A 60948-nucleotide genomic window follows, 5' to 3' on the forward strand; every position below is an offset into this window, starting at 1 on the left:
TTAGTAAACTGCGTCCTGTTTCTCTTTATTTAAGCGATACGGTAGATGATACGTTTCAGCAAGCTGGTAGCAAGTTTCCTTAATTTAGTAATACTTACTACAAAGAAATTGGACTCCAAATTAATTATACGCTCTCTCTGCTGCCATATCACTAGGTCTTCTAAATTTGGACTCTTTTTTTGTAAACTCTTCAAATGACGGCCATGGTACGCTTTGCTATATTATATCTTGCTTCATTAAATGCCATTCCACCATTCCACGTATCAAAAAATCTTGGTCCACCTCCCCAACTTTCCACTTGTCGTATGCTCTCTTCGTCATATTGATCAGCTGAAACCAACAGTTTTTAGTTGTTATGTGTTTTCCATCAACACATACACTATGTGATCAAAGTGTCCGGACACCTGGCTGAAAAAGACTTACAAGTTCGTTGCGCCCTCCATCGGTAATGATGGAATTCAGTGTGGTGTTGACCCACCGTTAGCCTTGATGACAGCTTCCACTCTCGCAGGCATCAGTTCTATCAGGTGCTGGAAGTTTTCTTGGAGAATGGCAGCCCATTCTTCACGGAGTGCTGCGTTGAGGAGAGGTATCGATGTCGGTCGGTGAGGCCAGGCACGAAGTCGGCTTTCCAAAACATCCCAAAGGTGTTTTAAATGATTCAGGTCAGGACTCTGTGCAGGTCAGTCCTTTACAGGGACGTTATTGTCGTGTAACCACACCGTCACAGGTCATGCATTATGAGCAGGTGCTCGATCGTGTTGAAAGATGCAATCGCCATCCCCGAATTGCTCTTCAACAGTGGGAAGCAAGGAGGTGCTTAAAACACCAGTGTAGTCCTGTGCTGTGATAGTGTCACACAAAACAACAAGGTGTGGAAGCCCCCTCCATGAAAAGCACGACCACACCATAACACCACCGCCTCCGAATTTTACTATTGGCGCTACACACGCTGGCAGATGACGTTCACTAGGCATTCGCCCTACCCACACCCTGTCATCGCATCGCCACACTGTGTACAGCGATTCGTCACCGCCACACAACGTTTTTCCACTGTTCAATCGTCCTATGTTTACGCTCCTTACACCAAGCGAGGCGTCGTTTGGCATTTACCGGCGTGATGTGTGGCTTATGAGTAGTCGCTCAACCATGAAGTCAAAGTTATCTCACCTCCCGCCGATCTCTCATAGAACTTGCAACGCGATCTGATGCAGTTTGGAATTCCTGTGTGATGGTCTGGATAGATGTCTGTCTATTACAGATTACGACCCTGTTCAACTGTCAGCGGTGTCTATCAGTCAACAGACGAGGTCGGCCTGTATGCTTTTGTGCTGTACGTGTGCCTTCACGTTTCCACTTCACTATCACATCAGAAACAGTGGACCCAGGAGTGAGGAAATCTCGCGTACAGGCGTATGACGCAAGTGACGTCCAACCGCCTGAACCACCTGACCACGTTCTATGTGTGTGAGTTGCGCGGAGCTCCTCATTCTGCTCTCTCACGATATCTAATGACTACTGAGGTCGCTGATATGGGGTACCTGGCAGTACGTGGCAGCATAATGCACCTAATATGAAAAACGTATGTTTTTGCGGATGTCCAGATACTTTTGATTACATAGTGTAAGTAAGTACGACTAACGATTTCGTCACAGATATGACTTAGGCGGCCGGCCGGTGTGGCCGAGCGGTTCTAGGCGCTACAGTCCGGAACTGCGCGACCGCTACGGTCGCAGATTCGAATCCTGCCTCGGGCATGGATGTGTGTGATGTCCTTAGGTCAGTTAGGTTTAAGTAGTTCTAAGTTCTAGGGGACTAATGACCTCAGATGTTAAGTCCCATAGTGCTCAGAGCCATTTGAACCAACCATTTGACTTAGGCAGCGAGATCTCTACCGTTTCAAACCAGAACTATAGAAATGTTTTCTACCGTTTGATTACGCTTAAATGAACGGCACAGTGCCATGTAAACAGGCATGGTACCAAACCGTTACTTTATCTTCATATTCTTCTCTGAAACTGCTTACAAATGAGCGAGGGTATGTAATAAAAATTATCTAACAAATCTGCTTTTAATTAATTCTCTTTCACTACAGCCAGCAGTAGACCAGCAGTCGACTCATTTGATTTTGCTTACTCGCTTGCTTATTTAGTTCAGTTTTACATCACCTGATGTAACTTGTAAACGTGTTAGATATAATTCTGGCAGGGAAAGTCTTAAGACGAGCCAGACTTCATACAGCAGGATTCGCAGCTGAAAACGCCTTCCTGAACTCTATTGCTCACCATCTGATGAAACAGAGCGAATTCTTATTTTCTGTATGTGGTTTCCAAGTCACACTATCAACATCTGGAATGTGTACGCTCCCACTTCATCAACTCACATGAAAGAGAAGGATCTGCTTTACGATTTACTCAATGGCAGAATAGCCGAAGTACCTGTCTCCGAGTCACTAAATATTCTGGAGGACTTCGATGTTCGAGTGGGATCAGATAATGACATGTAGCCAACTTGCCTTGGTGATCATCGAGTGGTAAAATGAATAAAAATGGCGAGAGACAGCTGAAAGCCTGCTGTTTTTATGGATTATGCAATACAAACCCATATTTTCAACTTAAGGACCGAACAAGGTGTCCTTGAGACAGCCCTGCTGTCGTCACTGGCAGATCTCAGAAATGTCCTGCTGACGCGAAGCTATCACAGTGCTGATTGCAACACTAACTACTCTCTGGCGGCGTGCATAAAGAGGGTCACCACTAAGAAATATCACCACATCAAACCAAGAGGTCACCTTTGCATCAGCGCATATCAAGCGCATGACTCACATCGAAAACAGGAATTTGACAGTAATTCCGAAAGAGCTGTACTAGGAAAAGTAGAAGTAGAAAGGAAGTTGGTAACAAACTGGCCCAACTTGCTGGCGTTATTTACAAGTGGCAGTATTGGCTTATGGAATAAATGAAAACAGGAACAAGGACTTGTAAGATCAAAATTTGGAAGAGATTTAGCCAGTCACTGAAGCTAAACGGAAAGTCTTGCTTTCTTACAAAAGAAACCCAAATGGAAGATCTCGGAGTGACTGGCGAGAACCAAAGAACAGGGCACAGCAAACTTCCAGGAGATGTTCAGGTAACTACTTGCTGAATTCATGTGCAGGTATACATAAAGCTGCCGATTCTGAGGGCACTACGGCTATGCATGATGGAATTAAGAAACCAATAGGTCCAACTGTTAGAAAAACAGTTCCTCTGAAGTCCAAGACAGGTTTAGTCGTTACTGATGAAGGCAAGCACTACCTCGAATTGTATGCAGTTGAGAATGACCTTAGAGGGGATACACCTGACACCATGAAAAAAATGCCAGTTATGGAAGAAGTAGATGCAATGCCTGCTATGGAAGAACTGAGTGAAGCAAAAGATTATACTGCTAATGTAAAGGCTCCAGGTGAAGATGGGATCCTTGCAGAGGTTATTAAGTATAACACACCTGTCCTTCTCAAACACCTACATTCATTTTTCGCAACCAGATGAGAAGACGTTACGTCCCACTGATTAAGCGGAATTCGAAGATTGTTACTCTGTACAAACAGAAAGGGACCAGAAATAACTTGAACAATTACCGAGGCGTTTCACTCCAAAGTGTAGCCAGGATGGCATATGCAAGACTCATCCTAATGCGACTACCCAGAATGTTAATGCGGCTTCAGAGCTGACCGATTTACCGTCGATATGATCTTCTCTCTGCGACAGTTGCAAGAGAAGTGCCGTGAGTCTGATTTCGTGAACAAAATTGGCTATTCAAGTTGCTGCAGAAGACTGGATGCTCACTTAACTATTCCTTTCCATGAGAAACCGCAGGTAAAAATGTGCTTCATCGGTAAAACATCGGAAGCATTCCCTGTTGTAGCGGTGTACAGCAGGGGTGTATGTATAATAATATTTGCTTCTCTGGATGCTCTGGAAAACTACTGCAGATACGCGTCTTTGACATGTTTTATTAGATTCACCAGATCAATAACAACAAAATAAATGGAAATCGTGCTTTACATTAACCTAGTACAGTTTTGCGATGGCTTCATATCAGTGAATTTGCTAAATTTCAGGCAAAATCTTTTATTAGCCATAACTCCGTAACTAAACATTTGTGGACTTGTCTTTATTTGATTTTTTTTCTTTAGTTTTACTTGTAGAATAATATATTAAAATATTGGCGTATCTTCGTTAATCACTCTGAATTAGAAAACAAAGAGAATATCAATTTTGAATAATGTCAATATATTTGGCGAGAAGAAGTCTGAGATAAGACATTTGTAGAAATGATTATTGGGAGATAGTTAACTTTTATCATTTACTCAGAGCTGAGAGAAAGATCAACCCACGAGAAAGACTACCCCACTTCCCTGAGTCATGTATTAACATATCAACTTATTAAGCAGTTACGTTTTTGTAAGAATTCTCTTTCAACATGGTACCCTTTTTAAATCATTGTTCACTTTGTTAAGCGTATTATTGTTCAGACCAATGTTGTGTGAGAAGTTCACAAGAAGTTAAAAGTTGTACTCTGTCTTTTTGATTATACTTCAATCTAAAATCATTGTACTGGAATATCATTTCACAGGAATAGTTACTCTCCCGGCCCCATTGTCTGTTGTTGTTGTGGTCTTCAGTTCTGAGACTGGTTTGATGCAGCTCTCCATGCTACTCTATCCTGTGCAAGCTTCTTCATCTCCCAGTACCTACTGCAACCGCCGGCCGCGGTGGTCTCGCGGTTCTAGGCGCGCAGTCCGGAAACGTGCGACTGCTACGGTCGCAGGTTCGAATCCTGCCTCGGGCATGGATGTGTGTGATGCCCTTAGGTTAGTTAGGTTTAAATAGTTCTAAGTTCTAGAGGACTGATGACCACAGAAGTTGAGTCCCATAATGCTCAGAGCCATTTTGAAGCCTACTGCAACCTACATCCTTCTGAATCTGCTTAGTGTATTCATCTCTTGGTCTCCCTCTACGATTTTTACCCTCCATGGTGCCCTCCAATGCTAAATTTGTGATCCCTTGATGCCTCAAAACATGTCCTACCAACCGGTCCCTTCTCCATTGTGTATCGTTACGCATTACCGCATGTGGTATACAACAACTGGAAATTTTATCTAGAAATATAAATCTACGTAGCGTAGTCGCTGCCTGTTTGCTGTTGCGCTTTCGAGAAATCTACAACAATGTTGTCCATACGCGAGGTAAGTGGAAATTTTGATTAGGGACAGATAATTGTTTTATTTCAGTTGCGCATTTAATATGAAGGCAAGTTTTATTCAGACTAGCTCAGTTCAAATTAGATTTTGTTTAGTCGAAGGTTAGCATCCAAGTTTAAATTGGATAACACTTTGTGGGTATATAGTTTAGGTAATACGTAGAATTTTATAGAGCGGGAGGTATAGTTGGGCTATATTTTTTTCAGAAACGAATATAGTGATAAGGTTAGAACACTTTTGACGCCATGACTAACTTCTCGTTTCTTAGAAAACGTAGACAACACCTGGAGGGAACGCTGCAACCAGTGTTGATATATACAAATAAGCTGCCACACGTCATTTAATTTAATTATCAGGTTCCGCTCGTTGGAATTGAACATTTGAGATCTAACTCGCACCGCTACGTGTTGACTATCGTGCCGAAACCTGTGACGTGATGCCGCTAGAGCAATGAGTATCTGATGAGCGAAACTAGTCAATTAAATACTACGACAGCTGTGTAGGTTGATCACCATATTGATTTTCGTTTTTTTCCAGAAATGTTCGGTGTGTAGCCTGCTTATCCTCAGAAATAACAGGCGTAGGAGTGCTTCGGATAGTGTGACAAGGGACCTTGAGGTGTCTTAAATACGTAGACTGTTTTTGAAGTGACTGGAAATCTACGTTGATACAAATACGATATTAATGGCTAAGAATGAATTGTGCTGAGTGTTATGCTGTTTAGCGCGACAATTTTCAGAACGAGCAAAATCAGAGAAGTGGCTCTTGTGTACCTACGTGTTAAAACGTCCTGTTGTCCCTTGATTAAAAAACATTTCGTTAAAGCCTGCAGTATTAGGGACGATTCGAGAATTTTAAACACTCAACTGAACAACACTGGTACGTTTCCAGTGGATGTCAATGAACGCGTCTTTGAAGCGAGCATTATTCAGGCAAGTGAACACCTGTTAACGACGGCCTCACGCACCAGCGTTGCAGAGAACCTAGTCCGAGAAAAGATTCCACGAAGCACAGGTGCTTCCCACTCGGCAACGGAAGTGGCTGGTCGTTAAAGTTCACAGAATTCGTTGTGACCGAAGACAAGAGCGGAAGACTCGTGGATGAGATAAGCGCGGCGCAGCGCGGCGCGGCGGGGATGAAACACGGTAGGGCCGGGGGGGGGGGGGGGAGGGGCGGCCGCAGCGCGCGTCAGCACGTCCTAACGGAGAGGCAAGCAGACGACGACTGGAGGGCATCGCTGCGGTGCGTACTGGCAAGTGAGTACCGTTCCAGGCCGCTTTCACTCGCGCTGTTGCAGAGTCTTGCGTGCGGCGGCTTCTCACATCTGTCTTCAGCGTTCAGCTGCATCATTGTTGATTTCTTTAGCAATGCGTCTTTTCAGTACAGCTGTAAACATCCTTATCACTTCTTCAAAGCAGCGCTGTTTGCTTCTGCAAACTATTTGTGACCAACAAGGGAACCTCCCCATCGCACCCCCCTCAGATTTAGCTATATGCTGGCACAGTGGATAGGCCTTGAAAAACAGGTCGATCGAGAAAACAGGAAGAATTTGTGTGGAACTATGAAATAATAAGCGAAATATGCAAACTGAGTGGTCCATGTGCAGGATATGCAACATCAAGGATACTGTGAACTCAAGATCGCCGTGGTCCCGTGGTTAGCGTGAGGTCCTTGCTTCAAGTCTTTCTTCGAGTGAAATGTTTACTTTCTTTATTTACGCAAAGTTATGATCTGTCCGTTCGTTCATTGACGTCTCTGTTCACTCTGTTCACTGTAATAAGTTTAGTGTCCGTGTTTTGCGACCGCACCGCAAAACCGTGCGATTAGTAGACGAATGGACGTGCCTCTCCAACGGGAATCGAAAACATTTGATCGCAAGGTCACAGGTCAACCGATTCCTCCACAGGAAAACACGTCTGATATATTCTATACGACATTGGCGACGGCATGTGCGTCACATGACAGGAATATCTTGTCGACCCACCTAACTTGTACACTTGGCGAATGGGTAAAAAGATTCTTCCACCTTGCCCGATTTAGGTTTTCTTGTGGATGTGATAATCACTCCCAAAAAAGTGATGAAAACATAAGAGTTTGTCACACAAACTGAAAATAAAAAATTAAACTTTAGACTCGAGGGAGGACTTGAGCCAAGGCCCTCTCGTACCGCAGCTGCTCACGCTAACTGCGGGACCACGGCGCTCCTAAGCTCACAATCTCCTTGATGTTGCCTATCTTCCGCATCGACTATTCAGTTTGTATATTTTGCTTATTTTTTCATAGTTTCAAACAACTTCTTCCTGCTTTCTCGATTGATCTGTGTTCAGTTTTTCAAGGTCTATCCACTGTGCCAACTTATAACTAAATGTGAGGGGTTTGTGATGGGGAGGTTCCCTTGTAAGCGTGAAAAGACAATAATTTTTTTCATTCTGTCCACTGTCGTTTTTTTATCAAACATAGGTGTGGCAGTTATTTGTTTTGTCTGTTTCTTTACTTTGCGTTCATAGTGCACAAATGGCAACGCACCTGCACAGCATTAGTTTACAGATACCCAACAAAACATCCGTAGAAAGAGCTTGTTTACAAATCTCAGCGCTTTGCGATTGCCTGTTGTGTTTGAATCCCGGCCATTTACATTACATCTGTTCTTTTCTGTTTCAGAAAAATGTTGTGTAGAATAGTTTCAAGACACGCAGCCAAACCACCGAGTATTACTGTCTCGCTTATGTCTATGAACTGATCTGCTTCTTGACATTACTTGTCTGAATCTTCTGTCTGCAGTTACCAAATAAAATCTGCAATTGTCGTTGATGGTTCCTACTGGCATCACATCATACCGAAAAGAAAGTTTCGTTAATACAGCTTTTGTCGAATTTACTAGACCTATAGGTCAATCAGCCTCAGGAAAATGAATATCTGTGCATAATATTTTAAGGCATCTGGTATGTGAAATATGTAATTCAACTCACAAACGTAGAGGAACGTTTGAAGAGAACATTCATCAGTTATTGTTTCCACTCATACCATACCCATTTTTTTTATTACTATCATCTATTAGATAGGGCCGGCCTAGTGGCCGAGCGGTTAAAGGCGCTGCAGGCTGGAACCGCACGACCGCTACGGTCCCAGGTTCGAATCCTGCCACGGGCATGGATGTGTGTGATGTCCTTAGGTTAGTTAGGTTTAAGTAGTTCTAAGTTCTAGGGGACTTATGACCACAGCAGTTGAGTCCCATAGTGCTCAGAGCCATTTGAACCATCTATTAGAAAATCTGTCGACTGCTCGGGTACGTACGAGTACTTCGTTGTGATCTTGGCAGTCAGTCCCGTAGATTTACTGCGGTCTCGATTAACTACCTTAAAAATGATTTAGCCTGTCTTTCGATACAGTGTATGTCCTTCATCTGCAAATCAGAATAGTACCAGCTATACTGTCAATTTGAAACTGAACAGAGAAGAGTAAACAGAGTTGTTAAGTGACATTTGGTGGTTTTCACAGCCGACTGTAAGACCTTGGTTTACATACTATTTGCTATTCTGGTCACATATCTTTACTAAACATTCAGCTAGCATCAATATGGCAAAATTGTGCAACCAAGCTAGCCACTGTTTTAGCATAAACAGTTTGTTAACAAACAATCTCAGCACCATATAAGACAATTCGTCGTTAAACACTTATTTTGTACTCATTGCTCAAATGGCTCTGAGCACTATGGGACTCAACTGCTGTGGTCATAAGTCCCCTAGAACTTAGAACTACTTAAACCTAACTAACCTAAGGACAGCACACAACACCCAGCCATCACGAGGCAGAGAAAATCCCTGACCCCGCCGGGAATCGAACCCGGGAACACGGGCGTGGGAAGCGAGAACGCTACCGCACGACCACGAGATGCGGGCCTACTCATTGCTCAAAAAAGGGTTGTCGTGAGCAGCATCTTCTTAAATTTATTGTATTGCCACGGAAAACAGTAAACCTGATATCAGATTTATGAACGTAGGATGGTGGAAGAGGCCAAGCGAATATCAAAAATAATATTTATAAGTAACTTGTATCGTTCATAAATATTAAAATTTTGACATTGTGTTATAAATTCACACTGTTAACAAAATTCTGCATTAGATAATGGTCTTTGATCGAAGCCGGTCACACAATAAATAACAAATCTAGCAGCAGCTTCAGCTGTCAGGTGGTAACATTTCTACAATTCAAGAGACACAATCTGTAAACATATTTAAAAACAAAAGATAAATATGTTTACAGGGGAATGGGCATTTTAATATATGTCACCAGTTGAACGGCGTATAATTTTCACAACAACAAAAAAATTGTTCAAATGGCTCTGAGCACTATGGGACTTAACTTCTGAGGTCATCAGTCCCTTAGAACTTGGAACTACTTAAACCTAACCAACCTAAGGACATCACACACATCCATGCCCGAGGCAGGATTCGAACCTGTGACCGTAGCGATCGCGCGGTTCCAGACTGAAGCGCCTAGAACCGCTCGGCCACATCGGCCGGCTAAGTTTCGCAAATGTAAACACTGAAATGAGCTTTTCTGTAGAATGGTGAAACAGATACGTATTTCAAGGTAGCAGTGAAGGACACGCATATGAGAATAAATACTTGATCGAGGCCACAAAACAGGATCAACAAGCAGTCTTCGTCACTGGCGCTTTCAGTATCAAAATGTGCCACACTGTGGTATTTCGTCATCAACCTCTGCTTTTTGCAAAAGTGCTAAGAGCAAGTGGTTTACACGAAATGCCACCTTGCGCTGTGTGGTGGAAGGTACTTTGTGCAGTACTTCCCCACTTTGTACCTACCACTGCGCTATTTGGAAGAAAGCTAGCAGGGAAGTTACGAATTTTTTTTCCTATAGTAGGAACGCGTCGCTCCTCCAGCTACCGTTCTCCCGTACTCTGTGTAGAGTCATCTTAGTGTCACAGCAGGTCCAGTGGCCTTTTCTCTGTTTAGCGATTTCTGTTCTTTGTGCTATCCATGATCGCTTGTTTCTATATCTGCAAGTTTTACATTGGTGTTACGCTTGAGAAGAGGAGCCGCAGTCCGATTTTCTTCGGTGAAATGGTTTTGGAAAAAGGCATTTCGTATATTCTGTCCGTCGTTCCCCGTCTCGATGCCATAATGATCACTGGACAAATGGCTTTGATCCCTTTGTTAATTTATTAAAATTCCAAAACAGCTTAAGATTTTTTGTCAGACTGGTAGGTAGAAATTGACTTTCGAATTTCCCTAACGTTTCAGGCATGTCTGTCATTACGCACAAGTTGGCTTCGTTCGGTATTTGTTTGTCTGAGGCTTTGGCTACGTTTTAGTCTGCGTGAAGCGACTTTCTCATACAGCTGTCGATCCACGGCGAGTCCTTCGGGTGCTTCACAAAATTTTGCTATGTACATAGGTGTCTAAGAGTTATTGCACGACATTGTTGAGTTCCTCCATTTATACAGAACATTTTCGCACTCAGAGACTAATTTTTCGTGTTGACTGTCTCGGTCATTGAAAACTGCTTCTCGTTGCGCTTACAAAACAGAATTTCCTTCCTACTTTTTTTTTACATTCCTAAGGACACCCGTAAACAGTTATGCCACAACGGGCCTGCAACAATGGATTAGCTATTCTACATTCAATGAGTGGGAAAGTTTGTTTGTATGAGGGTCACTCCAAAAGAAATGCACACTATTTTTGGAAAAATACAGTTTTCATTCTGCATGTTTGAAAGTTTTACATTGTGTATATACATTCTTCCCGCTTGTTTTCAAACTTAGTTCAACCTGTTCCCGTGAATGGCGCCGTCACAGCATATCTTCAAGATGGCTGCTACACATGACGTTCGTCAGAAGCAACGTGCTGTCTTAGAATTCTTGTTGTGCTGTGAAAACGAGACGGTGGGAAACATCCACAAGATGTTGAAAATGGTGTTTGGAGATGCTGCTGTCGATAGCAGTACAGTTAGACGGTGGGTAAGCAGGTTATGTGATGAAAGCGGGCACAGCAATATTGAGGATTGTCCTCGCAGCGGCAGGCCTCGCACTGCACACACTCCAGACAATGTGCAGAGAGTTAACGAATTGGTGACTTCTGACCGACGCATTACAATGAACGAATTGTCACGCTATGTTGGGAAAGGGGAAGGAAGTGTTTGCAGAATACTGAAAGTGTTGGCGTTAAAAAAGGTTTGTGCCAGGTGGGTTCCCAGGATGTTGACAGTGGGTCACAAAGAAACAAGAAAAACGGTATGCAGCGAACTTTTGGAACAGTACGAGAATGTTGGAGATGAATTTCTTGAAAGAATTGTGACAGGTGGTGAAACTTCAAGCTCGACTGAGTCGTGTTCGACCACGTCGGCAAAAGCAGGATATTTTGCTGTTGCACGACAAATCACGGCCACATGTCAGTCAAAAAACCATGGAAGCGATCACAAAACTCGGATGGACAACACTGCTACACCCGCCTTACAGTCCTGACTTGCCTCCATGTGACTATCATCTCTTTGGGAAACTGAAAGACTCTCTTCGTGGAACAAGATTTGAGGATGATGACTCCCTTGTGCACGCTTCCAAACAGTGGCTCCAACAGGTTGACCCAGAATTTTACTGTGCGGGTATATAGGCGCTGGTTCCAAGATGGCGTAAGGCAGTTGAGAGGCAGGGAAATTATGTGGAGAAAGGAAAATATTGTTCCTAAAGGATGTATCTACACACTGTAAAACTTCCAAACATGTAGAATAAAAGATAAATTAAACAAAAGTAGTGTGCATTTCTTTTGGAGTGACCCTCGTAATCTGAAGGTCCAAATTGTTATGCTTGCGAAGCGGTTCCATTATTAACTTCTCAAAGTAATATTAGAATATGGTGTTTAGAAAAATTTCGCACGATTCTTTGTCACTACTATCCACTAAAAATCATCGGAGTCTCCCAATCTACGAACGGTTAGCTGAAATCTCACCCAGGTACTATAACATGATCAGGAAGACATACAATTCTCTGTAAGATTTCCCTCAAATTTGCCGCCACTCCTCTTGTGGCAGGAGCATGTGATTACAATGATTGACCCTCTCTAACATAGTCCAAATTATTTCATACTTAGATTCTAACCTACCCTCAGAAGAAGCTACTGCATTATTTACGGCTGTAAACACATCTCTACCACAGGCGGTCAAATTATCTCTGCGTTAGAAACTGCAATCGAAATTTAGAATCTTATTGCTGTAATATCTTGTTTCATCCAGCGTCCGCCCCTAGTACTACGTGAGCTAACAGCTCACATGACAAACAAACGAGACAAGTTCTGGTTCCTTTCCTTGGACGCTCCTGTCCCGATTTGCTATGGCGATTTCAACTATGTGTTATTAATAAGTCGATATTGATCTCCCTTTGAAATCAAAACGTAATACATTGGGCCAGTGGAAGAATTTCTATGCCCTTCTTAAGCCCATATGTTCTGTGTTACCTGGTAGCCGCTTCCTGCGTACGCTTCACACCCCACGTTTTAAGAAGCGTCCTACAATTCCCCACGCAGCAAGACTGCCCGCTGACTTAAACTCTTTACTAAATGAAACATTAAATAAAACATAATTAGCCAAGCTTTCGCCTAGTGTATTGTGGACTTGAGGGGCTGTCTGGCGATCTTACAGGAAAATCTCGAGAGACACACGTTGTTGTTTGGAAAGCCCTGCTGCGGATCCGCTGCCAACTGCTGTCAGCGACCTTCAAACGTGACCGCGTCTGGGGAATAACCGCGGAGAGGCAGTGCGGGATAAGAAACAGCTGACTGCTAACCACACTGCGCGCAACATCCATCAGTAAATCGTCTCTTGAGGAAGAGCAATGCGTTCAACATTCAGAAATAAGGAAAATCTTACCAAGCGAGATGCTCTGTAATCGATGCTCTTTTAGTGCGGACCATAGAAGACTAAAATATAACCAGTGTACTGCCCATGTTATGATAATCTAGCAGAGAACGACAGTACTTCTCCTAGTGAGCTGGCGATGAACTTCGAGCCGGGGAAAACATGGCACGAAAATCTGCAATAAAACTGGCACAGACTTCTTCACATCCTAAAAAGTAGGCAAGATAAATTATCATCCTCTGGTTTGTGTAAATCCAAACTACCTGTTGACTTCTGTCTCGGGTTCTTCGGCCGACGTTTGTTTGACGATTTTTCTGACATTTTTCCAGCACGAGTGGCTGGCATTGTCAAAACCTCAGCAACCACTGCTAGTGGAGGAGGTTGAGGGAGACGCTGGCGAACCGTCGGAAAAATCGCCAAACATCGGCCGAAGAACCCGAGACAGAAACCAACAGATAATACGATACTACTGTGCCTGTGTTATTTCGAATACGATGCAAGGTTCCTTTGGACATGCATTCATTCGGGATAACACAGGTACTGCACTGTCGCATGCATCCCCCGATACCTGGCAAGCGACTTTCAAGTAAAATGTCTCACCCGTAAGGGAATACACATAATGGATGCACGAGTACAGGTTGTTGACAAACGCTTGATGACATATGGAAATTTTCGTGTGCGGTCTATCGTGTACGGATAGCCCAATTGTTAGTTCCGCTTGGGACGCGACAGCGAACGTACGTGCCGGTATTTCCGCGTAGTCTAGCGTCGCAAGCCGTATTTATAGAAATTCTTGGATTGTAACTTGTGATGTTCTCAGTTCTTCTTCACTACCGTCGTACACACGCTTATTAATTAACTCACAGCGGTCTCGGCCGCTCATATAGTGCAGTTATGGCTCCTTGTGTACCCCATAAGAATACCCTGTGTTTTGCATTTGAGAAATCTTCCTGGAATGTGCAACCGAGAAATCCATGACTGGATAGTAGATATTATTGGCATCACGTCCGACCAGGTCCACACAGCATATTATATGGCAGAATAATGTTTCTTTGTGAAGTTTTTAGATCAGATACAACTGGAGAAAATTTTGGTGAATACTGAAAGCAGAGTTCCGACATCGTGATCACTCGGTGAGTACAGTTTCATTAACTAACGCTGACATCGAATATAAACAAGTGAGAGTGTTCAATTTGCCATCTGAGGTTGAGAATTGTTTTCTTAGAGATGTCCTTGCCAAATACGGTGACATCCGACAGATTAGAAACGAAAAATGGTCGAGCCGTCACAAACTCCAATGTAATAGTGGGGTTCTCTCAGTGGACATGGCCGTTAAAGTCAATATCAAAATGGCTATGAGCACTATGGGACTTAACATCTGTGGTCATCAATCCCCTAGAACTTAGAACTACTTAAACCTAACTAACCTAAGGACATCACACACATCTATGCCCGAGGCAGGATTTGAACCTGCGACCGTAGCGGTCACGCGGTTTCAGACTGAAGCGCCTAGAACCACACGGCCACACCGGCCGACAAAGTCAATATCCCATCCTGTATAATGGTCTGTGGTTATAAGGCTCATGTCATTTACGATGGACAAGTAGGCACTTGATTTATCGGTAACATGAGTGGCCATTTACGAGATGATTGCCCAAGGCGCGATTTCGTACTTCGAAATAATCTGCAACAACGACAGAGATTAACATTGGCTGATGTCCTAACTCAAAATCAGACGCCATCTGTGATTGACTCCCAACCAAGTGCGTCTGCGTCAGAGGACAACGATCTCGATAAAGGCACCTTCTCACCCTTACCTCAGTCAACCGTGGCCAGTCACCCCTTAGCCGCCGGTGTCGCATTATCTGTCGGTAACAAACGACGTCGTACTAGTGACGGTAGTGGCTCCGGTGACGAGGTAGTAAAAACTCAAACCGATGACGCGGAGTCACAGCCCTCCACACAGGACACGAATATGTCGGACGGCTCAGTTACGACCCGCCAAATTCACATTGAAACTCCCGACGCTGAAACTGTCAATACGAGTGCAGTCGACTGTTTACAGCAATCCGTTGCGATGCTGCTTCTTGACTCGCCACAGGTGATCAACATATAAGAGGCAGCAGTCAGTCAACTGCTAAACGTAAACACAGAGGATGATAAACGCGGTATGCGGCATAACATAAACACCAGCCAACTCGGAACTGCTTCCAAACAACGCGAAGAACCAGAAAGCTGTACACTAACAGCCAATGCGGCTCCTAACAAATACATCGAGCCTACTGAAGACGCGTCTTCGGACTTGCCGTCACCCGTTCCGAAGCAAGGACTTTCAAATACCGCTTACAGCCATGACTCGCCAACTCCGCCGTCTTCTATGACACTTTGAACGACTGTACGACGGCAGAATAAAGTTAAAAGAAATCACTCCGTGGTTGGAAGTAAGACAAAAAGTAAAGTCAGCGCAAAAACTGGTACAAAACCTGCAGATGTAGGTTCGAAGTCCTACGGTGAGATGGACTGGGCTTCCGAAGCTTCCCAACACCGACACGTCTCTGACGATCATGAGTCAAGCTTATAAGTTTTTGTCCCTGAACGTTAACAGAATTGTGACAGATTTAAAGTTAGCAATGCTATGGCTGTTTATCTATGAGTCCGAAGCTGATATAGTTCTGTTACAGGAAGTGTCTATCTTAAGCTTTCATGTATCAGGATTTGCAACAACCGTAACCACTGCAGCGGACGAGGGTACAGGTACGGCCATTCTATCACGAGACGGAATCCCAGTGAGCAATATCGAAATGTTGGACTCCGGTAGAGGCATAGGTTGCCAAATTTTTGACGTCACCGTTGTCAGTATCTATGCTCCAACTGGAACGACTCTAAAATCAGAAAGAGCTAACTTCTTTAATTAAGACATCATCTACTTATTACACCACAACCCAATCCAGGTGATAATTAGTGGTGATTTTAACTGTGTGATCCACAGGCAAGATCAATCGCCAAACTTTAGTTACTGTTGGGGGTTACATGATCTGGTGCCTCACCTGCAGCTGAAAGATGCGTGGGAACTAAAATTTCTTACCCTAGTAAAGTATACATACCTGACCTCCATCGCATGTAGCCGTCTAAACCGTTTGTACATCTCTGAGAATATTTGCCAAGATGTTCTGGACGCCGATGTCATTCCGGCTACTTTCTCCGACCACTGCGCCCTCTGTGTCACGATAAATCTGGCCAAACAGCATACTAAATGGCATAGGATTCCGTGGAGCCTAAATGTTTCTACTCTCGCCAATGCCGCGCTACGAGATGTCATCTCCACGACACGGGCGGACTGTGTCAAGCAATGCTGCAGATTCCCAAGCAAGATAGCCTGGTGGAGTGCTGTGGTCGAACGGAAAATACGATTATCCTTTAAAAAACTACAGCTGGCAAAGGGAGCAAGATGTCAAACGCACGATTGATTTTTACCAGGCAGTTCTGCGAGAGTTGTATGCGACTGCGTCACCAGCCAACACGCAGCTGTCGACCATCAAACAAATAAAGTCGAAGCTTATCAACATAAAGCGACCGCAGCATGAAGGACTGAAGATCAGATCTAAAGCAAAATCGCTTCAAGAGGACGAATTTGCATCGTTGTATCACCTCATACAACATCGTGCCAATCGCAAGTGAGCTTTTACCGGGGAGCTGGGCACAGATGATGGACTCCGTTTGACCCGACAGATTTTCTCTGCCTCGTGATGGCTGGGTGTTGTGTGGTGTCCTTAGGTTAGTTAGGTTTGAGTAGTTCTAAGTTCTAGGGGACTGATGACCATACTAGATGTTAAGTCCCATAGTGCTCAGAGCCATTTGAACCATTTTTTTACCGGTACTTCACGGATCTGTACTCGCAATGCGATACACATGGTGACGACTGCGGCGAGATCGTGCGTGCTCTGCCCCCCGTAGTCACTCCTGCGGTGAACTCGGCGGTCGTACACGATTTTGCTCATGACGTCCGAAACGAGTGCTTTTACTGACAACATGACATCGCCTGCAGCGCCTCTCCTAGGCTCGTGGCCGGACCCTAGATGACTGGAAAACCACGGCCTGGTCAGATGAGTCCCGATTTCAGTTGGTAAGAGTTGATAGTACGGTTTAAACGTGGCGACGATCCCAGGAAACTATGGTCCCAAGCCGTCAAGAAGGCACTGTGCAAGCAAGTGGTGGCTCAACAATAGTGAGGGCTGTGTTTACATGGAATGGACTGGGTCCTCTGGTACAAGTGAGCCGATCATTGACTATAAATGATCATGTTCAGTTAATTGATGAGCATTTGCAGCTATTCGTGGACTTCACGTTCTCAAACAACAATAGGATTTTGATGGATGTTAATGTACCGCGTCACCGGACTACAACTGTTGGCGATTGGTTTGAAGAACGTTCTGCACAACTGGGGCGGATGACAGGTGACGCAGATCGCTCGACATGAATGCCATCGAACATTTATGGGGCAAAATCGAGCCTGAGTTCGTGGACAAATTCCAGTGGTGGCAACACGTTCGCAGTTAGGGACGGGCTATATAGGCAGGATGGCTCAATATTTCTGCAGGGGACTCACAACAACTTGTTGAGCCCATGCCACGTTGAGCTGCTGCACTACACTGGACAAAATGATGTCCGACACGATATGAGGAGGTATCACGTGACTTTTCTCACCTCAGTACATGGTATATTAGAAACCTGAATAAAATCCAACCTGCTTTCAGAAAAGGAGTGTCGCTTTGCTTACTGAACGCCCGTCTGTTGTACGAAATCTGATTTCTATACAAGCACTTCAACATAAATACTGGATTCTATTGCAACTTATTATATTTTTTTAAATAAAAGGACAACATATTTATTTGTAGGTGACCATCTAATATAATAATTGATTCGTGCCATTGTCTGTATTGTGTTGTAGCCTATGTATATTATTTGAATGAAACATAAACATACTTGCATTTATAACAATTTCATAAATTAACGGAATTCTGAAGTACAGTAACAAATACCCAATCCAGCAATTTCACCTTTCAGTTATTTTTGTACCCAATATCTCTGACATATTTAACATCTTTAAAGACACACTGTAAAAATAATGTACAGTGGAGAGCACTTGAAACCAAAGCAGGATTGGACTATCCTTTTTAGACTGTATTTCCTTTTAACTATCCTTTATTCCCAAAAATTGCTGTTTTTTATATATAACACTGCGCTTCCTAATCCAAGGTGCAACGTAACCTGTCTTTCACTAGATCTGTTGCTGTAGAAAGGGATCTGTTCTTTTCACTAAGATCAGCTATGTAACTAAATAGTTCTCCGCCTTAAGATAACGACGTGAACCATCGAAAAGCGTACAGACAAAATAAATGTGGCTGACGCTGGAAACTGTTTTCCTTATACGTCTAGATTTTTCTTCGTACGTGAAGGCATGTATGACATGTGATGTTATGATTGTGTTCATTCTTACGTGAGGGATGATCAAAGACCATAACCGGTTGCAATACATAAGAATTACAAGCCAGCACTGTGTTAAGCATTTCTCCAAATACATGTGCTGTTAATCTGGGCCTGAAATTGAAACATTTAATATCACACAGGCTGGAAAATGTAGTATATCTACTACACCTATATACAGCATCGATAAGACATCAAAGTCGGAAACACTGTAGTTGAAATTAAAGTACGTATAACTAGCCGGCCCGGTTGGCCGTGCGGTCTAACGCACGGCTTTTCCGGCGGGAAGGAGCGCCTGGTCCGCGGCACGAATCCGCCCGGCGGATTTGTGTGGAGGTCCGGTGAACCGGCCAGTGTGTGGATGGTTTTTAGACGGTTTTCCATCTGCCTCGGCGAATGCGGACTGGTTCCCCTTATTCCGCCTGTTACATTCACGGTGACTGCTGCGCAAACAAGTTCTCCACGTACGCGTGCACCAACCATTACTCTACCACGCAAACAAAGGGGTTACACTCGTCTGGTGTGAGACGTTCCCTGGTAGGGGCCACCGGGGGCCGAACCGCACGTTGACCCTGGGTTCGTTGTGGGGCGGCGGAGGGGTAAAGTGGACTGCGGTAGTCGTCGTGGGGTTGTTGACCACTGCGGCTGCGGCGGGGACGGAGCCTCTCCGTCGTTTCCAGGTCCCCAGTTAAAATACAATACAATACGTATAACTGGTACTGAACGAGCAAACGGAGCATGCTTTCTCGCTACTTCCAAATAATGCGGAAACAGCTAAAGGGAGAACTGGGTTGATTTCTCCTCCTCTCCCACACATTCAGTATTGTTCAGTTAATAATTTGTATCCAAACTCCAACCTCAGATACTGCGAAAAGCATCTTTGACTATCAATTACTTAGTAATCAGCACTCTGTTCTCAATATTGTGTTGTGAGCAATGTTATTTTAAACAATAAACCCACAGCTTTTTACGTAGTAGTCCATCAGTGTCTCACATCGTCACTTCATTCCCTTGTTGTACTTTGAAATATCTTTCGTATTCTGAAATGGTGTTCGTAATTTCTTCGTTTCAAATGAGATCAGAGGACGTGAGTAACATCTGTGAAAGAATAATACTAAAAATGGATTTTACGCGTTATAACCTAGAGCATGTAAAATAAAATTTTGTGAATCATAGTTATAAAATGTTGTTTGCGTAATTTTTTACAATGTTCACCAAGAAACCAGTTAAGTCATCAAATAACGAATCATAAGAAGTGCTCATTGAGTTTTCGCAACAGCAACCATTGACATAAAGTGGTCTTATATTACCTACATCAGATTAATTTAAAATTCAAGCTTCAGAGAAAAGCTGGTAGTGTCAGGAAAGACCTCGGCGAGTATTCTGTTCTAAAGAGTACAATGCACCATTCAAATTTATTGTCTCCTTACAATGAAGTCAGTCGTAACAACAAACAAATGGCTTGAGTTTTAAAAATAACTTGGCAAGGCTGATGCACCGAGAAATTCACATCAACATCAAATGACATCAGCGAAGAAAGTTAACGTTAGCGTATCGAGAGAAAACGAATATGTTGTGGATAGTGTAATCATTTTGGTTGTTGCATAAGTAGATACATGTTGTTGTTGTGGTCTTCGGTCCTGAGACTGGTTTGATGCAGCTCACCATGCTACTCTATCCTGTACAAGCTTCTTCATCTCTCAGTACCTACTGCAACCTACATCCTTCTGAATCTGCTTAGTGTATTCGTCTCTTGGTCTCCCTCCACACTGCCCTCCAATACTAAACTGGTGATCCCTTGATGCCTCAGAACATGTCCTACCAACCGATCCCTTCTTCTAGTCAAGTTGTGCCACAAACTTCTCTTCTCCCCAATCCCATTCAACGCTTCCTCATTAGTTATGTGATCTACCCATCTAATCTTCAGCATTATTCTGTAGCACCACATTTCGAAAGATTCTATTCTCTCCTTGTCCAAAATATGTATCGTCCATGTTTCACTTCCATACATGGCTACACTCCATACAGATTTGATTTCTTGGATAGCTGCAGCTGTCTATTTGGTAAAATTAAAAATGTGCTAATTAAGAGTGATGTGTTGGTGAATGTGCCAACACCTTGTAGATAGAGGAGGCCGAAATGCACACTATCTAACGCAGACGGGCGTGAATTCTGGAACGGGATAAGTAGTGAATTCTAATAAGAAAAGTATGCAGCTCCTCTAATACTTAACTTTTATTTATCCTTGTTGTGAATACAGCATTCTTGATGAGACATTTCATACGATAACTATCAAACTATGTAAGGCTAATGGCGCCTTGCTAAGTCGTAGCCATTAACTTAGCTGAAGGCTATTCTGTCTCTCGGCAAATGAGAGCAAAGGCTTCGTCCGTATAGTTGCTAGCAACGTTGTCGTACAACTGGGGCGAATTCTCGTACGTCTCTCGAGACCTGCCGTGTGGTGGCGCTCGGTCTGCGATCACACAGTGGCGACACGCGGGTCCGACATGTACTAATGGACCGCGGCCGATTTAAGCTACCACCTAGAAAGTGTGGTGTCTAGCAGTGACACCACAAAGAGGATGTGTGTTGTTGCAGGAGGAGTAGTGGATCGGTGAGATGCAGCTGTTGGCGATGTGGGCAGTGCTGGCGGCAACGGCAGTGCCGGGTGGCCTGGCCGCCGTGGACCTGTTCTGCGGGTGCCGAGTGCAGCACCACCAGGACTGGACGTATGCACTCCACTGCACCAGAAACAAGGTATACCTGCTTAAAGGAAGTCCCTCTAACTAAGAGATCACTTACAGAGGACGTCAAGATTCCAAGCAGAGAAATCAAAATATAAGAGCTATTAGAAATAAAGTTAATGAATTGCTTATAGATGATGACTCTGAAATTATTGTTATGTTGGAGCGCCACTTAAATAATTTGACAATTCAGAGGCAGATTTAGCAGGATACAGATTAGCGGACTGTTTTTCAAGAAGTTACTTGCGGAATGGGGGAGTAGTCATGTACGTAAAAAAACAGTATTTCATTTGAGTCCACTGAAGTATCACGGCACTGCACTGAACTGATATTTGAATGTTGTGCAGGGGAAGTTGAATTTAGTGAAACTACACTTTTAATTTTTGTTGTTTGTAGGTCCTCTAACTCTGACTTCAGAGCATTTCTGCTCATGCTAGAGAATGTTCTTGATTCACTTTGTAGGAAGTACCAGAATTTAGTTATATGTGGTGACTTCAATATCAACTTTTTATATGTTGGTGCATGAAAAAGGATGTTGGTAGATCTCCTAAATTCATATGATGTGATGCAGACAGTGTTTTTTTGGACTAGGGAGCATGGGAACAGTAGCACAGCCGTAGACAATATTTTTATTTATTCTTCATTACTAGATGGGCATTCTGTCAGTAAAACGGTGAATGGTCTTTTAGACCATGATGTACATATTTTAACACTAAAATCCTTTTGTACTCAAACAAATGTGACATATAATTACCAATTATGTAGGAAAGTTAATCCAACGGCAATAGAGAGGTTTTTAAACATCGTCAAGGAATAATAGTGGCAGGATGTTTGTATTGCCAATAACATAGATGACAAATGTAATGCTTTCCTTAACACATTTCTCATGCTCTTTGAGTGTCTCGTCAGCAACACAAGGTTGACGATATACAGTCAGTTCTTAGTAAAAATATTTCTGTTACTGATAAATCAGATATATGTACAGTATTTAACAATCATTTTCTGAGCATTGCTGGTGAATTAAATCAAAATTATCCTCTACAGGGAATCATATAACTTTCTAGGCTAATGCCTTTCCGAGTTTGATGTCTGAAATATTCCTCTTTGATACTGACAGGGGAGAGACGGAGACAATAATTAAATCACTGAAGACTAAGGACTCTCATAGATGTGATGGAGTGCCTAGCAGAATATTAAAGTACTGTGCTGCACATGTTAGCCCTGTAATTAGCCATATTTGTAATTTTACCTTTGGAAATGATCAGTTTTCTGAACGATTGAAGTACTCAGTAGTATAGCCGCTTTATAAAAAGGGAGGAAGGGATCACGTAGACCATTTTAGACCTATTTCTATGCCATCAGTGTTTGCTAAAGTTATAGGAAAGGCTGTGTATGTAAAGATATTCGATCATTTTATATCCCACAATTAGCTGTCGTATGCACAGTTCTGCCTTAGAAGTGGTTTAACAACTGAAAATGCTATATTCTCTTTTCTCTGTGAGGTACTGGATGGGTTAAACAAGAGCTTTTGAACGCTAGGCATATTTTTTGAATTAACTAAGGAATTTGATTCGGTTGATCACAAAATATAGCTCCATAAGTTGGACCATTACAGAATATGGGAAGTAGCTCACAACTGGTTCACTTCATACTTTAGCAACAGGCAGCGAAAGGTCACTATTCACAGTGTCGGGAGTGGCTGTGATGTGGGGTCTGAGTGGGGTAAAGTCAAATGGGCGGTGCCCCAGGGGTCAGTGTTGGGTCACTTCTGTTCCTTATTCATATAAATGATATACCCTCTAGTATTACAGGTAAAATATTTCTGTTTGTTGATGACGCTAGCTTAGTAAAGGATGTTGTATAGAACATTGGCTTGGTGTTATATGGTGCAGTTCATCCAGTAGAAAATAAACTAACGCTAAATCACAGTAATACTAAGTTTTTTACAATTTCTAACACACAATTTAACAAAACCCGACCTTTTAATTTCACAGTATGGCCATGTGATTAGTGGAACTGAACAGTTCAAATTTTCTAGGTGTTCAGACAGATAGTAAACTGTCGTGGAAAGCCCACATTCAGGAGCTTGTTCAAATACTTAATGCTGCCATTTTTACTATTCGAACGGTATCTGAAGTAAGTGATCGTTCGACACGAAAATTTGTCTACTTTGCTTATTCTCATTCGCTTATGTCGTACAGTATTATATTTTGGGGTAACTTTTCCCATTCCAAGAGGATATTTTTGGCTCAGAAACGGGCACCTCGGTATGTAAGTGGTGTAAGTTCGCTAACCTCTTATCGATCCCTGTTCACTAGTCTGGGTATTTTGACATTGGCCTCTCAATATAAATGTCCTTTACTGTCATTTCTTGTTAACAATATCAGCTTATTCTCAATAATAAGCAAGATTTCACTCAGTTAATACTTGGCAGAAATCGACCTGCATTTGGATCGGACTTCCTTAACTCTTATGCAGAAAGGCGTGCAGTATACTGCTGCATCCTTTTGTATTAAGCTACCACCAGAATTCAAAAATCTTAGAAGTAATCCACGAAATCGAAACTGAAGAGCTTTCTCATGGGCCACTCCTTCTATTCTGTCGAGGAGTTCCTTCAAACATTAAGCTGATTCTTATTGCATTGTTGATTGCGTTTAATTAAACTAATGGCTTGACTTTTTTGGGTTCATAAACATTTTAATTTTATCTGTTATTGTGTGTATTGTGTATTGAACGACGGAGAGACTTCGTTCCGCCATAGCCCTCAGTTTTTCACACCCCACAACAGGTCTCAGCAGTCCACCCACCCCACCGCCACCCCACACGGAACCCAGGGCTATTGCGCAGTTCGACCCCCACTTGTCAACCACCTTGTGAAACGTACAAGTGGTCGAATACACTGTGGGTAGTACAGACGGATCAATAATAACACTCCTGTCAGCAGAAACAACATGTATATTCAGTGGAGCGAAGTGTTCAGTTCTGCCAACGGAATATGTTGTTACAACTGCATTGAGACAAGTGAACTTCACTCCTAATAAAAATTATGAGCTTTATGTTGTCACTATAAATTGTAAATTATCTGTGGTAAAAAGAAAATAAGTTTTCCCTTAAGAGCATTAGTTTTTAGCTCCAATTACTAAGCTCAGCATTCACTATAATTTACCACGTGTTACCAGACATGAAGTCATTTCCTTTGTACAAATTAATCTTCAAACTGTTGTCAGAATGTTCTTTAATATACAGGAAATATTAATGTCAAGAACTGTTTATTTTTATCCCCTTTTTCTGTATATTAATTTTTAGATATCTGGCTTTCATATCGTGGAACCTCTAAGAAAATGTACACGCGAGGAACATTTGCCGAACTTTAACTTCAGAACTTTAGAGACAATAGTTCTGTGTTATCTTTCACACGATGGGTAAAGAAGATTTGTTGGCCTACTTTCGTTTCTAGCGCACACAAATTCACTGTGCGGTGTTACGCACTGCGCACCATCTCTAAGCTCCGTCACACTGGCGCTGTTCAGCAGTCAGGCAAGGTAGGAGCTGTTCTCGCATCTCAGTTCTTATGATATTAGATGAAATAGTAAATCGCAGGTCCACCACTGACTAAATACCTGTGATGACGAAAATGCAGGTTCAGCAGGACTCAATCTAAGAAATCTCCTAGCATAGTGTTCACACCATTGAAGAAAGATACGAAAAACACTTTCTCCAGAATACAGGTCTGGGGCCAGAGACTCCCAGCGAAAAAGATGGTAATTGTGTCCGCGCTAAATACTTCAGCTTTTCGCAACAGCAACAGATTCTAATTGTTCTAACAAACGTTTTAGGGCTGTTGGATAACAGCACCGAAGCTTGAACAGAATCCGAGTCGGGCCTGGTGGTCTAGTCGAGCACGGACAACTGAAAGATCGCGGGATCAAACCCTGGTAGGACAACGGACTTTTGTGTCTGTTTTTAACCTAGCAAACACCTCTCAATGATGGCGGAGAATATCCAGAAACTAAACTTGTTTTGGAGGCCACATTCAGCTGTAGGTCTCCTTTTCCCTGTTGGATAACTGGGTACGGAGACGCTACTCGCGAAAGCGACGTCCAATTGAGAGACTTGCACGGGGAATGCAGCCACACGAAATTATCATTATTATAATAATAATAATTATTATTACTATCATGATTATGATAATCCATACTTATACATAAATACATAGATTCATGAATTTCTCTGCTCGCTTCTGTCTTAACGTAGGGGCTAATCTCTGGAACTACTGTAGGACTCTTGATATTCGCGGCGGTTTGGCTGGACCGCCCCGCCGATACGTCAGCGGCCGCGGAAGCGCGGTGCCTTTGTTGCACGGCATGGGGTTGAGTTTGCTCAGTTCGCTCACGCTTTCATACAGGGTGTTACAAAAAGGTACGGCCAAATTATCAGGAAACATTCCTCACACACAAAGAAAGAAAATATGTTATGTGGACATGGTCCGGAAACGCTTACTTTCCATGTTAGAGCTCACTTTATTACTTCTCTTCAAATCACATTAATCATGGAATGGAAACACACAGCAACAGAACGTACCAGCTTGACTTCACTTTGTTACAGGAAATGTTCAAAATGCCCTCCGTTAGCGAGGGTACATGCATCGACCCTTCGTCGCATGGAATCCCTGATGCGCTGATGCAGCCCTGGATAATGGTGTATTGTATCACAGCCGTCCACAATACGAGCACGAAGAGTCTCTACATTTGGTACCGGGGATGCGTAGACAAGAGCATTCAAATGCCCCCATAAATGAAAGTCAAGAGGGTTGAGGTCAGGAGAGCGTGGAGGCCATGGAATTGGTCCGCCTCTACCAATCCATCGGTCACCGAATCTGTTGTTGAGAAGCGTACGAACACTTCGACTGAAATGTGCAGGAGCTCCATCGTGCATGAACCACATCATGTGTCGTACTTGTTAAGGCACATGTTCTGGCAGCACAGGTAGAGTATCCCGTATGAAATCACGATAACGTGCTCCATTGAGCGTAGGTGGAAGAACACGGGGCCCAATCAAGACACGCCAGCCCAAACGTTCACAGAAAATCCGTGTTGATGACGTGTTTACACAATTGCGTGCGGATTCTCGTCAGCCCACACATGTTGATTGTGAAAATTTACAATTTGATCACATACTGACGAAACAAAAATGAGCTCTAACATGGAACTTAAGCGTTTCCGGACACATGTCCACATAGCATCTTTTCTTTATTTGTGTGTGAGGAATGTTTCCTGAAATGTTGACCATACCTTTTTGTAACACCCTGTAAACGCCGAATTCCTTCCGCAACTGGTGTTTGCTGCTTAAATCGTTTAACTTGGGGGAAAGGGACAAAATTCAGTCACCTAACATTCTTCCCCGTAGATTTGTTTTTGGAGAATGTCCGCCTTGAACAAATCACATATATATATTTTTTGTCTCTTTTTATTTCGCCGACATGTTTCGCTAAAGGATCAGCATAATCAGTGGCCTTTTATTAGCTGTCTATACAACGGGAAAATGCTCTTTACTATTTGTACATACATAAATCTGATGTTTTAATTTGCAAATTTGAAAAGCAGACAAAGTTATTTATACACTCCTGGAAATTGAAATAAGAACACCGTGAATTCATTGTCCCAGGAAGGGGAAACTTTATTGACACATTCCTGGGGTCAGATACATCACATGATCACACTGACAGAACCACAGGCACATAGACACAGGCAACAGAGCATGCACAATGTCGGCACTAGTACAGTGTATACCCACCTTTCGCAGCAATGCAGGCTGCTATTCTCCCATGGAGACGATCGTAGAGATGCTGGATGTAGTCCTGTGGAACGGCTTGCCATGCCATTTCCACCTGGCGCCTCAGTTGGACCAGCGTTCGTGCTGGACGTGCAGACCGCGTGAGACGACGCTTCATCCAGTCCCAAACATGCTCAATGGGGGACAGATCCGGAGATCTTGCTGGCCAGGGTAGTTGACTTACACCTTCTAGAGCACGTTGGGTGGCACGGGATACATGCGGACGTGCATTGTCCTGTTGGAACAGCAAGTTCCCTTGCCGGTCTAGGAATGGTAGAACGATGGGTTCGATGACGGTTTGGATGTACCGTGCACTATTCAGTGTCCCCTCGACGATCACCAGTGGTGTACGGCCAGTGTAGGAGATCGCTCCCCACACCATGATGCCGGGTGTTGGCCCTGTGTGCCTCGGTCGTATGCGGTCCTGATTGTGGCGCTCACCTGCACGGCGCCAAACACGCATACGACCATCATTGGCACCAAGGCAGAAGCGACTCTCATCGCTGAAGACGACACGTCTCCATTCGTCCCTCCATTCACGCCTGTCGCGACACCACTGGAGGCGGGCTGCACGATGTTGGGGCGTGAGCGGAAGACGGCCTAACGGTGTGCGGGACCGTAGCCCAGCTTCATGGTTGCGAATGGTCCTCGCCGATACCCCAGGAGCAACAGTGTCCCTAATTTGCTGGGAAGTGGCGGTGCGGTCCCCTACGGCACTGCGTAGGATCCTACGGTCTTGGCGTGCATCCGTGCGTCGCTGCGGTCCGGTCCCAGGTCGACGGGCACGTGCACCTTCCGCCGACCACTGGCGACAACATCGATGTACTGTGGAGACCTCACGCCCCACGTGTTGAGCAATTCGGCGGTACGTCCACCCGGCCTCCCGCATGCCCACTATACGCCCTCGCTCAAAGTCCGTCAACTGCACATACGGTTCACGTCCACGCTGTCGCGGCATGCTACCAGTGTTAAAGACTGCGATGGAGCTCCGTATGCCACGGCAAACTGGCTGACACTGACGGCGGCGGTGCACAAATGCTGCGCAGCTAGCGCCATTCGACGGCCAACACCGCGGTTCCTGGTGTGTCCGCTGTGCCGTGCGTGTGATCATTGCTTGTACAGCCCTCTCGCAGTGTCCGGAGCAAGTATGGTGGGCCTGACACACCGGTGTCAATGTGTTCTTTTTTCCATTTCCAGGAGTGTATATATGGCTTGTTACCAGATACTGGAGTTTTCTTGGATTTTTATGTCTTCTGATACCAAATAGAATTTAATGTAGCAGAGTTATTTTCTTCGACATTTTTTGCAGTTGGGAATGTTATGATTATGCCTCATGTTAACTAATTCTATGTGGAAGATTATGAGTGTGTTTGTAATAAATAATGAATAATAATGATAATGAGCGTATGGCATTGGTGGCTGGGAGACCCCTCGCGGGGCGGTTCGGGCGCCGCTCCACATGTTCTTTAACGCCGCTACGGCGACTTGCGAGTGAAGGACGATGAAATGATGATGAAAGACACACAACACCCAGTTATCTCGAGGCAGAGGAAATTCCTGACCCCGCCGGGAATCGAACCCGGGACCCTGCGGTAAGCGAGAACGCTACCGCAAGACCACGAGCCACGGACAGTGTGTTTGTAATATGTTTCACTTACTTGTTCTATTTTCCCCATTATCTTCACTATGAAGACCTGCTTTATTAAGTCAAAAGGTGAGGAGCAAAACGTCTTTGACTGAGTGCGCCACCCTACTCTTCCCGAGCCAGATGACTTCTCAGATGATTGTGCAAAGTACCTTCTTGTACTTCTTCGTCTTTTCATCTTTTCTTCTGGCCACTGTTATATTGCTGTTGTTTCTAGTGTCGATACAGCCTTCAACATTTTCTCATGTATAGATCGTATATTTACAGTTTCGTTGAGACATTTAAGTGTCATCTTTATGTACGATTATAGTGTAAGCTGAGTAAATGAATTAAAATTTGTGCCATGGCCAGGACTTGAACCCACGTTTCTTTGCTTACTAAGCAGAAATACTGACCATTTATTTTTTTATCTCATATTGTTCTATATTATTCGTTGAATTCGTTCGGGATGGACGTCAGATGACACCCGTTCAGATTCTACGTTGATCCGTTCACTCAGTTTTTTTTTTTATTGCAGAGGATAGCTAACCTTCTGCCCGAACACGCTGAGCTACCGTACCAGCAACCATGACATGACCGCAGCACTATGGCTAACATTGCTGCACAGATTACTACAGTCCAATGCCTTCCCCAACACAAATTTCTTATCTTCAGCTTGTTTTCCCCCTTCATCGCGTTATTGTTGGTCTATGCTGAATAAATGAGTTAAAAGTAAACAAGGAGACCTTGGTTCAAGCCGCGGCCATGGCACAAATTTAATTCATTTATTCAGGCTGCACCATTCCGCAGATAAAGATGACAGTTAAATGTCTTGAGGAAAATGTAATTATAAGATCTATACGGTCACCTGAGGTACAAGATTTCTCCATTATATCCAACGCTGGGGTGTTGTTCCAGTGCTGGAGAGCCCTGGCAATAGTGACAATTTAGTGGAAAATAAGCTGAAGATATGAATGGAAGTTTGTGTTCCACTGGACTTGGGTAGTCCATGCAGGAATGTTACCCATAGCGCTGCTGTGCTGTAATGGTCAGCAAGTCCCAGCCATGGCACAAAACTTAATTTATTCATTCAACTTACACTACTATCGTAGATTTTCTCTTTTGCTGTAAATTACCATTTATGGCAATGGAATTAAACTTAATGCAGTTTTCTATTTACTATTGTGCTTTACTGTACAGATTATGTAAAAATATTGGTTTACTAATAAAACAGAAACTGACATTAAATTAAGTTATTGATAACAAACAAATCAAACAGTGAATTGTCAAACGTATATCATTCAGCTGACACGAAAGAGTTGGATACGTCGTTTCACTATCTTTCCTGCAGTACGGTAACGGTAGGTTTCTGGACAGTAATTCCGTACAGACTTATACCTCCTGTGGCCCAATTAAAAGCTTTCATTTATGTGATTGTAACTCATAAACACTCATTAATCACTGCCTGTAGTGTTACGTGAACCAGTTTACAAGAAAACAAACAATATTAAATTTCAATGTATTTTTGTACTTTTTGCAGAATGATGCCTCTGGTGTTTCTTGCGGAAAAGGTGAGTCAAGTTTGAGACAATATTTAATACAATAACACGACTACAGTCACAATGAAATCGTCATATTCTCTATAATTGTAATATTTAAGTAAGTCTAAATATTTATAATATCTATATAGGTAAGAGCGTTGAGTTTTATTCAAATCTCTTCCAACATTGTTTAAGATTAATACTTCCGGTAACTGTAAGGTTACCATGTTCGTAGTCGGAAAAAGTAACAACAAGTTGTCGACTGTTATAGAGTTAAGCAAGCTTACTTATATCGGTGTAAATGTAACAAACAAGCAATTTTCCTTGTCGACTGTTTCACTGTATTGCTTTTCTAAGTTACTGTAGCAAATAATTATTATTGAAGTATTTTTTTTACTTTCATTATCCAAGGTGTTATTCTTATTTCCTTATGTAGTGTGCTTCCACATTCTTATACACTTTCTAATATCTGAAGTCCAGTGTTCTGACATCAGTCGGCTAATACAAAGATAACTGAAGCCTTCTATGACTTGCACTATCTCTCTTAAACACTGGTCCTGTACAGTGTTAAAGTATAAACAACTGTATAACCTGCAAAAAATCTCTTAATTTCATTACAAGAGTGAGACGCTTTTTCTATCAACAATATGGGAGAAGAAAATGTAATGAAAACATTCGTCCTCAAAAACAGTCCATAAACTGCAAGACCTTGTGATGTTAGTATGCAACAAATGCATTTCTTTTCAATTACATACATAATTTCATACAAGTGGACTTGAATCCGTTTGTATCTACTGTTAGCGTGTTTTGTGTCACAAGCTCCCATTTTTCTAGGAGAAGACAAAATAATGATAAAAAAGCGAAACTTGAATTTATTACTGAAGGTAATATGACCAATGCCATATATATACTGTTTTAAAGATGGCTGTCTCTCAGCAACTGTATACAAATTTCAACGGAGAAATAACTCAGACAACAGGTTGCAAATAATTTTTAATACATTGACCTAGTTGTCGACACCTCTAAGAATGTCTTCATCAGAATCAAATTTTAACCATCGTACAGTTATATTGCGAGCTGTCCATAGTCAAAACTATGAGCACACATGCTCAAGTCAAAAACTAAATAGTTTCAGAGTTTGGTACGCATACCTTGTAATAAACAATGTATTCAAATTTATTTGCAACCATTTAGCTTAGTTATTTCTCCGTTGAATGCTGTATATTAAAATATGCTGACTCTTAAGCCAAAAGTCCCTCCCCGCCATGAACCATGGACCTAGCAGCGTTGACACAACTTGCGTTCGTCTACGATTAGACAGCCATACGTAGGTGCAGCCACAAAGTGAGATGGGGTGCGGGGTGCAAGGGAGGGGGTGGGGGTGGGGGGGCGGGGGGGGGGGAGCGGCATCTGTTGATAGGCGAAACAAACCTGTGGTTCCTGAAGAGGGGCAGCAGCCTTTTCAGTAGTTGCAGGGGCAACAGACTGGATGATTGACTGTTGGGGCCTATATCAACCTAAATGGCTTTTTGCGCCAGTACTGCGAATGGTTGAAAGCAAGGGGAAACAAACGCAGCTATTTTTCCTGAGGGCATGTAGCTGTACTGTATGATTAAATGATGCTGGAATTCTCTTGGATAAAATATTCCTTAGGTAAAGTAGTCCCACATAGAAATATCCTGTTGAGGGCTGCTCAGGATTATGTCGTCATCAGGAAAAACAAAGCTGGCACTCCAAGGTCCGACCATGGAATGTTAGATCCCTTAATGTGGCAGAAAGGTTAGAAAATTTAAAAAGGGAAATGTATAGATTGAAGTTCCATATAGTGGCGATTTGTGGGCGGTGGCGGATAAACAGGACTTCTGTTCTAATAATGAATATGAAAATAGTAATGCGGGTAAGCTTCTATGGGCAGCACAGTGCATGCATTATCGTGAACAAGACAGATACAAAGCTAACACCCATCACAGTAGTACAGGTTTATATGCCAGCCTCGTAGCCGACATAGACAAGAAGCCAAAACACACCACAGAGGTCCAAGTTTATATGCCACCTAACTCCACAGATGAAGATATTTAAACAAATGACATAAAATGGATATTTCAGATAATTAAGGGAGAAGAAAATTTAACTGGAATCCCGTTGTAGGAAGAGAAGCGAAAGTAGTTCAAGAATAGAAATCGGGGGAAAGAAATGAAAACAGTGGAAGCCGAGCGATAGAAATCTGCTCAGACACTAATATAATCATTCGTAATACTTGGTTTAAGAGTCATGAAAGAAGGATGTAGATTTGGGAAAGATCAGGAGGCATCGGAAGATTTCTGATAGACTATGTAACGGTAAGGCAGAATCTCTTAATCACATTTAAAGCTGTCAGGCATTTCCAAAAGTAGGTGTGGACTCTGGTCACAATTTATTGGTTATGAACATCAGATTAAAACGGAAGAATTCGAAGAAAGGTAGGAAAGCAGGGAGATGAGTCTCAGTTAAGTTGAAAGAAGCAGAGGTTTTTGAGAATTTCAGTGGGTGCATTAGGCAATAATTGACTAGAACAGGGGAAAAGAGTACAGTAGAAGACGACTGGATGGCTTTGAGAGATGAAATAGTGAAAGCAGCAGAGGATAAACAATAGATAAAAAGAGAAGACATAATGGAAACTGTTGGATAACACAGGAGATATTGAATTTAACTAATGAAAAGAGAAAATATTAAAACGCAGTAAATTAAGCAAGCGAAATGATACACAAACATCTAAATAACTGAGATTGACAGGAACTGCAAAATGGCTAGAGGACAACTGTGACGATATAGAAGCATACGTAACTAGGGGACGTATAGACATAGCCTAAAGGAACGTTAAACAGGCCTTTGTAGAAAAGAGAAGCTACTGTACGAATATAAAGAGCATAGATAGAAAAAAACAATACTAAGCAAGGAAGGGAAACCTGAAAGATGGAGTTTATAGAGGAGCTGTACAAGATACATGGATTTGACGGCAATATTATAGAAAGGGAAGAGGAAGTAGATGAAGATGAGATGGGAAGTTACACTGCAAGCAGAATTTGAGACAGCACTGAACAACATCAGTCTGTATAATTATGTCCCCGGGAGTCAGAACTACTGGTACCCAGGGAAGAGCCGGCCATGAGATAAGTATTTCACCTGGTGTGCAAGATGTATGAGAGAGGCGAAATACCCTCGCGCTTCAACAATAATTTAATAATTAATATTCCAAAGAAAGCAGGTACTGGCAGCTGTGAATATTATTTCTCAGAGCCTATCAGTATGTCGTGGTGGTAAAATACTGTGTGTGAATTCCTAAGGGATCAAACTGTGAAGGTCATCTGTCCCTAGACTTACACACTACTTAAACTAACTAATGCTAAGGAAAACACACCCACCTATGCCCGAGGGAGGACTTGAACCTCAGGCGGGAGGGTAAAATACTGATACGAATTCTTTACACAAGAGTGAAAAAATTGGTAGAAGCCGAACTCGGGGAAGATCAGTTTGGACTCTGGACAAATGTAGGAACAGGTGAGGAATTACTGACCCTACGAATTCTCTTAGGGGATAAGTTAAGGAGAGTCAAAACTATGTTCACAGCAATGTTGTCCGGAATATACTCTTTCAGATCCTGAATGTAGCAGGGTAAAATACAGGGATCCAAAGGCTATTTACAACTTGTACTGAAACGAGACGGAAGATACCGATGTTATTCAATCTGTACAATCAGCAAGCAGTAAAGAAAACTAAAGAGTAGAAATTAAAGTTCAGCGAGAAGGGATAAAACGTTGAGGTTGGTCGACGACATTGTAATTCTATGAAGAGACAGCTAAAGACTTGAAAGAACGGCTGAATGGACGGACACTGTCTTGAAAAGAGGATATAAGATGGACTTCAACAAAAGCAAGAGGGTAATGGAATTTAGACGAATTAAGTAAGGCGATGCTGGGTCAATTAGATTAGGAAACGAAACACTTAAATTAGTAGATGAGGTTTCCTGTTTGGGTAGCAAAATAACATATGATGGTTGAAATAAACAGGATATAAAATGTAGACTGGCAATGACAGGAGAAGTGTTTCTGAAGTAGCGAAATTTGTTAACATCGAATATAGTATTAGGGAATCATCCTGAACTATTTGTCTCGAGTGTAGCGTTGTATGGAAGTGAAGCTTGGACGATAAACAGTTTAGCCAAGAAGAGAACAGAGGCTTTTGAAATATATTGCTACAGAAAAATGCTGCAGATAGATGGGTAAATCACGTAACTAATGTGGTGGTAATGAACATAAATGGGGATAAAAGAAATTTGTGGCCCATCCTGACTAAAAGAAATGATATATGCCAGTAGTATCTGTTCCCGAAAGAACAGTTACCGTGGATGAACATGCAGCTTTGCTAGAAATGAAATGACAATTAAATGGACACCCTAGCTGCAAACAGGCGTTGATGTACTTCATTGGGGACATGTTGAAAATGTGTACCCCCACCGGGACTCGAACCCGGGATCTCCTGCTTACATCGCAGACGCTCTATCCATCTGAGCCACCCCGGGCACAGAGGATAGTGCGTCTGCAGGGACTTATCCGTTGCACGCTTTCATTTCTAGCAAAGCTGCATGGTCATCCACGGTAACTGTTCTTTCGGGAACAGATACTACCGGCATATATAGTTAAAATATGGCTTCCCGGCCATTGACCTTCTTGTGCGAACGCACACGCTATGCCCGAACTCGTACGGGACTTGGTAGATTAATCTTCCACGAGTAATGAGTATGATGGGCAAACATCTATTAGGCGCACTACGAATGTAGTGGTGTGTACATGTTGGGAATGTGGATCTCACGGGGAGCGTGCAAGGGATAAGTCCCTGCAGACGCACTATCCTCTGTGCCCGCGGTGGCTCAGATGGATAGAGCGTCTGCCATGTAAGCAGGATATCCCGGGTTCGAGTCCCGGTCGGGGCACACATTTTCAACATGTCCCCAATGAAGTACATCAACGCCTGTTTGCAGCTAGGGTGTCCATTTAATTGTCATTTCATAAAAGAAATGAGTTTATAGGCCAAATTCTGAGACAGCAAAGGCTCACCAATTCAGTACTGGATGAAAGTGTGGACGGTAATAATGGTAGAGGACGACCAAGAGACGAGTATAGTAAGCATATTCAAAATGATGCATGTTACAATAGCTATTCGGGGAAGATGAAAGTAGCATGGAGAGCTTCATCAGACCAGTCTTTGGACTGAAGTTCCCAACAACAACAACAACAACATGATAAAAAAAGAAGCGACGTCGGGACAAGATGACCAAGATGACTGAAGTACATAGAGGTATATTGTGCTGTAAGTTAAGTGTTTGGCATCGTGTAGCTTTCCACTTCACAGTCATACAGCAGCCAGTTGACGTGGCGCTGCTGGGATCCGTTAACGGCTGTAGATCTGATTTGTGCGACCATACTGCATGTTGTGACTTCTTGTTCTATTTGGTAATGGATGTTGATGGTCTATGTAGCGAGTCGATGAGTCACTGGGTAGTTCCAAAAACACTACATATTAAGAGAAGTCGCACCATGAAAGGACATTCGTCGCAGATATGTGCGATTTCGTCTTGCGTAAACAGAAATCATTTTGGCGAACACACAGAATACACAAGCAACTTGTGAAATCTTGTTTTTCCGGCAGGTACAGCAAAATGGTTCAAATGGCTCTGAGCACTATGGGACTAAACATCTGAGGTCATCAGTCCCCTAGAACTTAGAACTACTTAAACCTAACTAACCTAAGGACATCACACACATCCATGCCCGAGGCAGGATTCGAACCTGCGACCGTAGCGGTCGCGCGGTTCCAGACTGTAGCGCCTTTAACCGCGTGGCCACACAAGCCGGCCAGGTACAGCAGATGAGGCGTTGTCACGGACGGATCTACTCAGTACAAACAAAGATTTCTGTTACGTAGGCCACGCATGTTTACTCAAAGTTTAAACCATCAGATGCCAAACTAGGGTGTATCACTGTGCCTCATCAGTCAATCTAGCTTTCCTCCAGTGGTTACTCAGTGCTGATGACGCGTGACACGTGTGCTGCAATAGCTAACACGTGCAACTACTTGTGTCCATTAGTGACATTTGTTCAGGTTGACGACTTTTAAGCGATTAGTCAGTTACACCATGCTGTTGGTTCTACTAGCACTGAATCTGACTCTTGCCCCAAACGCATATTTTTTGCTGTACCTCACTGTTCTGTAAATTGTTTACATGTTCCTGTATTTTGACAATGTATACTGTGACCAAGAGAGCTTTGGAACACCTTTTTCCGGCCGCGGTGGCCGTGCGGTTCCAGGCACTTCAGTCCGGAACCGCGTGACTTCTACGGTCGCAGGTTCGAATCCTGCCTCGGGCATGGATGTGTGTGATGTCCTTAGGTTAGTTCTAAGTACTAGGGCACTGATGACCTCAGATGTTGAGTCCCATAGTGCTCAGAGCCATTTTAACCATTTTTTTGAACACCTTTTGTGGTCGTCCTCTACAGAGGAAGTCCTACGTTCGAGAGTAACAGCCTCATTCTACTTCCCTCTACGTCCCTAGTTCCGTCCAACACAGTAGACCGATTAGTGATTAACTATTTCATGGTTTCCTGCAGTCACACCATACAATTTAATGTGAAAGTCTGTCAGTAAGTAATGACAGATTTTCTTTCGCACTGTGATAAACGCGAAGCTGTCACAAACGCCCAAACAATATGTGACAGAAAAGCTGGCTGTGATTATTGGTGAGGCCTTCATTCCTCACTCATTTCTTGACCATTAAGTCACGTTTTACAGACTCCTGAAATGGCTAATAATCAATGAATGCTTATACGAAAGGACTTCAAAAGTAAGTTATATATTATTATGACAGGTCTAATAAGAGTTTCTAAATTCTGCGCAACACGTGACATAGACACACGACCCTATGTTTCAAAAAAGTCGCCTAGTATCTACAAACAACGGTTTGAGCCTTCTAACAACCGTTCAATCCCTCGACGAGAAAAATTCGCACCTTGGCCACGAAGCCTTTCGAGAATGGCTTGTGAACATCCTCATCATTGACAAATCTCTTTCACACTATGTCCCTTTAGCTATCAAAACAATTGGAAATCGCACAGTGCACTGTATGGAGGATGTTTCCAAATCTCCCATCGAAAGCATTGAAGCGAAGCTTGTGATGAGCGCGACGTGTGGGGTGTTGGATTGTCGTGCTGGAGAACACTGATGTTTACTTTTCCACGCCTCTTTTTCACGAATTCCTTCTCCACAAGAATCGTACTGTCCCGTGTACTTCAGCTTTGGAATACGTTTCCAGTTGCCGTGTCTTTTCACTCGAACCCTGTCATGCACCAGCAGAACTATGTCAGCAGGAAACTGGGAACAGATTGTGCTCTTCTGACAGTGAGGGTCACTCTTTTAATGCAATCGTCTCAGCTTGGATCGGCATGTGTAAGTCACTGCCTGAATTCCATCTAAATCTACACCTATATTTTCATATTTTCAGAACCGCTACAAAGTGCATGGCAGAGGGTACGTTCAATTGTACCAGTTATTAAAGTTTTTCTCGTTCCATTCACAAATGGAGCTCGGGAAGAATGATTTTTAATGCCTCCGTACATGCTGTAATTAATCTCGTCCTCACGATCCCTACGGGGTCGATACCTAGCTGGTTTTAGTACATTCTTAGAGCCATAATTTAATGACGTTTCTTTAAACTTCTTTGGAACGTTTCCAGAGATATTTTGGGTGGACAAGATAGCTGGGAAACCATATATATATATATATATATATATATATATATATATATATATATATATATATGTATGTATGATTATATGATAGCACAACAAACACTGGTAGCAGTTATTTCTGTAAAATATCTGGAGTATGCGTACGGAACAATTTGAAGTGGAATGATCATATAAAATTAATTGTTGGTAAGGTGGGTGCCAGGTTGAGATTCATTGGGAGAGTCCTTAGAAAATGTAGTCCATCAACAAAGGAGGTGGCTTACAAAACACTCGTTCGATATATACTTGAGTATTGCTCATCAATGTGGGATCCGTACCAGATCGGGTTGGGGGAGGAGATAGAGAAAATCCAAAGAAGAGCGGCGCGTTTCGTCACAGGATTATTTGCTAAGCGTGATAGCGTTATGAAGATGTTTAGCAAACTCAAGTGGCAGACTCTGCAAGAGAGGCGCTCTGCATCGCGGTGTAGCTTGCTGTCGAGGTTTCGAGAGGGTGCGTTTCTGGATGAGGTATCGAATATATTGCATCCCCCTACTTATACCTCCAGAGGAGATCACGATTGTTAAATTAGAGAGATTCGACCGCGCACGGAGGCTTCGGAGGCTTTCCGGCAGTCGTTCTTCCCGCGAACCGTGCGCGAGTGGGACAGGAAAGAGAGGTAATGACAGTGGCACGTAAGAGCCCTCCGCCACACACAGTTGGGTGGCTTGCGGAGTATAAATGTAGATGTAGATGATACGCCTGGGCATTGAGTCAAACAGAGCTTGGATGGCGTGTACAAGTACAGCTGCCCATGCAGCTTCAACAAGATACCACAGTTCATCAAGAGTAGTGACTGGTGTATTGTGACGAGCCAGTTGCTGGGCCACTAGGCCACCATTGACGAGACGTTTTCAATTGGTGAGAGGTCTGGAGAATGTGCTTGCCAGGGCAGCAGTCGAAAATTTTCTGTATCCAGAAAGGCCCGTACAGGACCTGCAACATGCGGTCGTGCATTATCCTGCTGAAATGTAGGGTTTCGCAGGGATCGATTGAAGGGTAGACCCACGGGTCGTAACACATCTGAAATGTAACGTCCACTGCTCAAAGTACCTTCAATGCGAACAAGAGGTGACCGAGACGTGTAACCAATGGCACCCCATACCATCACGCCGGGTGATACGCCAGTATGGCGATGACGAATACACGCTTACAATGTGCGTTCACCGCGATGTCGCCAAGCACGGATGCCACCATCATGATGCTGTAAACAGAACCTGGATTCATCCGAAAAAATAACGTTTTGCCATTCGTGCACCCAGGGTTGTCGTTGAGTACACCATCGCAGGCGCTCCTGTCTGTAATGCAGAGTCAAGGGTAACAGCAGCCATGGTCTCTGAGCTGATAGTCCATGCTGCTGCAAACGTCGTCGAAAAGTTCTTGCAGATGGTTGTTGTCTTGCAAACGCCGCATCTGTCGACTCAGGGATCGAGACGTGGCTGCACGATCCGTTACAGCCATGGGGATAAGATGCCTGTCATCTGGACTGCTAGTGATACGAGGCCGTTGGGATCCAGCACGGCGTTCCGTATTACCCTCCTGAACCCACAGATTCCATATTCCGCTAACAGTCATTCGATCTCGACCAACGCGAGCAACAATGTCGCGATGCGATAAACCGCAATCGCGGTAGGCTACAATCCGACCCTTATCAAAGTCAGAAACGTGATGGTACGCATTTCTCCTCCTTACACGAGCCATCACAACGACGTTTCACCAGGCAACACCGGTCAACTGCTGTTTGTGTATGAAAAATCGTTTGGAAACCTTCCTTATGTCAGCACGTAGGTTTCGCCACCGGCGCCAACCTTGTGTGAATGCTCTGAAAAGCTAACCAATTGCATATCACAGCATCTTCTTCCTGTCGGTTAAATTGCGCGTCTGTAGCACGGCATCTTCGTTGTGTAGCAATTTTAATGACCAGGAGTGTAGTTTCATTGCCAATTCACTTGTTATGAAGCAATCAATTGTTGAACGCAGTTCAGTCTGGCGATCTTCTATTTGCTCCAACCTCAAAAAACATGAGACTGCGGTGGGAATCACACATGGCCAACAACAATATCCAAAAAATGTTTTCATTGTCAAAGTACAACGACCCACAATCAGCTGCCTTTGTTTGACATGCGTATGTTTTCCATTTGTTGCCGTCACACAGTTGGATAAATTGGCTACCTATTTCGTAAACCTTTAGTTGCGGTGCAGCGCGGAGACAAAGCAGCCTCTTTTCTTTCCAGAAGTGCAGTGTGAAGGCACGGTGCGCTGGAGAGCAGCATATCTCGGTGGCTCGCGTGAAGCGGACCTATATCCTTTTACGTTGTTTACATACCTACAATGAGAACTGAGGGCTGAAGTGAAAACGCACAGCGAATTGCAAATGTTATGACGGTTGCGAATGACTTGAGCTTTGCTAGTTTGGGAAACATGCCACATAGAGTCGGTGGTGAACGAGATTAAGGGAAGTGACATTTTGGGTTATCATAGTTTTCGTGATTTTTACGAAGAAGAAATTTTCGGGAAAAATCTGTAGTTGCCATTTTCTTTTTCCTCGGTTTTATTTGCAATTCTCTGATTGTCGAAAGCACTTCGTCTTCAACATTGTCACTGTTTTTCAAACTTCGCTCTATGGTGTTAATTTCGTCTTATATGTTTTGTTTATTTTTATCACAAAATTCTGCACTGTATACTTCGTACAGTTTTCGATAGAGAATATTTAATTCTCTCGTTTTGTTCATTTTAAATTAGGTAGATAAATCGAAAAGTCCAGTTTTGAATGGATGATATAAACAATTCCACATAGACCTAATCGGAGCGGTGGCGGTTTTTGTCAGAGCCACAAAGGCGGTATTGGCCTTTCGGCGTATGTCAAAGGCGGCCGACGAGCTACACCGTGGTATAGCGTAAGTGAGCAACAACCACATCGCGCGGCCTCCGTGTGCCAAAAAGTCATACAAACAAATTTAAACCTTAGTGAATAATAATGATAGAATTGTAATGTTTTAATGGTATTCGTTAGAGTTGTAATATGAAAGTAAGCAATAATTTATATATGTAGCCTCACTAAGCTTAAGACTCGCCCCCCACTCTCCCCCTCTTGTAACACGATATTAAACCTTGTTGACCCCTTTCCTCTCCCTTAACGTGTGACGTAATTTACGGATGGCCCCATTCTCCCGGAAGGTCAGCCTAATTTGGTTTCCCAACACTTCCTACAACCATCTCAGAAGAGTTCAGGTGTGACTCTGCCAAGAGGGGTCATTACGTATTTTCGGATATGTTCTTGTTCATCACAGCTATGACCTTTGCTCGAAAGAACACGTCACCAGGACGTTAACCTAATAAACTACTTTTCTTCCAACAAAGCAGTAGCTAAATCAAGTGCTCCCTGAATCTGCCTCTGTCTCTCTTCAAAAATAAACAACCGATCAACTGACATAGAGACGTTAGATTCACTAACAAATACTTCATATTTTAAGAGGTTTCTAGAGATTATTTGTAGAAATAAAAAAATGACAATAGTAATAAAAAAGCAATTTTCCAAATGAAAAAGTTACTACACATTGTTAAGAGGAGTCACCAAATACAGTGAATCCAAAAAGTATTCGTCTAGTTGTAATTTTTTAAAGAAACTAAGTATTTGTCACGTGAAAGGAAGCGAACATAAAATGTGAACATCCAGCCATATGCAACGAACCGTGGTAAGTCCTTGTTATTGATGGACAAGGAAATAAATACATACATAGCGATAACAAATTGGACAAAATGGAGAGTTTATTCAAGGGCTACTTTAAAAAGTATTCGTCCACTCATATTTTTCTTAATTTACAGTCTGAAACTATGATTTCTATTACAAAAATTAATCTTTAGTGGGGTTCCCCTTTGCAGCTATTACTGCTTGTAGTCGTCTGTGTATGCATCAGTGAAAGTGTGAGGGCGTCCGGTATGTGGTTAGTTTCTTAGTGATTTTGTTGCGCAAAATCGGTCTATTATCGACTAAACCATCGATCTAGGTCTACCGACTACTTTAGCAATCTCGTAAGAAGATTTGCACTCATTATCTAATCGCAGAGTAAGTTTTCTTTCGATCAGCATTGTCTCATTATCATGGTGCTAATTCCACTGTTTCGGCGTCGTTCAGAACCACAAAAGGCGATAGAGTGGGGCCGCGCACGGTTGACTCTAATGTGTGCCGTGGGTAAGCATTATGTTTTAATCACTGCGCGCAGAATTTCGGAATGTTTAGAAGGTGGACGAATAGTTTATGAACTAGCTCTTGAATTACATTTTCTATTTTGTTAACCTTGCTGTCGATTTTGATGTATTCCTTTCCTTGCTTTTCAACAAAAATGACTTTCCGAGGTACCTCTTACATGACTGCTCTTCAGATTTTGTATACATATCTTTTCTCGTTACACTGACTTTGTTTTCTTAAAGTTATGCAGGTAGACCAATACTTTTTGGACTCACTGTAACGGTATTTAATGTGACATCAGGGGTGGTAGAGCCCTGTACCAATTGGGAAAGGTAGTTTGTTGCAAAAAAATAAGATACTTCAGTTGTTGCAACTGTGATGTAATCAGTTGTGAACTTGTCTGCGAAACCATAAAGTAAGCCGGTAGATGTGAGCTTGTACGTCTTCAGCAAACGTTAAGTTAGAACGGCTTAAGTGATCTCAACCTCAATTCCTCGCAAGCGAGACCATTGCCGTTACTCCTGCGCAGCATTGTCGGCATCTTCGGAGCGGCCACGTTGTTGTTATTGTAGTGGTCTTCAGTCCTGAGACTGGTTTGATGCAGCTCTCCATGCTACTCTATCCTGTGCAAGCTTCCTGATCTCCCAGTACCAACTGCAATCTACATCCTTCTGAATCTGCTTAGTGTATTCATCTCTTGGTCTCAGTCTACGATTTTTACCCTCCACGCTGCCATCCAATGCTAAATTTGTCATCCCTTGATGCGTCAGAACATGTCCTACCAACCGGTCCCTTTTCTTGTCAAGTTGAGCCTCAAACTCCTCTTTTCCCCAATTCTATTCAATATCTCCTCATTAGTTATGTTATCTATCCCTCTAATCTTCAGCATTCTTCTGTAGCACCACATTTCGAAAGCTTCTATTCTCTTCTTGTCCAAACTATTTATCGTCCATGTTTCACTTCCATACATGGCTACACACCATACAAATACTTTCAGAAACGACTTCCTGGCACTTAAATCTATACTCTTTCTCTTCTTCTTCAGAAATGCTTTCCTTGCCACTGCCAGTCTACATTTTATATCCTCTCAACTTCGGTCATCATCAGTTACTTTGCTCCCGAAATAGCAGAACTCCTTTACTACTTTAAGTGTCTCATTTAGTAATCTAATTCCCTCAGAATCACCCGACTTAATTCGACTAAATCCATTATCCTTCTTTTGCTTTTGTTGATGTTCATCTTATATTCTCCTTTCAAGACACTGTCCATTCCGTTCAACTACTCTTCCAAGTCCTTTGCTGTCTCTGACAGAATTACAATGTCATCGGCGAACTTCAAAGTTTTTATTTATTCTCCATGGATTGTAATACCTACTCCGAATTTTTCTTTTGTTTCCTTCACTGCTTACCGAGCGAGGTGGCGCAGTGGTTAGCACACTGGACTCGCATTCGGGAAGACGACGGTTCAATCCCGTCTCCGGCTATCCTGATTTAGGTTTTCCGTGATTTCCCTAAATCGCTTCAGGCAAATGCCGGGATGGTTCCTTTGAAAGGTCACGGCCGATTTCCTTCCCCATCCTTCCCTCACCCGAGCTTGCGCTCCGTCTCTAATGACCTCGTTGTCGACGGGACGTTAAACACTAATCTCCTCCTCCGCCCTCCTTCACTGCTTGCTCAATATACAGATTGAATAACATCGGGGGGAGGCTACAACCCTGTCTCACTGCCTTCCCAACCACTGCTTCCCTTTCATGCCCCTCGACTGCCATCTGGTTTCTGTATAAATTGTAAAAAGCCTTTCGCTCCCTGTATTTTACCCCTGCCACCTTCAGAATTTGAAAGACAGTATTCCAGTCGACATTGTGAAAAGCTTTCTCTAAGTCTACAAATGCTAGAAACCTAGGTTTGCGTTTCCTTAATCTATTTTCTAAGATAAGTCGTAGGTTCAGTATTACCTCACGTGTACCAACATTTCTACGGAATGCAAACTGATCTTCCCCGAGGTCAGCTTCTACCAGTTTTTCCATTCGTCTGTAACGAATTCGTGTTAGTATTTTGCAGCTGTGACTTTTTAAACTGATATTTCGGTAATTTTGACATCTGTCTACACCTGCTTTCTTTGGGATAAGAATTATTATATTCTTCTTGAAGTCTGAGGGTATTTCGCCTGTCTCATACATCTTGCTCACCAGATGGTAGAGGTTTGTCAGGACTGGCTCCCCCACGGCCGTCAGTAGTTCCAGTGGAGTGTTGTCTACTCCCGGGGCCTTGTTTCGACTCAGATCTTTCAGTGCTCTGTCAGACTTTTCACGCAGTATCGTATCTCCCATTTCATCTTCATCTACATCCTCTTCCATTTCCATAATATTGTCCTCAAGTACATCGCCCTTGTATAGACCCTCTTACTCCTTCCACCTTTCTCCTTTCTCTTCTTTGCTTAGAACTGAGTGATATTCATGCAAGTGGCTCCCTTTCTCCAAAGGTCTCTTTAATTTTCCTGTAGGTAGTATCTGTCTTACTCCTAGTGAGATAAGCCTATACATCCTTACATTTGTCCTCTAGCCATCCCTGCTTAGCCATTTTGCACTTCCTGTCGATCTCATGTTTGAGACGTTTGTATTTCTTTTTGCCTGCTTCATTTACTGCGTTTTTATATTTTCTCCTTTCATCAATTAAATTAAATATTTCTTCTGTTACCCAAGGTTTTCTATTAGCTCTCGTCTTTTTACATCCTCTGCTGCCTTCACTGTTTCATGCCTCAGAGCTACCCATTCTTCTTCTACTGTACTTCTTTCCCCCATTCCTGTCAATTGTTCCCTTATGCTCTCGCTGAAGCTCTGTACAACCTCTGGTTTAGTCAGTATATCTAGGTCCCATCTCCTTAAATTCCCACCTTTTTGTAGTTTCTTCAGCGGCCACATTGAGTCGCAAATCATTACGTTACCTTTTGTTACTAGTTGATGGTTGGATTTCAGTCGTTGCAGCCTACTTGTAGCCGTGCGTTCATCTTAACAACAAGGTACAGTGGTCCACAAACATGCGACATCGCTTCCTCATTACGTGCTTTGCATCACGGTTGCGCATTACTTATTGAGATCGATTTAAAACGACAGAATATCGAGACATTTCTGCATGCACTAACTTTACTCTGTAGTCACACTCTGAGTGAAGAACGGAATAGGCGTTTATCCGTTGACATTCGCAGTTCTTCTGCAGTCCATGGGAATTACAGTTTCCCGTTACCGAGGTCTACAACAAACATGCCGGTTAGTTTAACGAACATTATGCAAAATTTTAGAAATATCCTATCTCTATGTTCTCCAGATATGAGCCTATCCCTGAATTTATGGGGGTACTAAAATGATCAGCTTGTGCTAGCAATGCTTCACAGGTGCGAATATATTATTCTTGATAAGGTCACATCCTCAAATAAGACAGTTTCTCCGTAACAAAGTAAACCTCTGTGCAGTAGGGTGAACGTGTTGTTGCAGCCGAGGTGCCGGAGATCCCTCCGGGCTACAACTACGTGCCCGGCTATGGGCTCATCAGGCTGTACCGCATCTTCAAACCGTGGGCGGCCGCCAAGAAGTTCTGCGAAGACGAGGGGGCGCAGCTGGCGGTGCCACCGGACCGCTACGCCTATGACGGCCTGAAGCAGATCTTCCCCAAAGAGAAGGGGATATGGTACGCCTACGTTGGAATCTCAGACCGAGTCAGCGAGGGCGTATTCGTAGGAATGGATGGTAATATCAGTTACAGTTTAATTTCTATATTTGGCTTGTTTGATGTTTAAAAACAATAATTACTCATTTAGCTTAAAATCCGACTATTGCTTCCTTCGTTGTAAATTCATATTTTCTTGTGTTTTATTTCTGAGTCACTCTGGAATACATTTTTAACCGTGCAGATCACTTCAGTAACATGTGAATATTGATTGTCACATCACATGAATCACAATGTCCGCCTCCGTAGCGTAGCGGTAGCGTTACTGCCTACCACGCAGGAGGCCCGGGTTCGATTCCCGGCAGGTGACTGGGTGTTGTGTGTCCTTCATCATCATTTTCATCATCATTGACTCGCAAGTCGCCGATGCGGCCTCATCTAAAATGTACTTGCAATACGGCGGCCGAACTCCCCCGAATGGGGCCTCCCGGCTAACAATGCCACACGATCATTTCCATTTGCCATTCGCTAAATAAATAATACAGTGCAGAAAATGTTTCTAGGATTTGAAAAGATGTTACCAGATTCCTAAATAAAGGTAGCTCAGTAAGAGTAGAGGTTGAACATTAATAAAGGCCGGCCGAAGTGGCCGTGCGGTTAAAGGCGCTGCAGTCTGGAACCGCAAGACCGCTACGGTCGCAGGTTCGAATCCTGCCTCGGGCATGGATGTTTGTGATGTCCTTAGGTTAGTTAGGTTTAACTAGTTCTAAGTTCTAGGGGACTAATGACCTCAGCAGTTGAGTCCCATAGTGCTCAGAGCCATTTAGCCATTAATAAAGCCGACAGGAACTGAAGGAAAAAAGATCCTGTGAACATGCGTCGTGTGAACATACGTCGTTGCCACGGTAAGTCGAGCTAATGAATGACAGTTCCTCTGACCAAGTGCCGCGTGTTCCCTGTGTGTTGCTGGCTGTGTGACTGACGCGGTGTACTGCAAGTAGCAGAATGGTCCGATATTCATGTCGGGAACAAGTCGAAATGGTGTTTTTGTACGGCCAAAAAGGTAGCCCCACAGACTCCAACAACATCACACAACATTTCAAGCCCTTTTTGGGCGTTTTTGTGATCATGATTCTTTTCAGACAGACAATCGGGCAAGGGGGTGGCGGACTATGCGTACACCAGATATGGAGCACTGGGTTCTATGCGATATTGAGACGAACCTTAGTACAAGTTCCAGGCAAGTGGCCCACCAGCTTGGTGTGGGCCAAAGTACGATTATGTGTAACCTGCATTATAAGCGCTACTACACCTATCATCTGCAATGAGAGCAACGATCATCAGCATCGGATTTCCTTCTGCGGAAACGAGTCGAAGGATTTTGCACCAGATCATCACAGTAATGGGATTTCTGTCGACAGCCCTGTTTACCGACGAAGCAACCTTCACCAGAAGTGGCTGCTTACAGTGCGCTGCGTCAGTAACTCAGCCTGCAGAACGCGAAGAACACACGGCTCGTGATCACCAGAACTGTCATTCGTCAGCGCCATTTACCGTGGCAATGACGCATTTCCGGACACATGTTCATATGACGTTTATTCCTCATTTCTAGCCAGGAATCCATCATGCAGTTTGTCGGTTTTATTAATGTTCACCCTGCATATGGAACACCTTTCGGTACTTATGGGAAATAACACAAATACCACGGGTTTTGTTCTTAATGATAGTATAGAGATCATAATTCACACGTTTTTTTGTGCGGACGAGATGGCCCACTGCCTAAGACAATGGGCTCGTGATGAGGAGGGTCGGGGTTTAAATCCTCGTACCACCATCCCGATGCGGGTTTTCTTCGCTCGCCGTAAACCACTTCACAGGAATGTGGGCATGGTACCACTGAAAAGGAAACGACTTTTTCCCGGGCACATCTTTGTCTAATATGAGCATGTGCTTCATTTGTTACGACCTCATCAATGAAGGTACATTAAAATCTTTTCACAGTTTTATCAGGGCTCAGAATGGAGAGTTCCTTTACAAATTATTCTTTTTTTTGTAAGGCAAATGGTAAATGTCCCAGTACTCGTTAGTCCTGTCATTGTTAATGTATCTTAATATAGATTCAGCAACTGGTGCCCCGCAGCTCTTATGTATTTGAAAAACGTCTTATTATCGTCTTGATCTGCTGAAAAAATACTTTATTTCGACGGCCAGTTTCAGTAGTCTAACCATCATCAGGTTCATACAAGTATTCGCAGCACCATGTTAGGCGAAATATGAAGCCGTTGTTGTCAGGTGATGAAACAGTCAATTTTACGTTATCATTATATAATAACATAAAATACGTCGTCAGTCTATAAAAACTGTGCTCGGTAGTGTACTTATTCATGTCAAAACTATAATCCGATGTATTTATATATGTTTATATTTTGACTAACGTGATGCTGTGAATACTCTTGTGCACCCGATGATGGCAAGACTACTGAAACTACTTAAACTCAAGGTGATAATATGATATTTTTCTAACAAAACGTATATGTTCAATTCGCGTTCTCCGCAAAGCAGACTCTAGTAACAGCTCTAATGAGCTACTTCCCCGTATGTGCGCTTTACCGTTATTATTTTTTTTCCCTCTTCACTGTGCCCAAGTTTGGCTGGTTCTAATGCAATACGTGCCGATCCGTTTACGGGACAGTTAACCTAATCCTGTTTCTTATTGAACCTCCTGTACTGTACCAGGTCGCCCAGTGCCGTACCTGCAATGGCAGCCTAATGAGCCCAACAACGGTAATGGCGTAGAAGAAGACTGCGTCGACGTCCGCAATGACGGACTGCTGAACGACGTGAATTGCGAGAATCCAGCGCCTTTCTTGTGTGAGCGCCAGCTTTCGGTGGGCCTACCCGACGGCTACACATGGTCGGCGGACGCAGGGCGCTTCTACAAGGTGCACACGGAAAAAAGAACATATGCGGACGCAGCCGAGGTGTGTCACTCAGAGAACGCGACGCTCGCTGTCACTGACACGTGGCGCCGCGGTGAGGCCTTGCTGAGACTCGTCGAGCCGAAGTACGACGGCTACTTCATAGGCTTCACGGATGAAGCCGTTGAAGGCGACTTCGTCACCGAAACAGGTTCGTATATCATTTGAAACTTGTAGGTTTCAATCATCTCCGGTAAACACCACATTCAGTGTTCCTTTAGGTTGTCACATCGGCGTTATTGCCATAAACACACATCGTACACTGTTCGTTTCTTGATGTCTACGTCTCCAAATGTTAAAATGGAAACCTCTGTCATATAGAGGTCACCCCGAACCGATACCACATACGTTTAGCGTTGACGTTGATTGTCCGAGCCACATTTTGTGGGTGCAGGACTAATATGGTCGCTGGTTTTGTTCTCCTGGGACATACACTACTGACCATTAAAATTGCTACACCACGAAGATGACGTGCGAAGTTTAACTGAGAGGAAGAAGCTGCTGCGATATGCAAATGATTAGCTTTTCAGAGCATTCACTCAAGGTTGGCGCCGGTGGCGACGCCTACCACGTGCTGACATGAGGGAAGTTTCCAACCGATTTCTCATACATAAACAGCAGTTGACCGGCGTTTCCTGGTGAAACGTTGTTGTGATGCCTCGTGTAAGGAGGAGAAATGCGTACCATCACGTTGCCGACTTTCATAAAGGTCGGATTGTAGCCTATCATGATTGCGGTTTATTGTATCGCGACATTGCTGCTCGCGTTGGTCGAGATCCAATGACTGTTACCAGAATATGGAATCGGTGGGTTCAGGAGGTTAATACGGAACGCCGTCCTGGATCCTAACGGCCTCGTATGACTAGCAGTCGAGATGACAGGAATCCTCATGGCTGTAACGGATCGTGCAGCCACGGTTCGATCCATGAGTCAGCAGATGGGGACGTTTGCAAGACAACAACCATCTGCACGAACAATTCGACGACGTTTGCAGCAGCATGGACTATCAGTTCGGTGACCATGGCTGCGGTTACCCTTGACGCTGCATCACAGACAGGAGCGCCTGCCATGGTGCACTCAACGACGAATCTGGGTGCACGAATGGCAAAACGTCATTTTTTCGGATGAATCCAGGTTCTGTTTACAGTATCATGATGGTCGCAACCGTGTTTGCCGACATTGTGGTGAACGCACATCGGAAGCGTGTATTCGTCATCGCCTTACTGGCGTATCACCCGGTGTGATGGTATGGGGTGCCAATGGTTACACGTCTCGGTCACCTCTTGTTCGGATTGACGGCACTTTGAAAAGTGGACGTTACATTTCAGATGTGTTATGACCCGTAGCTCTACCCTACATTCGATCTCTGCGAAACCCTCCATTTTGCAGGATAATGCACGACCGCATGTTGCAGGTCCTGTACGGGCCTTTCTGGATACAGAAAATGTTCGAATGCTGCCCTGGCCAGCACGTTCTCCAGGACTCTCAACAATTGAAAACGTCTGGTCAATGGCGGCCGAGCAACTGGCTCGTCAGAATACGCCAGTCACTACTCTTGGTGAACTGTGGTATCGTGTTGAAGCTGCATGGGCAGCTGTACCTGTACACGCCATCCAAGCTCTGTTTGACTCGATGCCCAGGAGTATCAAGGCCGTTATTACGACCAGAGGTGGTTGTTGTGGGTACTGATTTCTCAGGATGTATGGTACCCAAATTGCGTGAAAATGTAATCGCATGTCAGTTCTAGTATAATATATTTGTCCAATGAATACCCGTTTATCATCTGCATTTCTTCTTCGTGTAGCAATTTTAATGGCCAGTAGTGTAGTATAGCAGAAGCAGCAGAGCGTTCCAAAGTGGCACTTCTGTACCGGTGAAAATGATGGGCGCGATAAACCACGCTCCAGTCGGCCTTGCTCAACTGTCATGCCTCTTAATGAACGGTGTCTAGATCAGCTTATCTGCCAGATTACGATCAGGGAATTGTACACTGTATGTTCAAATAGTTCCGAGTCTGATTTGATTCCTGGGGTAGAAGCGACGTCAGCGCAGTACCTACAGCAGTTTCAACTAACGACTGTAAACAACAAATACACAGTCCATCCGTCATATCGGAGCAGGCAGTGGACGTGTGACTGTAGTGTGCCAACATTGTCGTGTCACAAATCACAACGGAACAACACTTCTAGTGAAGTGATCGAAATTCTCCAACTGTGTTTCGAAGAAAAGAAGTCTGTGCAAAGTTTGCCTTGCACACCTTGACTCCCGAACGAGTCTGACATTGTTTTATTGAAATGCAAAACAAATAACTCTTTTCTGGAAAAGAATCATCCCAGAGAAGTTGCAGCATTAGAAAATTGCAGCGAAATGCAGGAAGATCTGCAGCGGATAAGCACTTGGTGCAGGGAGTGTCAACTGACCCTTAATATAGACAAATGTAATGTATTGCGAATACACAGAAAGAAGGATCTTTTATTGTATGATTATATGATAGCGGAACAAACACTGGTAGCAGTTACTTCTGTAAAATATCTGGAGTATGCGTACGGAACGACTTGAAGTGGAATGATCATATAAAATTAATTGTTGGTCAGGCGGTTGCCAGGTTGAGATTCATTGGGAGAGTTCTTAGAAAATGTAGTCCATCAACAAAGGAGGTGGCTTACAAAACACTCGTTCCACCTATACTTGAGTATTGCTCATCATTGTGGGATCCGTACCCGGTCAGGTTGACAGAGGAGATAGAGAAGATCCAAAGAACAGCGGCGCATTTCGTCACAGGGTTATTTGGTAAGCGCGATAGCGTTGCGGAGTTGTTTAGCAAACTCAAGTGGCAGACTGCAAGAGAGGCGCTCTGTATCGCGGTGTAGCTTGCTGTCCGGGTTTCGAGAGGGTGCGTTTCTGGATGAGGTATCGAATATATTGCTTCCCCCTACTTATACCTCCCGAGGAGATCATGAATGTAAAATTAGAGAGATTCGAGCGCGCACGGAGGCTTTCCGGCAGTCATTATTCCCGCGAACCACACGCGTTGGTGTGTGAAATCTTGTGGGACTTAACCGCTAAGGTCATCAGTCCCTAAGCTTACACACTACTTAATCTAAATTATTCTAAGGACAAACACACACACCCATGCCCGAGGGAGGACTCGAATCTCCGCCGGGACCATATGCGAATGGAAAAGGAAAGGGAGGTAATGCAGTGGCACGTGAAGTGACCTCCGCCACACACCGTTGGGTGACTTGTGGAGTATAAATGTAGATGTAGACTCTGTTGTCAATACGAACCTACCACAAAACGATGAAGTGCCGAAATTCACATGACGAGTCAACGCTTAGATGACATAAACGACGTTCATATCAATGTGACGTGTGGCTTGAAAAACATCCCAAAGGAAAAGTTAGATAGTTTGACGTAGCTGTATAAGCATTCTTTGGGAGGAGGGGGAGACTATGTAGAACACCAGAAGCACTAAGACTACCACCATCTTCACTTTTCTCTTGTTCCTTACTCCAGTCTCAAAACATTTAGTATGATTTGTTACGAACAGATCCTTGTCATCTGTAACACCTCAGCTAGTGTTTTACTCTCCCTCAGTTATAACAAGGGACAAAAATTCATCGAACTGAAACTTGTTTGGACCTGCTGGCCCAATGTGTGGTTATTAGTGAAAATTTTAACATTGTCAGCATCACTGGATATAAGCCTTTGCGGCCCCATTGCAGACCAAAACGCAGTTCATGCAATGACGGTATGTGAATTCTGCGGTAACTGAGAAGTTCAATAGCCACGCTGCTACAGGCGACGTGATGTGCACAGTCCTCTGAGATAGGAAGTGTTTTCTTCTTTCGGATCTCTTAGTGTATAAGACAAATGTCAATTTAGAATGATACAAGGCAAATATGACTAAAATTAAAGCAGAAATTTCCAGAATCATGACAGAGAAGAAGATATAAGGCAGAACTGATATCGTTGGACTCAATACGAAATTTAGCTTGACTGTCGTACAACATTCAAGGTGCACTCTTGATTTGGGACATTCAGACTTCCCTCTCTTTGGCTTTATGGAAGACAAACTACATCCCCTAAACGTTCCATGCATGGTTGCTGTCGACAAAGTTGTGGTTAGCCTCAGCTGGTTCAAGTTATTATGAGCGCGGCATGAAGCGTTCTTACTGAGCATTGTCTAAAGTGCGTAAAGAATGGTGGTGACTATGTGGATAAATAACAGTATGTACCTGAACTCTTACTTTAAGTTTGTTATATGTATTTTTTTTGCTGTATCAGGTGTCGTTTCCATGAAAATAAAGGGAGCCATTCGTTCCGAAATGATTCTCGTACTTGCTAGGACTTTCTTTCCTTATTTTCGTGGAATTTTGCCATAAAAACTAGATAGCCATTTTCGAGAAAAATGTTGTTGTATAAACGTATGTGTCGGGCTCAATCTGGAATTCAATAATAAAAATTAATTGGCTCAACCTAAAAAGGAGCAAACTGGTTTTACTTTAAAAAGTCTGAAATTTGTGACAATAAGAAACAAACAAGTGTTTATAGATCACAGCAGCTTTTTAAACAAAGTAATCTTGGGCTAACTTAACGAAACCAATTGTTATTTCAAAGAAATGTGTTTCATCTTGGGGCAATAACGTAGTTGTTAGCTGAACTGGTTGACATAAAAGGTATATCAATCCACTCTCGATTAAATTTTCCAATAGGTTTCAACAGAAGCTTGAGAGGGCAGTATTAAACATTACATGTCGTGTTTGTTACACTGAATAACACACTTTCAGCAGTGAAGAAAGATAGGAGTAGTATTACTATCTACGACACAAAGTTTATACTTCCAATGGACTCAGAGAAATGCGTAAACCTTGTTACATCATCATCGTGGAGGTTGTTAGTTCGGGCATCGACTCCGCGCTTGCAGGATAAGAGGGTCACCGCCCTGCTATTGCCAAACACAATTTGTTGAATCTTTATTTTATGACACAAAAGATGTTCATGTACTGGAGAGCTAGAATCAGTAACTGCTCCTGTTTTTAACGATATTTACTTTCAATTTCGAAAACTTCTGAAGTGTGTTATTTTTGATTAATACGCCGCTTCCAAGAGAACGTTGGTGCAGGTTTAAATAGAAAAATGGATGGCTCTGAAATAATTACGCTCTACCTTCCTTTCGTGCCTGTTTCCTTCTCCTGGAGATGAAGACCATGCTAATCTACTAAGTATCGAGTTTCTACTTAACGGAGCGCGGGCTGCACACGCAAAAATCTTTAGTTCATGTTGCTGAATGTGGTTATCTATTTGTTTTCGGTCATAAAATACATGATGTACCTAAAGTCCGAGAACACTTTCAATTATTTATTGCACAAGAACTAAACGTTGTACAGATGTCATACATATTGCATTTTGAAGAGAAACCCAGATTTTTTTTCCATGTATACCGCCACAGCATAATTTGGTAATTTGCCGATAGTCAGCGTCAGTCGCAATCATGGCTCCTCATTCACTTTACTCGCACTGGGACGTCCGCTTCTCTTTGCCGGTCACAAGCAACCCACCGTAACGAATTCGTTGTACCAGTGGTAAATGGGCTTCCTTGTTGGTGGCTCCTTACAGTACTGGGTTCTAAACATCCGTTGAACAGCTGTAGCACACTTGGTTTTGTCGAACTCCAACATACAGAAAGCTAGCTTCTCATCTGAACTCGCCTTGTTTCCGACTAGAGCTGATTATCGTCAAATTACCAATCTACGCTGTGGCAGTATACATGAAAAAAACTTTCAAGTTTTCTCTTCAAAACGATATATGTATATCCGTACAATGTTAGGTTCCTGTGCAATAAATAATTGAAAGCGTTCCCAGACTTTATGTACACCCTGTACAATTATCGTCAAATTTTTACACCACAATAGTAGTGAAGCATCTTTCTTGATATTGCTGAACAAATGAGACTTGTTATTTATGATTTTGGAATGATATGTGGCTTGATGGCTCAGTGGTCAGTTTTACCAGGTATTTTAGGAATAAAGAGCCTATAGTTCCCCTTAATGTTTAGGAATACAATGTTATTTTCATAGCGAAACCTCAAAAATAAATCTTCGAATGATGTTTTATTAACTCGAAAACTTTTATTTTTCAATCATTTTAAGGAGATCTCTGAGTTTCTAGGAGTCATTAGGTTTTAAAGTTGAAATTTTGCTTTTATTTTTTATTTATTAAGTAATATCTAAGCAATACAAGGACTTAACAGATGGAATATCTGCACAGGTAACGCCAATGAAGGGTACACTGATAAGCAAGAATATTAAGACCACCCAACTAACAGCCAGTATGTCTACCTTTGGCATGGGTGACAGCGGCGACGCGTCGTGGCATGGAAGCAATGAGACCTTGATAGGTGGCTGGAGGGAGCAAGCCCCACATTTGCATACACAAGTCACCTAATTCCGTAAATTACGAGAAGGGGGACGATGAGCTCTGACAACAGATCTTGCGTTCCGGAGGACCTTCACATCGAGTGGAACTCGCCACTGTGTTCCTCGAAGCACTCCATCACACTCTTGTTCTTGTGACATGGCGCATTACCTTGCTGAGAAATGCCACTGCCTTCAGGAAACATGATCGTCATGAAGGGGTGTACGTGGTCTGCAACCACTGTGCGATACACCTTGGCCGTCGTGGTGTCTTGCATGAACTCCACTGTACTCACAGATGTCCATGTGTGACTTCCCGAGAGCACAATGGAACCGCTGCCACTTTGTCTCCGTCCCGCAGGATATGTGTCAAGGAGCTGTCCCCCTGGAAGACGACGGATTCACGCCATCCCATAATCATGATGAAGGTAATAGGTTTCGTCACACCATGCAGCGCCCTGTCATTGTATCAACATCCATTACCTAGAGTCACGTCCACATTTCAATCGTAGTTGCCGAAGTCGTGGTGTTAAAATTGGCACATGCATGGGTCTTCGGCTGCGGAGGCCCGTAGTTAGGAGTATTCAGTGCACTATGTGTTCAGACACACTCGTACTGTGCCCAGCATTAAAATCTGATGCCAGTTCCTCCACAGTTCGCAGGTTGTCCCGTTGTACCAGTCTGCCGAGCCTACGACGTCCGACATTTATGATGAGGGGTGGCCGCCCAGCCCCACGACGTTTGGACGTGGTCTGACCTCGCTTTCACCACCTGTTGAAAACGCTCACCACAGCACTCCTCGAACACCCGAAAAATCGTGCAGTTTCCGAAATGCTCGTGCCCAGCCTCCGTGTCTGACCAGCAGTCATTCCTCGTCAGGTGACGCTGCTATTCCCTGGACGGGTTTATATCGATAGTGGTTCGGTGGTCATGTTGTGACTGATCAGTGTAAGCCCTCGCAGGCTAGGCCGACGAACGCAATACATATGTGATGCCAAAGATGTAGAGGAGAATGGTGGCAAAAAATAGAATGCGGATGCAAACGTCTCGTGTTCGATATACGGTGAATCGAGGATTTTTGTCACTTATCGCATCTTTTACCTCTGACAATGATAGTTAATGTGGAAAATTGCCAGTCAGGATGTGGTTTGAAGCCTACGTTAAACTGTATTTCCCTCCTACAACTGGCTACGGAAGTCAGGTCAGAGGTCAGAGGAAGATAACGGTGTACCACCTGCAATATGATCACGCCTAGGAAAGCATTGTCGTCTTAAAACCAACCTTCGAGTTGACAATAATTTTAGTTTTTATACTTGGTTTGAAGGTAAAGGCCATCGTATGAAATTCCTTGTCAGTTAGTTCTGCTTCGTAAGTCCACTGCCTAGCTCTCAGTTTTTTAAGTGCATACACACACACACACACACACACACAAACACACAAAAAAACAGATAGAGAGAGATCAAGAGCTGTAATGGTCAGTCCTGTCCATTCGGTGAGGAATGGAAATCCACAACGAAATATTACGATCCGAGTGTTTCCTTTGTCAAGAAATTTCTGAATCTTTAATTCATCTTATTATCCCAAACGGAATTACAGTTGTCACAATTTCATCATTTCCTGATCAGGGTTAACAGAACTGATTTGCTACAAAAGAATGGTACCGCCCTGTCCACATGAGCAGGAAATGAAATCATTCACGCAGGAACAATACACGATTATTTTTAAAACGCAAGTCTCATACTGCATTTTCTGCCGCATTTACGTCCCAACATGTCGGTATGTTTCAAATGTTTGAGCACAGGGACTGTAAATCCTACTAATAGTTTCGCAGGGTCCTTAAAAGCCTTACAACTAGCATACAAGCCAACATAAAGAGGCTACATCTTTCTCTCACATACTATGTCACATGTGTAACTGTAGATCTGAATTTTTGATCTTTGATATCAATAAACATCTAACTTCAATAAGGCGTACTTGAAAGCATGTAGTACTTTGTCTGAAACTGCTGACATTCCAAACGGGTTCCCTTCCGTCATGGGGTGTGTTTGTGGCAAAATAAGCCCTGTCTTCTCTGGCCCTCTACATCTCTCGTAACAACGACAATAAGAGGGGAATATCAACGGCACATTACAGCAAGCTGCTGAAAAATATTCCATAGCTTCTCCGTGTTGTGACCCCTTGGGGATACGTCGAAACGACAATGATATTGCAAGCTCTTCTTCCACAGTGCGCTCATTCTTTTAGTTGCCATACTGATTTTGCATGAACTACATCGTTCAAGATCAGTAGGTGGCTTTCGCTACAGTTCACCGGTAATAATTGTATTCATTTATAGAAAGCGATTATGACTCAACAGGGGAGGAGTAACTTTTGGTTACGTTGTGTCATGCGTTATTAAGTATCTATTTTCGTTGAACACTTGAAGCGTTTTGCGCCGCCGTTGATGTTGTGTCACTAATTCGACTTAGGAAAGCATCTCTTTGGTAGTTTAAACAGTTAATTAATGTTAAGCCGTTAGTTAAAGCTAAGTACGTAATTTTTGGCCATTGTTTAATGTTAACGACAATTCGAATTTCATTATGCGTGTAAATTCGTATGTGTTAAAGATTATTCATGAGCAAGCATAAATATTCAGTGTTATTTCTTGTATCGAATTCATTGGTACATAAGCAGACATAAATGGCAGAACTTAGTCAAAATACACTCCTGGAAATGGAAAAAAGAACACATTGACACCGGTGTGTCAGACCCACCATACTTGCTCCGGACACTGCGAGAGGGCTGTACAAGCAATGATCACACGCACGGCACAGCGGACACACCAGGAACCGCGGTGTTGGCCGTCGAATGGCGCTAGCTGCGCAGCATTTGTGCACCGCCGCCGTCAGTGTCAGCCAGTTTGCCGTGGCATACGGAGCTCCATCGTAGTCTTTAACACTGGTAGCATGCCGCGACAGCGTGGACGTGAACCGTATGTGCAGTTGACGGACTTTGAGCGAGGGCGTATAGTGGGCATGCGGGAGGCCGGGTGGACGTACCGCCGAATTGCTCAACACGTGGGGCGTGAGGTCTCCACAGTACATCGATGTTGTCGCCAGTGGTCGGCGGAAGGTGCACGTGCCCGTCGACCTGGGACCGGACCGCAGCGACGCACGGATGCACGCCAAGACCGTAGGATCCTACGCAGTGCCGTAGGGGACCGCACCGCCACTTCCCAGCAAATTAGGGACACTGTTGCTCCTGGGGTATCGGCGAGGACCATTCGCAACCGTCTCCATGAAGCTGGGCTACGGTCCCGCACACCGTTCGGCCGTCTTCCGCTCACGCCCCAACGTCGTGCAGCCCGCCTCCAGTGGTGTCGCGACAGGCGTGAATGGAGGGACGAATGGAGACGTGTCGTCTTCAGCGATGAGAGTCGCTTCTGCCTTGGTGCCAATGATGGTCGTATGCGTGTTTGGCGCCGTGCAGGTGAGCGCCACAATCAGGACTGCATACGACCGAGGCACACAGGGCCAACACCCGGCATCATGGTGTGGGGAGCGATCTCCTACACTGGCCGTACACCACTGGTGATCGTCGAGGGGACACTGAATAGTGCACGGTACATCCAAACCGTCATCGAACCCATCGTTCTACCATTCCTAGACCGGCAAGGGAACTTGCTGTTCCAACAGGACAATGCACGTCCGCATGTATCCGTGCCACCCAACGTGCTCTAGAAGGTGTAAGTCAAGTACCCTGGCCAGCAAGATCTCCGGATCTGTCCCCCATTGAGCATGTTTGGGACTGGATGAAGCGTCGTCTCACGCGGTCTGCACGTCCAGCACGAACGCTGGTCCAACCGAGGCGCCAGGTGGAAATGGCATGGCAAGCCGTTCCACAGGACTACATCCAGGATCTTTACGATCGTCTCCATGGGAGAATAGCAGCCTGCATTGCTGCGAAAGGTGGATATACACTGTGCTAGTGCCGACATTGTGCATGCTCTGTTGCCTGTGTCTATGTGCCTGTGGTTCTGTCAGTGTGATCATGTGATGTATCTGACCCCAGGAATGTGTCAATAAAGTTTCCCCTTCCTTGGACAATGAATTCACGGTGTTCTTATTTCCATTTCCAGGAGTGTATTTCACAAATATCATACCAACATTTGTTGTTGTTTATACTACAAACTGATGATCAGTCTTATGTTGGCCGTAAGGTAACTGCTGAATCCTGGTTATATAAATTTAGAGGTATGAAATTACATAGAATACTAAACATATCTTCAGTGACCAAAGTTAACTTCAGTAGTAGCTTATGTAACTGTGCGAGTGAGAAGGAATATCTAGCTTTTCGATCTATCATTATCACGACTCGCGATTAACACTGTCTTAATATGATAATGTCGATTACCTCCAATATTAGCTTATTACTTGCATCGTTGATAGTAGACAGTGTGCTACGTTTAAAGTATTTGCAAAGATCACTAAGAAGAGTAACGTAAGAAATACGGTAAAGAAATCTGATGGCACCCATAGATCATCTAATGCGGTTATGCATCAGAATGGCTTTTCCTATCTGGCTTATTAAATACTTTATAATTACTATGATTAAGTTTTCCATACTTTTTTAAATGTGTTGATTTAATTGCTACTTCACCGCAGTTTGATGTTTATAATATCTTGACTGTAGCTACTGTCGTCTCATAGTTCTTCTCTGCTCCTCTTTCTTTCCGTTCTTGACTTTGTGTGTGTGTGTGTGTGTGTGTGTGTGTGTGTGTGTGAGTGAGTGTGTGTGTGTGCCTGTATGTGTATCGGGTACATTCATGAATTTGCAGATGACAATCGTTTCCGAAGCATGCTAGTGATATTCATCTTTGTGGAGTATCTGAAGTGGTTACTACAGTCTATGACTCTTCGTTTACTTCTTACAGGCAGGCACCTAAAAGACATGGAGTTCCAGGTTTGGGGAGTTAACGAGCCGAACAACGTCGACGGTGGGAAACCCGAAAACTGCCTAACTCTGACGGGCAGAGGCTACTACAATGACGTACTGTGCGACAAGAAGTTCCTCTTCATCTGTGAGATTGCGCCCGTATAATAAGATGGTGTTTCCAGAACACAGGTCATATCACCTATGAAAAGAAGGGACCGTCCCGATCTCGGTAAAGCTGCGAAGCAGAGTGAAGGACGGAACAGTTGTACAGCTGAAATGAGAATGCTTATATCTCAGTAATCTGTGTATCGCGTGCAGTGTACATATTACGACTGTGTGAAATATAATCCGCTGTATCAGCTACCCCAGTTTTACTAATATTCTTTGCCCCTCTTTAATTCTATAAAATATAAGTCGAAATATTAAAGTACGAATTGTATGTATGATATATTCAATGGATTTCTCAGGAAGAAGTAATAGTTTTAGCTCTTGAACACATATAGAAAAATCCGTATTTCTGTAAATATATTAATTGCCAACAAAAAAGGCTATTAAATTAATTTTGTTTCAGCTTGACTTTTATTATCAAAAGTTTTTTTTTATAAAAATCGTAGATCTTATTGATAC

General features: G+C 43.4%; 1 protein-coding gene and 1 non-coding gene across 2 annotated transcripts; both read left to right on the top strand.

Moving 5' to 3' along the window:
- The first annotated feature begins 6402 nt into the window (after positions 1 to 6402).
- On the top strand, positions 6403 to 60684 carry LOC126236296 (macrophage mannose receptor 1-like). The gene is made up of 6 exons (XM_049945488.1): positions 6403 to 6501; positions 21200 to 21358; positions 30342 to 30372; positions 45842 to 46093; positions 48750 to 49142; positions 60320 to 60684. Exons 2-6 carry the CDS (start codon positions 21221 to 21223, stop codon positions 60484 to 60486), a joined length of 981 nt encoding a protein of 326 aa, XP_049801445.1. The 5' UTR covers positions 6403 to 6501; positions 21200 to 21220; the 3' UTR covers positions 60487 to 60684.
- Trnag-acc (transfer RNA glycine (anticodon ACC)) lies at positions 46313 to 46384 on the top strand. Its single transcript has one exon. It is a non-coding gene; the product is annotated as a tRNA-Gly (tRNA).
- Positions 60685 to 60948: the final 264 nt, after the last annotated feature.

Source organism: Schistocerca nitens, chromosome 2 (genome assembly GCF_023898315.1).
Source record: "Schistocerca nitens isolate TAMUIC-IGC-003100 chromosome 2, iqSchNite1.1, whole genome shotgun sequence".
NCBI classification, from domain to species: domain Eukaryota; kingdom Metazoa; phylum Arthropoda; class Insecta; order Orthoptera; family Acrididae; genus Schistocerca; species Schistocerca nitens.

Excerpts from the sequence above, each read along its gene's own strand:
- LOC126236296 (XM_049945488.1), top strand. The coding sequence starts at position 21,221 with ATGCAGCTGTTGGCGATGTGGGCAGTGCTGGCGGCAACGGCAGTGCCG. Across the intron at positions 21,359-30,341 it reads TCCACTGCACCAGAAACAAG|AATGATGCCTCTGGTGTTTC; the intron begins GTATACCTGCTT and ends TACTTTTTGCAG. Across the intron at positions 46,094-48,749 it reads CGTATTCGTAGGAATGGATG|GTCGCCCAGTGCCGTACCTG; the intron begins GTAATATCAGTT and ends GTACTGTACCAG.